The sequence below is a fragment of the Cuculus canorus genome, chromosome 3 (assembly GCF_017976375.1).
Source record: "Cuculus canorus isolate bCucCan1 chromosome 3, bCucCan1.pri, whole genome shotgun sequence".
Classification (NCBI taxonomy): domain Eukaryota; kingdom Metazoa; phylum Chordata; class Aves; order Cuculiformes; family Cuculidae; genus Cuculus; species Cuculus canorus.
In genome coordinates this window covers 97,216,339-97,288,427 of record NC_071403.1, presented here as the reverse complement: position 1 = coordinate 97,288,427, position 72,089 = coordinate 97,216,339, and positions in this window count along the sequence as shown.

Here is a 72,089-nt window from a genome sequence, read left to right as displayed (position 1 = left end):
TTTCATCTTCTGTAAATTCACAAAGAAAATTCTTTTCTGTAAAGATCTGTAGAGCATGTATCTTGGGCCAGTAGCAGAAGTTGGCTTAATAAATAAATTGAATTGAGTGCATAGGAAGCAGGGAAGCAGAGACAGTTAATAAACACATAAATCATCCAGCCAAACAGGAGAAATGGAGTTACTATCAATCAAAGACCTTGGCTAAGTGAATTCAGAGTAGCTAATACAAACTGTGTATGTGCAGTTCCCAGATCAAATATGTTTGCAAACTTCACAGACTCAAGAATTACAAATGTCAAAAGTAGGATTATAAAGAAACTGTTCAAGAGCTGAGAAAAAGGACTCAATGAATAAACAGTTTGCAGTGATTATTATAACCAACTTTAGCCCAAGAGTTGCTTTATGATGGTGATTTTCCTTTCAAGAGAGAGCAAGGTTACTATAAGATTTTTGTCAGATTGCCTGATACTCTTGAACAAATGGGCGCATTTTTGAACACAAACCCCTTCCTGGAATTTAAAGAAGAAAGTTAAAATGTCAAGTTAAATACAGCCTGGGAATAATTGCTCCAAGCTTCACTTCCTTATGTTGCTCACTTGAAGAAGGACTTGTACACTCAGAAGGTTTCACACACGCTATTTCTCCCTGTAAGGCTTACCAAACGTGTGTGCTCCTCCCATCATAGAGATACAACAACAGGCTACTACTGCTTTAAGGGCAGTGATGGCAAGAAAGAAGCTGAGCATTTTAAAAGTCTAGAAAGGTTTTCCATGAGCAGCTGTCCTTCAGGATTTCAGTTTAAGTCATTTTGTTTCATGATGAAAGAACTTCAGCCCAGAAAATGTGAGTAATGACTCGTCTACATCAGAGGAAGGGCCAAGACTAGAACAACAACACTCCCCATATTACTGCAACTGCCACGAGGAGGAAAAGGCAAGTCATAGTTCTAGGAGAATCCCTGCTGAGGGAACAGAGGGTCCAATATGTCAAGTAGACCCTACTCACAGGGAAGTCTGCTGCCTCTGAGGAGTCTGGGTAAGGGATATTGCTAGGAAACTTCCCAGTCTGGTAAGGCTCTCAAACTACTACCTGTTACTGCTGTTCCATGGTGGGGGGTGGGTGACAAAGCTGCAGTACTTAGTCCAAGGGTGATTAAAAGAGATTTTAGAGCCTTGAGAGGGTTGGTGAGGGAATCTGGGGCCCAGGTGATTTTTCCCTCCTTCCTGCCATTTACGAGTGGTGACATTGTAAGGATCAGACAGGTCCAGTCTATTAATACATGGCTTCGTGGTTGGTGTCACCACAATAACTTTGGGTTTTTTGGCAATGAAATGGCCTACGTGGCACAAGGCTTACAGGTATCAGATGGGAGTCACCTTTCTCAAAGCGGGAGGAGGGTCTTTGCTCAGGAGCTTGTAGAGTTCATTGGCAGAGCTTTAAACTAGATGTGAAGGTCAAGTGGGACAATATCAGGCTTGTCTACAACAAACTGCGGGGAGCCACACAATTGTTAGACGGATGGGGTGCTGGTATGGGCCCTCCACTTGCTGTCCAGGGGCATGATGGGAATGCCATGGCACTGTTGAAGCCCCGTGGAGATGAGTAGGAGGCTGGGGTAGTAGGTGCCAGGAAGGAAAACTTCTGCAGAACATCTTAAGGGAAACAAGGGGTCTTCCATTAAGAAGGCAATGCAGCCAACAGCCCAGCTGAAGTGCCTCTATACAAATGCACAAAGCTTGGACAATCAACAGGAAGAGCTGGAAGCTACTGTGCTACTGGGAAGCTATGATCTGTTGCCATCACTGAAACATGGTGGGACGAATCCCATGACTGGAGCATGGCTATCAACGGCTACAGGCTGTTCAAAAGGCACAGACCAGGAAGGAGGGGTGGAGGCATTCCCCTCTATATCAGGAAATGAATAGAATGTGAAGAGCTGTCTTTGAAGAGTAGCCATGAACAAGATGAAAGCTTGTGGGTCAGAATAAAAGAACGAGACAGCAAAAGGAACTTTGAGGTTGGTGTATACTACAGGCCACCCAATGAAGCAGAGCCTACTGATGAAGTCTTCTTCCTCCAGCTAGAGGAAGCTTCATGGTCGCAAGCTCTCATCTTACTCAGGGACTTCAACAACCCAGACTATATGCTGGAGAAGTAGCACGGCAAGCTGTAGGCAATGCAGGAGACTTCTGGAGTGCGTTAAAGATAATTTCTTAGTCCAACTGGTAGAGACACCCACCCGAGGAGATACAACTCATCAGTGACATTAGGATCGGAGGCAGCCTGAGCTGCAGTGATCATAAACTGCTGGAGTTCAAGGTCCAGGGACAGGTGAGGGGTATAGTCAGGACACTAAATTTCAGGAAAGCAGACTTCCAGTTCTTCAAGAAATTACTTGATAGGACCCCCTAGGACATGGTCCTCTGAGACAAGGGAGCAGAACAGAGCTGGCAAATATTTAAGGATGCATTCCATAAAGTGCAAGAGCTCCCAGTACCTGTATGTAGAAAATCAGGCAGGAAAGGGAAGAGACCAGGATGGCTGAGTCAAGGTTTGCTGGTCAAACTGAAGAGCAAGAGGGAACTGCCCAGGCAGTGCAAGCAGGAACAGGGAACCTGGGACGTGTATAGGGATGCTGCCAGGTTGTGCAGAGATGGGGTCAGGAAGGCCAAGGTGCAGCTGGAGCTGAACTTGGCAAGGGAAGTGAAGACTAACAAGAAGGGCTTCTGTCAATCAGAAAAGGAAGGTTAAAGGAAGCGTAACCCAAATGATAGATGAAAATAGTGACCTCATACCAACAGATGGAGATATCAGTATCAACAGCAGGATATATCAATATCCTGCAGAGAAGGACTTGGGGATGCTCATTGATGAGAAGCTTGACATGAGCCAACAATGTGTGCTCACAGCCCAGAAGGCCAATCCTATTCTGGGCTGCATCAAAAGAATAGTGGCCAGCAGGTCGAGGGAAGTGATTCTGCCCCTCTATTTCTCTCTTGTGAGACCTGATCTGCAATACTGTGTCCAGTTCTGAAACTCTCAACATAAGAAGGATATGGAACTGTTGGAACAGGTCCAGCAGAGGGCTACAAAATGATCAGAGGGCTGAAGCTCATCCCATATGAGGACAGGCTGAGAGAGTTGGGGTTGTTCAGCCTGGAGAAGGCTCCAAGGAGACCTTGGAGTGACCTCCTTGTAGTGACCTTGTAATGACCTTGTAATGACCTTGTAGTGACCTTCCAGTACCTGAAGGGGGCCTACAGGAAAGCTGGGGAGGGACTTTTTACAAAGGCTTGTAGTGATAAGACTAGAGAGGAGTGACTATAAATTGGGGAGAGGCAGATTAGACATTAGGAGGAAGTTCTTCACAGTGAGGACAGTGAGGCACAGCCACAGGTTTCCCAGGGAAGTTGTGTCTGCCCCATCCCTGGAAGTGTTCAGGGCCAGGTTGGATGGGGCCTTGAGCAGCCTCATCTGGTGGGAGGTGTCCCTGCCCATGGCAGGGGAGTTGGAATTATATGAACTTTAGAGTCCCTTCCAGTTCAAACCATTCTATGATTCTATGTTTCTATGATTCTATGAAATATTGGTTCTCTTTTTGATTTACTGTTTCAGAGAAATTTATTTTCAGATTCATAAACTAATTTCCATTTGAAGCAAAGAAAAACCCGTATTGGAGTTTTTGTAGCTGAGTAATGCTAAAGAACACAAAATCCCAGCTTGATTAGATTAGACTTTATTTTCTCCTTTAGGAATTTCTCCAACACTATCTTAGCAAGGCTGATAAAATCAATCATTAATTCTTCAACCATATGTATGTACAGTGTTGAATTTAAAAAGACAGCTTGTATTTTAAAGGTGATAATTCTAGATATTTTCATTATCTTTCATAATTTTACATGACTGTACATTTCCATCCCTGGTCATTTCATTTTGTTGATTTTCCCCAGTATTACAGCCATCCCTTGTACACTGCTTTCTCTTACTAGTGACTGACCTTGCAAATGCTTTCTCATACAAGAAATTCCATTGACTTCAATGGGAGTCATCTTATAAGTAAGGGTTTTTTAGTATTGGGCCCTAAACTGTACATTTTTTGAAGCAGGAAATCCTCTTTATCTGTTTTGTAAAAGATGATAAAGAATAGCCCCAAGGGAGACAACTCACTAGAAGTAGATGGCTTGACGAAACTTACATCTGGCATACACATACAATCAAGTTTCTTTAGACTACATTTTTTCCAGTTTTTCCAGGGAAGTAAGGAAGAATGAACCTTAAAGAGTGGAAAGTTATAAATGATATTCCACAGAAAATAAGTGTTAAAGTAGATTATTTTCCCTCTTGATTTCTTTCTTTCATCAGTAGGAGGCTTGTTTTTAGACGTATTTCTTTAACACTATGACCATACTAAACCATTCCCTATTTTTAATGGTATAACACAAATGGCCTCAATGTAGAGAGTCCAATGGCATGAGAGGTCTTTTGTGGGTGCCTCCCACCCCACCAGCACTGCCGCCCTGCACAAACAAAAAGCCCAAGGTCTCCGTACAACTGCCAACACTGAAAAGGTACAAACACATGGTTGATGATCTTAGCAGAGTCCCAGTTCTGGAGCCTCGTGTGTCAATCGTTTTCACATTTACCCTCTTCACAATGACAAGAGTTATAAACTTCAAGGGGGAAAGTTGTTAGATTTTTAAATGAAAGCTTCATTTTTTTGAGTAGCCAAACTGGGAGGCTTGGAAAAGACGGTAAGGTTCAGGTATTTCATGTGTATCTAAATTGCACTTAGGGGAATAATGTAGTGTAAGTAGTATCCCTTACACTGCAAAGGGCCACAGTGCTCCAGTGCTTCGCCATGCTGGGGTACCTGTCTCCTCAGTACTACTCTGCCACGACCCCTCCCCCAGTGCTCTTGTTATGTGTGCAGCACATGGAAACCAGTAACTGCTGCATAGATGGGGTAATTTGTCCTGTTTTATTCAATAAAGCTCATTTGCATATCTGAGGTTAATCTTTTTTCCTGTTATTCTAGCAGCAAATGCACACCAAGAGATATGCAGGTACACTGAGTGGAAAATCATATTTTTGTGTATGCCCATCACTGAAGTCAATCACAATAAGACATATGACAAATTATGTGATTCCATCTCAAAAATGAATCCTGTGATGTTTATGCAAAGCATAAGGATACTTATGCCTTCAATGCAAGAAGCCTGCTTTCTATTTACATAGATGAGTGAAACATTGCCCTGGCATTACACAGAGTAAAGTGTGCAAATTCGAAACCCTTCCACAGTCCCTGGATATAAGAGTGCATTCATATGTTTGTGTTTAACATGAACAAATTTATGATCTGATGTGGATTCCTCTGAGTACAGATGTATTCCAACTATTTGCTGAGTCCTAATTTTGAAGGAGCAAATGTGAGTGGGTTTTTTTGGGGGGAAAAAAAAGAGTTGGTTTCTATGTATGTAAGGATTTTCAGTGCAGTGTAGACATTTTTTTATGAGGGGGTGGGTTGGGGGCTGTCTGTGACAGTTTAAAGGATACAGGTAGTGAGAACCAGAATATTAATAGAAAGTCAAGACTGGGAAAGTAAATCAAATGGGTTTTTTTCAGATCGATTTGTTCATTTTTGTAACTGCAGATAGTCCAGGTTTTATGAACACTGCAAGTAGGAACATACACTGACAGGTCATCTTTTGCTGTTGAAACTGCCAATAGTTGCACAAAGCGACCTGCATAAATCTGCAGCATTACCCTCAAAAATATTTCAGTAAAAAGTGGCACATTTTGTGATTAGAGCTTCTGAAGGAGATGGAAAAACAACAACAAGTAATCACATCTCTTGCATGTAGCTATGCATCTGTCTGGTGAAGTTTTTACCCATACTTTGAGGAATTCCTCTGGATATTAATTCAGCTTTTGCTCTCAGTTGCATATGTATGTCTGCCGCCCAAAAAGGATGCGAACCCAGCAGGAACTATGCTTCACTGTACTCATGGTGTCTTTTACCCAGGTTGTTTCCCTTAATGTTACGTACAGAGAGACAAGGGGCACCCTAGCTTTCCCAGTGCCTGGTTAAATCAATCTTAAAGCCTTTCCATGCTGATAGTGTGACTTAGAAGGCTCTCTGCAGATCCCAGAGCATACATTTCAATGTGCTGGTTGTGGTTCAGTTTAGAGATAACTGCATTAGAACAGGATATATTTTAGGCTTAAGATCAAAGTTTACATTTGAGGCCAAATCAAGGGAAAAGTCTGATGTTTCAGTAATCATGAGAAATGTCCTAATCATATTGATATGCTCTCAGTTTCCACAGTATCAGTAATCTCAAAGATCAATCTGATTTTCCTGAAACTTTTGCAATCTTGAAGAGTGGGAAATGAAGGGCAGCTATTTCTGTAATTTTAAAGCTGCTCTGCAACAAGACCCTTTGGAGCAGAATTGAACAAAAATCTGAATCCAAACACTTTTAAAAATCTAATGGGGATTGTATTCCTGGTTTTTGTTTTATCCTATTTCTCACGCATGCAAAAACATATTTTTCAGTAATCAGTCATCTGCATCAAACTTACATGTCCCAATGTTGTTTCCTTTGATGTAGTTGGCCAAATTCCCATTAATTTCAGTTGGAGGAGGGTCAGAACTAATGTGCATTACTGAATACATGCAAACTCGTATTCTGGCTGGCGGTTATTTAAAGACCTATGGAGCTTTTAGCAATTCAAAGCATATAACCTCAATATGACTTAATTTGCCTGCATGTCAGAAAGAAAATGTGCTTCATGTCGCGTGTCTTCCTGAAATACCCTTCTAATGTAGATAATCTGTGTGCTGATTAACAGTTCCATACTTTCCTTGGAAGACCTTCTGTGTGCAAGCCAGCACCTTCTTGCTAAAGTCTTCTCTTGGGAGCAAACACCTCAAGTCAACTAATTAAAACAGACCTAAAAGAGTTTTTTGCTGTCATCATTGCCCTTACTGAAAACAGAGGGTACTCTACTTTCAAGGAGTCAGATAATGGGCAGTAATCATGGATTTTATGATCTAGGAAAGAAAGGTTAAATGCTGCTTTCAACAAAGTCAAGGTGATGGGGTTTGTAGGTGGAACAACAGAGGGCTAAGGTCATCTAATGAAGCAGGGAGTGCCCTTATCACCAGGCCTTTGAAACAGAGAAAAGGCCGCTTTGCAAGAGTCCAGCGCTGTTACTGAGGGACAGCACTGTAGCAGCAGGTTCCTGAACCAGATTCAGTTCAACCTAACACATAGTACAGCGAACAGGACTAAAGATGCGTATTTTTCTGTTTGCCAGAGGTAGAAGCACAGAACAGCTGAAAAACACTGACTCTCTCAGTCAATTAAAAATGAAACTGCTGGATATTTCTTTAACAATAACAAAGAAGAAGGACCACTAGGACATTGGTGTGGCTGTGAAAGATAGCTGATACTGTTAACTGCTGTTTAGGGAATTTAAAATTCACTAACAGTTAGAAATAAGGTGAATGTAGGGTAGGAAACTCCCGAAAAGAAGCTACCTGAGGGCAATGGTGAGTTTTGCAAGGGGTCTTTAGGCTGTGTGCCTAATTCCCATGACCAGTAGTGAGAGATAGTAGCCAGACTATAGGTGTGCAATTATTTTTTTTACAAAGAAAGGAGCTTGATTCCTATTTAAAGGCCAAACCCACATCATCTGGAAGACAGGGCTCTTATTTTTAGATGCAACATACTTTATGTTTTTGGCAGCAGATCCAAGGTAAAGATTTTTCAAGCTCCTTTGTGTTTCAATTTTTTTTAACTTCAATTCACTTCGCTGCTTTCAGAACACAGCATTTATACATACTGCAAAATCTCAAATTACCTACAGCTTTGATACATATGTTACCAGATAAATCACTGCAAATACATACATATACTTGTATATTACTCTTCCCTAAGGAAATGAACCCTTTCAATCACACACTTTATCTCCTTCTACCTTTTGAAATCTTTCCCAAATGTCAACCACATTTGATAAAGGATTACAAGTCACAGAGATATAACTAAGTTCCTAGAAATACAGTGATAATCAGTAGCTATGTCAGTGTAATAGCTGAAACAGAAGAGCAGACAGTTTTGCACTTAAACTCTCTGTGCAGCCGTAGGTATCTGGCCAAAAAGCATGCATAACTGGACATTGGGGGTACAAGTCGTTTCTAATAGTTGTGAGATGCACCTTCCTCACTAAATGTAAGGAGTTTATACGGTGCAAAAACTTTAATGGACAGAAGGAAATAAATCTGAAGGCAACCATGCCTCACTTGACCCTCTGCTTGTGGAGCAACTCTCTCTTGTGGAGTATTGACTTTAATTATACATCTTCCTTTGTCATAGTTCTGTCTGTGCAATATCACATGCCATAGAAAGCAACTTGATACAGGAAAGAAATAAGTATAGTGTTCTAACAAACTTGCATTCAGTTTCATATATGTCAGACCTTTTTTTGAGCAGTAAGCCATTTAATGCTTGATTTGAAAGAAACAAAACTCTAAAGCATCATGTTCTCTGTAAGATACCTTGTCTGTAGTTGCATTTTTTAAAAAACTCAATTCAGAAAATAATAAAAAAAGATTATTATCTTTCCTGATAATTCAGGTTTATGTCAAAGGTCAACAGTGTAATGGGTTTGACCCTAACTAATTAGCCAAGGTAGAACACTTGCATATCAACATAAATTATATACATACTTAAAGAAGATCAATAGCAAATCATTATGAAGTCACCTTATTCTTGATTTTCTACAGAAAGACACCTAAACAACCCTTACCAGTTAACACAACACAATGATAGTTCAAGGCCTTGTCCTGAAATTCACAGCAACAGCATTTATTAACCAGATACCTTTTCTAACCATTACTGAAAATTGAAATAGAAGAAATCTTTTCATTTGTGACTTTTTTTTTTAAGATGTAAGAAGTGTGTTTTATTGCACTACAAACTATACAGCCCTGACAAGCAGCACAGAGGGATTATCACTGGGTCCTCAAGTTTTCCTAAAGAACTGGAAAAAGTGATTGCAACAAAATTGGTGTATTTGTCCACAGAATAATATCACAGTAGCTTTTCAGTAAGAATATGGAAAAGGAAAGGAGCACTTCTAAAGTCAGGTATAGCAGCATTAAGGAAACAAGACAGTTCTATTGGGAAATGTGTGGAAAGCTTCATCTTAATTCCACCTAAACCCAGTTTTGGCTAAAGGAGAATTTATAAGACATCATTTTAATGGCTGTTTTCAAGCTTCCAGCATGTTCTCTTCCTAGGAATATGTTTTTCAAAATATGATACATACATGTATTAATGAATAAGTCTAATTATACTAATAAACAACTGATCTTATACAACACACATTTGCATAGAATATAGAGTTTTCCCCAAGAATTTGCAGACTTATGAATCTTTCCTCAAGTTATCTCTGAGAAGTCCTTTGTAACAGAAATCATTAGCCCAAATTCAGCCTACGGATCTAGACCTTCGAGGTGCTGTCCGTCTATCCAGTCTACATTACAGTCATAAAGTGAGTTTTGCAAGCAGAAGATATTTCCTAGTTATTTCAACTGGATTCTGGATTTGTAACTCTTAAATAATCAGTTAAAAGAAATGCTTTGTAAACTCTTAGAAAGAATAATGTTGTACAGTGAAATCCAGAAGGGAGTAAGAAGTGCAAATAACATTAGCTTTCTGCTTTCCTGAGTTGGAACTTCTGCTTTTAACATAAAGAAACTAAATTAATTTTCAAACTCTCTGAAGAATAACCTGAAACTCATTGTGGTTAGTGTTATTCCTCTCAGTGACTCTGCTGTGCCTGGATCTGCCTTTTCCCCTTGTTCTGATTATAAAAGAGAAGGTCTGCCTTACTTTCATTTTCTTGAGGAGTGAAAGGAATTTCTGGTGCGTTATGATGTATAAATAACCCAATATTATTGTAACATGTATTTGGTTGTTCTTGAGCATTCCATAGTTGCATAGATTATATAGTGTAGTAAGGGAAAGAAGAACAGCGAATCCTATTTTGAAAAAGAGGTCTTGCAGTTTTGGTTGACAAAACCAATATTCACTTGTCTCGTAGGGGGCAATATGCTAAATCTACTTCATACGGTGCATTATGCAAATGCAGTAAACTTTTGAAGTTTTCAGATTTCTGTTCACCCAATTTTTCCTAACCTTCCTTTATGAGGATACAGCATCTTTCGTCTCTGAAAACACTTCTACAAGGCAATGTATTAAACTTTTTAAGATTACTTGTGGAAAAATGGCTTCTTTGTCATTCAAGATGTGGTTTTAGGCCTATAATTTCCTTCAAGTGAGCACAAGTCCACTAACAGCAGTATATTATTTTGACAGTAAGTCAGTTGGCATAAGACTTCATTGTGTATGCCTTTTGTTTATATAATCCTTCCTAACAGTAACAAGGTGTTTACTGTTCAGCAAACACATTTTATTTTAACTGCCAACAGTAAAACTGTCTGATAAAGTTTGATTTAGCTAAAGAAAGCAAGTTCTCATTTAGCCCAAATAAATCTATGGGGCTATAGACAGCTGTTTGGAGTACATAATCCCCCACGCTCTTATAGCGAAGCAACTCTTGCTATTGAATGAGCGAGAGAGAGCAGACTCAGCTGTTCAGGATGTGCTCCATTACAACTGTAATCTATAGCATCATACTGCCATATTGTGAAAGCATTACTCACATTCAGCAGCAGTGAAGCAAATACTCCTCTGACAGATGCTCTGTAGACTGACAGCTGACACCCTAAGCTGAGCTATATAGATTTTTCACTAAACACGTCCTGCAGCCTGGATCGATGTGGCCTGGCTGTCTGCTTTTCCCGTCTCTCCTGTGAAAAGAGAGATCAACATCTAATACCGTTTCTGCAAGATTCTCAGGGAGTTAACTGTCTCCAAGTGGAAAAAGTTCAGATTTCAGAGAAACAATGAACATAGACACTTCGCAAAATAAGAGCATTTGCTGCTTGAGAGAAAGGAGAATTCGTAAGCCTAAAGGCATTTTTCTTCCATTTTATAGCTGACTTTATCCAGGAGAAATTTGCCAAAGAAATGTGATTTTTAAGGCTGTTATTATGAAAACTATTGAGAGCAGCAGGAGAGAAATATCTGATCTGTCACATGGAGTCCAAAAAAAAAGTTGTTTGTAGGAAATGCAAACCAAAAAATACTCCAATATTTGCTTCCTGCCAAAATCAGAGCATGCAGAGAGAGTATGTACACAGACAGAGGTCAGGATGTACATAAGCCAATGCTGCACTTCCATTTTAAGGAAGCTGTAGAATGAATAATTTTACTGTAAGGACTACAACAAATCTTTAATCTTACCTCAAAGCACTGGTAAAGTAGTTTACCTCTTGTATTCCCTTTATTTCTTTTATAGGACTACTTCATTAACACTCGTCCTGCTTCCATTCAAGTCACCAGCAGAACTCCTGTAATTCACTGAGTACAGAAGCTGGCCCATAAAGCGGTTGTGGTTTGGAAAATGCTTTCAGGAATGATAATTAACTCAAAGCTGAAAAGCAATCACTTACCTACAGTGAACATGAGGAACAAGCACAGTAAAGAACACAAGCTGGTTTTGAAGTGTATCAGGGGAGGTTTAACTATAACTTCTATATTGGAATTTAGGCTCATTTGGCTTGGATTTTGTTCTGTGTTATTATTTGTGCCATCTTCAAACAGTCTAGATGCCAAAATTATAATCTTACATTATATGTGGGAGTTCCTGGAAGGGCAACTAGCTCTGCCTCTGATTTTCACCCTACCACAGCACAGAAGTCACAGCCGATGATTTCACTTTGTGACCATGGAACAGTGACCATAAGCTTCTTTTGATGCAGCTTGGTTTGGGGCAGTGTTTTGGTGCTTCACCTCAGTCCAGTCAATGCATGGAATACCATCGACTCTTGTGTAGGACCAATTTTTCCAAACATGTCTTGACAATGCAGTCAAGAAATGGATTGATATTGTTTTGCAAAATAAGTGCAGAGCAGATTTTTTAAGTGTGGTATTTTTTAGCTTTCTTTCAGCTTGTGTGGCACCCACTTGTGAAGCTTTTTTGTTTTCCAATTTGGTGCAAATGTCAACTGTTGCATGGTCAACAATTAGTTCTTCTGCATCATGTCGTTTGCATGGGACTGCTTCAACAGCAGCCCACGGTTGGTTGTCATCTATTGCAGAAGGATGTTTGCAACCCTCCTAGTCTTCAAGGCTCTCATTTCTGTTACAAAATTTTTGGAACCAATGTTGAGCTGTATGTTCATTGACTGAACCAAATGCTTGGTGATTTTGCTAGCAGTTTTGCTGCTTTATGTCCTCTTTTGGAACATACAACTTAAATTTCTCAAATTTGGTTTATTTCCATCTTTAATTTGACAGTGAAATATAAAAAAGAATAACCGGTATAAACAAAACCATTAGTATAAGTAAACAAAGTGAATTTTGCACTTTAAAATGGTATATAACATGAATACAATTAAATAAAATTCCAATCCAAAATAAACATCACTTTGATGACTCTCTTTGTCTTTGCATAGTCATGTCAGAAATTCCAATTATCTTGACAATACCCATCCCGATAACAATGAAAGTGTCATTACAAAGCACTTGCCCTCAGCAATATTTGCTAAAAAATGTGAAAAGGTTTTCTTCTTTTACAGCAGCTTTGCTGATGTAATTGAATTTGTATTGACCATCTCAAAGCACAGTGTTACATACCTGTTTGGACCAGAACCAGCCAGCTATGTCCTCGGTACATCAGGTTAACAGATGCAATGCTTGAATAAATGGTGCATCTAATTTATAAATGAGGAAGATCTTGTACAGGAACACACTGCTGTTACATAAGTGTATGCAATTATTTAATCAATACAACCACATGTTAAACACTGCACAGTCAGAACAGGAAGGTTTTAAAGATAATTATGAAATCATCACATTTGTCAAAAAATCAATAAACCTTACACAATGTACTCAGTGGATTAGCGAGATATCTGTTGGAAAGGCATGACCTTGCTTCACACAAACTAATAAAGCTGTAGTTAGGCAAAACTATTAAGTTACACTGCTTTGTACATGAAGACTTAAAAATCCTCATCACTGTTTATAGCTTAAACCAAAAGATGGTGCAACCACAATTCAAAAACTGGCAAAGAGCAAATGTGGTCTTCGAGGCAGTATGAGAGGCAGATGGCCCATAATCAGGTTGCCCAAACCATATATCTCATGACAAAATCATCCTAACAGTTCAGAGAAGGTTTCTGACTTTATCTGATCATTTTAGAATCAGATTAAGCAATTTGTATAGGGTCCTGTTTCCCCTTCAAAGCCCTTAGTTGCTCTTACTGGAGAGCAATTATATATTTGACAGTTATCATCTCCTCCAGTGATCATTCTTCTGACAACACTGATATTAGGACACAAACAAAAAATTCTGGCCACAAATAGTTCAATGGCTGCAAGAGAGTTTGGTAGAGCATGTCTCCGCCATACTACCTCTTTTCCCCACAGTGTAGCAGGGAGACAGCAAGAGAACCAGGAAAGTGAGAGACAGCCCAGCAGCAGCAATAGTGAAACTGGGACCCAGCATACTTATGAAACAAAGCTCTTTAGGATGCAACTGAGGAGTGTATACACACCAACAAAACCAAACACAAATGAACTTAACAACCCTCCTGAGGCTTGCAGCTACTAAGAACCACAAACAAGCCAGCAAAAGTCATCAGTTTCCTACTTGACACAGTTAATGGGGCTATTGCTCCAAGAGTCTTGAATGCTCAGGTCAGACTGGCCTGGGCCAGACGTAACAGTCTGTACAGCAGGCATTATATGTTCCTGTCTTTCTGCAGATCTTGCAGAAAACACTAACACGTGCATACAGCAGGTCTACAGCAAAACCAAGAAAATCCTCAGCTCACTGACGTTTTCAAGCATACAAAAGAAGTAAGGCTGAAACTGAACCTTACGTCTGAGAGTTTGGCACTAGCTTTCAGGAAAACTTAGATACTATTCCAGTTCTACTTTGGGGGCTGAAATGCTTTGAAGGCTTTGACTGATGTTGTGTAGGAGGGTGGCTTTTATTCTGCTATAGTGAAATACACAATCACTAGCAGCTGAGCGCAGAAAAGTCTGTCTCAGAGTACCTCATTTGACGATTATTTTTCTCATAGACTCTGGTAATTACCAAGAAAGGGAGGAGTCTCCTGATGCTTAGAAATTTCTTCAAAGAATCTTTACAATATTACAGAAAATCTTGTTGAAAGCTGTTAAAGAAGAACTTAAATAAACTAAATACAGCTTTTAGACATTGGGGGTAGGGAAGATCAGGAAAGAGAGCATACTCGACTATAGAATAATTTAACTGTTTTAGAGAGGAATCTGAGTGTATCTGCTTTATGTGTGCACTGCAAACACTATATTAACTGTGGCAGTAGAAGTACATCAAACAAGAACCAGATACATCACAGAATTCTTTACTGTTCAGATTTTATATTAAATCTTGCAATGGACATTGTGTTATTGTTGTTTCAAAATCTCAATGAGTTTTCTGGTCCTTGTCTTCAAGATTGTGCACATGTGATTAACCGCAGTGTATATTCAGGCAGCATGAAAACACAACTAAGCTGTGCAGCTTTCAGGTGCAGCCTTCAACTTCCAGTTAGAGATAACATATCTTTTATATAGACTTATTACCGTGATTAGGTGCAGCATATATTGATTCTTTGAAAAAGGTTAGAAGTGGAAGAGATCTGCTGTGCCAAACACCAAGACAATTTTAAGATGGACAATATTTTACAGTCAAGTACCATTAGACAGTTTGACATTGTGCACATATTTCATTGCCCAGAAGAATTTTCACCTGATCCTTCAAGCAAGTTTTCATTGTCCAAATTGTATGGTTTCATCTGCTTGGAGTTGCCAGTCAATAGCCACTCTTTCATCCACATTAGGACTGCAGCAGAGAAGATTGCTTAAAGTGACAGCCAAACGTGTGCTGCTTATTCTGTTACTAGTGCTTCGGCTGTGTAGCTTCCAGTGTGAACTTTACATGTACCCTCTTGGGGACCTGTAGTTGGTACAAGAAAATAAATGTTATTTCACATCAAACGCTACTGTACTTGTATTTTATATCTCTTGAATATACTCGCACATGTAGATCATAAACCCAATTAGACTAAAGAGGGCATATGCACATCCTTAGAGAGAGAAAGTTCAGTCCTGACAGCGTTATACATTTTGGCTACAACTGTGTATATGTTTACATAGGCATGTGCATGTGTGTTCTGTCATCATATGGTATTGCTGCATTCAGGACAGCTGAAGCTATAAGCTTATCCTTTCTGCATATTTATGTGACAGAAATGTGGAAGCTCTCCTCTGATTAGACAGAAGTTTTGCAATACTCTTCATTTCTCTCCCACCCAGAGAGAAATGTTTTCATCATTTCATGATCAGGACTTCAAGATTTACAACTGGATCATCTCTCTTTCTTGATAGACTGGGATTTCTGAGCCTCTGTTTGGAGCACAGTGCACGCATCCATTTGTCCTGTATGTGGTCAGAAAGGTTGAGCTATGATCTTTCCTAATCTTGTGTGAGCTCCTTTCAGAAGTCCTGTGTTCCTGAGAACAGAAAGTTGTTGCAGTTTTCTAGGGCTTTTTTTATCCCCTTTTCCAGAAGCTATTACACCAACCTCCTCTTCACTTACGCTCCACACTGGCACAACAGCAGTCTGCTCTTGTGTCTTGTTTTGTATGATACTAACATTTGCATTGAAAAGATAAATACTCAGGCACACGAGTCTACTTGTAGGAGAACAAACTTTCAGATTAAATCAGCTCAGAAATCGAGGGAAATCTTGCCGCTGCTCTCCGCAGGACCACCTCTCTGTTATCCCTGGTGCAAAGTACCCATCTTCACGTTGTCACAACATAGAAGAGCTCAGTATGCCTTTTTCTTTTTTTCTAAGTAAATGAGAACACCAGTAAAATGGAACTGGGCCAAATTCTCTGCAGTGGAAGAAAGAGGTCAGCTGTGTAGACTTCAGAGTACAGCTTTGCATCTGTAATGGTAAAAAATGTAGCTGAACGTTTTCCTGATCTCATTTTTTAAATGTGTTTATTTGATTTTATTTTGCCAGCAAATTTATGCAAGTATGATTTATATGTAATAATCCCCATATTTTTTTAATTACCTTGCCATAAAACCTGAATAACTCCCCCTACTTTGATCTCCAACACATTCTGGAGAATACTGCAGCAGGCATGCCTAAATCAGTTAAGCCATGCACAGAGCTGTTCCTGGAGGGAAGCTTTCCCACATCAGAAGATTGTGTAATAAAACTTAACACAGCTCATTAATTTTCTCTCTTAACCAATGCATCTGACAAGAAGTGACTTTGAAAACCTAAAAGAATGACACAACTCTTATTCTTTGCGTGAAACATCTGTTTCCAGCTCCTTTGCTATTAAATTGACATCTTTTTATTCAAAAAGTTCCTTTTATTTCCCAACTTCCTGCAATTGGTAACGTATATATCCCAAAGAGCTTGAATTCACAGCTTTTAAAACTTGATTAACTAAATGCTAGGTTATTCCTGTCCCAGAGGAAAAATGCCTCTCTTGCACAGACAGATTAAGTGGTACAACTGTGCTTTTTAATCAATTATTAAGAATTTGTTTATTCAAGCAATGCCAGACTTCATAAAGCATCAAAACAGACTTCATATCCCCAAATAACATAAGCACCAGCGTGATTGCATATGAGAAATATTAACATTCTTGGATCTGGAAAATCGATAAAACGTGAGCACATCGTACTCACTCTCTCATCCATGAAGACCACAGACAATATCATGTTTCCAGCTATGAAAACCTACAAAGCTAGTCACAAAAGTGGAAGTCTTGTGTGAGGAGTTAAGGTAGCTTTCAGCAGAAGCAAAACACCTACATTATTGTGATAGTTCCTTTAAACTCGCACCACTTACCCCTGTATTCATATTATATTGCTCCCTTTGATTTGCAGTTCCTGGTATATTTGAGGAAGTGAAGACAAAAAAGCCCTGGAAAGCTTTTTCCAGACCAACTTGTGTTATGTGCAGATAGAAAGCACTGCTAAATTCTGGAAGCTGGTTCAATTCTACTCTGAAGAACAAGATAAATATATTTAATTTGTATGCTGAGCTTGCATAGAAGTCAAGTATTGTCTGGTTAACTCTAGTAAAGCAGCTACACCCTACCAACTAATGCAATTTTAAGACCTTTGAACTTGTTCATGCATCCCTGCACCTTCAAAAAACTTTACTTTTCAGTGTTGTTTAGCATTAAGGGAGACATCTCCAGGTGTGAGAGATTAGAACTCAGGAATAGGGCCACAAAATGGATAAGGCTTCATTTTAAAATAAAATTTTGTGCAGTTTTATTGTGCAGATGGTTAGCAAGGAGCACAGGCAATTTAAGAGATTAAAGATTCTCAGCAAGTGTTTATTAACATAGCTTAGCAAAACAAGTTGTTTCAATTTTGTTTGTTGAGATGTTGGTCAAATGTAATCTGTGATTTTATTATCTCTTGAAGGAAGGCTTAGCATGGGGAAACTAATAAAATAGGACTCTCAGTCTTTAATTTTAGGCAACCTGGGGAAAATCAGGTCCATTTTTCATATTATGGCTTCCTCATAGTATCTTGATTGCTTTGAGAAGATGCATTGTTTCTAAATGATCCAAAGACTGTCAGCAAAGACCCAGTCCTGTAAGTCATTGAATCTTCAGACATGATTTTAAAGAAGATAAATCTCACAGCAACCTGAAATCCCACTTGCCTCAGTGGAAGTATTTTAGCATATAAAGTCCATGAGCGAGCTTTTGCTGGATGGGGATCTAAAACAGAAGCGAGAGGGGAGTAGGTTGATTACCAAGAAGGAGTTCCCTCTCCTCTTCCTTTTTCCTAGGCTATGTCATTGGCTTTGCATGGTGTGCAAACCCAAGCCCAACACAGCTGCTATCTGTGAGCCTGGAGGTTGCTCGGTCTCTTGGTCCAGTTTCTAGGGGAAGAATGTGAAGTTTTGCCAGATCTGTTCTTAGCTTCTGTCAGTCCTAAGTGTGGCCCATTTTCTAACACAGATGAACTGTACTTGAAAGAGTGGTTTAGCACATCTTTCGAACTACTTTTACATGGTGGTGTATGGTGTCCACTATCAAATAAAGCACAAAATATTGTGACGGACTGGTAATTAATGCTTTTGTTTTACAGTCCCAGTTAAATAAAATGCTCAACAGAAAGCAAAAAGAAGGAAGGGAGGAAAAATATATCCCTCTTAACATTGCCAAGCCTTGCAATAAGTGGTAAAATAAGGCAGTATGTATCCAAGAAGAACACAGTTTGCATGATTTATAAAATCAGGGAAACTGAGCAAACAGAGTAAGCCAGAGATTTTTGACACACGTGGGGAGGAATGCACTTCTTAATGAATCTAGTTTGTTTATTTTGGGAAACAAGATAATGGCTTAAAGGTATGTTACACCATGCATCTGACCTAATATTTGCATTGGATGCAGAAGGAACAACAGTGACAAGGGATGAAGACAAGACTGAGGTACTTAATGCCTTCTTTGCCTCTGTCTTTGATAGTAAGGGAAGTTGTTCCCCCTGTGTACAAACCCAGGAGTTAGAGAAGCAGAATGAGGCTCCCATGATCCAAGAGGAGGTGGTTAGAGACTTGCTTGCCCAGCTAGACACCCACAAGTCTATGGGGCCTGATGGGATCCACCCAAGAGTATTAAAGGAGCTGGGAGATGTCCTTTCCAAATCCCTTTCCATCATTTTCCAGCAGTCCTGGATGACTGGGGAAGTTCCACTGGGCTGGAGGCTGGCTGATGTTGTGCCCATCTACAAGAAGGGTTGCAGGGAGGATCCAGGGAACTACAGGCCTGTCAGTCTGACCTCAGTGCTGAGGAAAGTCATGGAACAGGTGATCATGAGTGCTATCATGAAGCACATGCGAGAGAACCGGGTGATCAGGCCCAGTCAACATGGGTTTACGAAAGGCAGATCTTGCCAAACTAACCTGATCTCCTTCTATGACAAAGTGACTCAACTACTGGAGGAGGGAAAGGCTGTGGATGTAGTCTTCTTGGACTTCAGTAAAGCCTTTGACACAGTTTCTCACAGCATTCTGCTTCAGCAACTGTCAGCCTCTGGACTGGACAGGCGCACACTCTCCTGGGTTGAAAACTGGTTGGATGGCCGGGCCCAGAGAGTGGTGGTCAATGGAGTTAACTCCAGCTGGAGGCCAGTTACAAGTGGGGTTCCTCAGGGCTCAGTACTGGGTCCAGCTCTGTTCAATGTCTTTATCAATGACCTGGATGAAGGCATTGAGTGCACCGTCAGCAAGTTTGCAGATGACACTAAGCTGGGAGGAAGTGTTGATCTGCTGGAGGGTAGGGAGGCTCTGCAAAGGGATCTGAACAGGCTGGACTGCTGGGCCGAGACCAATGGGATGAGGTTTAACAAGGCCAAATGCCGGGTCCTGCACTTGGGGCACAACAACCCTATGCAGCGCTACAGACTAGGAGAAGTCTGGCTAGAAAGCTGCCTGGAGGAGAAGGACCTGGGGGTGTTGGTTGACAGATGACTGAATATGAGCCAGAAGTGTGTCCAGGTGGCCAAGAAGGCCAATGGAATCTTGGCTTGTATCAGAAATGGCGTGACCAGCAGGTCCAGGGAGGTTATTCTCCCTCTGTACTCGGCACTGGTGAGACCGCACCTTGAGTACTGTGTTCAGTTCTGGGCCCCTCACCACAAGAAGGATGTTGAGGCTCTGGGGCATGTCCAGAGAAGAGCAACGAAGCTGGTGAGGGGGCTGGAGAACAAATCTTACAAGGAGCGGCTGAGGGAACTGGTGTTGTTTAGCCTGGAGAAGAGGAGGCTGAGGGGAGACCTTATTACTCTCTACAACTACCTGAAAGGAGGTTGTGGAGAGGAGGGAACTGGCCTTTTCTCCCAAGTGACAGGGGACAGGACAAGGAGGAATGGCCTCAAACTCCGCCAGGGGAGGTTCAGGCTGGACATCAGGAAAAAATTTTTCACGGAAAGGGTCATTGGGCACTGGCAGAGGCTGCCCAGGGAGGTGGTTGAGTCACCATCCCTGGAGGTGTTTAAGGGATGGGTGGACGAGGTGCTAAGGGGCGTGGTATAGGGAGTGTTAGGAATGGTTGGACTTGGTGACCCAGTGGGTCCCTTCCAACCTAGTGATTCTATGATTTTTGTACCAGATTAGTCCATCAATGTCACTTTTTAAAGCACGGCTTAAATAGACATGCAGGAATATACTTGCATCTGGCAGGGAGTGGACCACTTGCTCTCTCCCAGAATTCTGCTGTTGTTCGGTATTCCTCTCACCAGAACTCGTCTTATTTTTGTTTCCATTTATTCTCATGTAATAGAGATAGCCAACCTTCCTAAACATATGTGTTTCATACTGAAATCCCAACAGGGAGGGACACAGGGGCGAACTCACCAGAGGACCTGTTGAAGAGTAGGTCCGGACTGCCCAGCAGCTGAATCCCAGGGTGGCCTGATGGAATCAACATTAGCAGCTGCAGCCACTTGCTGTGTTCCACCAAGGGGCTTCGAATTGCCTAGAGGTCTCTGTCCTAGGCAGACACATGTCAGAGACCCTCTTCAGGAGCCCCATTTTCATTCCTTAAACACTTCAAGCATGTTACAGATCCGCCATCGTTGCCCCATGAAGTAAGTGATTAACATCACCATATTATCAGTGCAGAAAGAAATAACTTCCCCATGTTCACACAGGAAAACTATGGCCAAACTGGTAATAAGATCCAGATTTGCTGCCTCCCACTCTGCTGCACCACAGAAATCTGACATATTTCCACAATCTGTGATTTAGAAGTTGGGGGAAAGAGACGGGGAAAAGTTATAAAGGACAAAAATCACTGAGCAGCAATGGCAATATAAGTATCTCTTCTGAAGCAGCAGTTTAGTGTTTGCAAGTATTAAGGAAAATAAAGGAACTGTCCAAGCTTTCCAGGAACAATTTCCCTTTAGGGGTCTGAGAAAAGAGGTTCATCAGGCAAAGAATGAAATCTTTCATCTTGGCTATTTTTCCTACTGTATTAAAAAAAAGAGGATAGAAATTGCAATTCAGAGAACTAGCAGAGGGGAGAGGGAAGTACAGACAAGCAGAATCATGCTTAATAAAAAGGTTTATAGTCATTCCTAGCTGGATCCTATCCAGCTGGCACATCACATTCCTATCACAAGCTGCACTCAGTGAAATAGAGGGTGTGTTATTGCTTCAGCAATATCACCTGCAGACATATTTAACCTCACTGTAGGGACAGCATACTTTTCCTAGTACATCTAGGCTACCAGAAAGCATTGTGCCATGATTTAACTTAGTTTCACATATCCAGCTGCTACCAGATATTCCAGCTTAAACTAGGCCCAGCCTGGTTATTCATAACAGAAGAAAGCAGAATTATCTAAATAAACACTGGCTGACATCAGTGATATTGAGGTCAACAAAGAAGAGAGAACAGCAGTGAAACTGGCACCATGCAGAAAGCCAGCCTAAAATTTATGTACCACCTTTTCTCCTGTACTAATATACCAAAAGTAATTCACTGGAGTGTGTAGAACTGGATATTAGCCTTATGGAGAGGTCTAAGAGAAAAGAAATTGTTGCTCATGTCTTTTTCATTCCTCATCTTCACATTTCTCTCACCACTAACCATTTTCTTTCTCTACCATCTCATCATTTTTCTCCTCCACTAGAGCAGAAATCAAAAACATAAAACACAGTGTTTCTATCAGTGTATTTTTAAATATCCACAGCAGAAAATTTCCAGAAATATTCATAAAGCCTTATTTACTGAGCCTTTGAATTTCGTTTTTATCTGAGATACAAAAAAACTAGCACAGTCAAAAAACCCAACAGAAAGAAACTATAGATAATAAAACACAATTTACATGGCTTATGAAAAACCATGTTACTATACAATGTGACTTCACAGATTGAGTTCAATCGACAGTTCAGGAATTATGATACAAGGCAAGCATATGCAAATTATGACTCATTCTTCAATGGACGTCAGGAAATATAATTAGTTCCAGCACAAAATTGTCCAGCAGGTCTGAGCTTATTGGAGAAATAACTTTATTACAGGGCATCATGCATGACTTACGCAAGTAACTACATTTACAAATGAAGCGAGACCAGCTTTGAGATCCACACAAATGGAAAGGTTTGAAAAATTGCCAATAATATGTACAGATGATGCCAAGTTATTCTTGAACCTATATATCTGCCAAATCAGTTGCATATACTGCATATCAGCCTGGTGATATGGGAAGAGAGGCAGTAAAGCTGTGCCTAAGATGTGGGTGCCATCGGAATTTTGCAGCTGTGCTTGAGCTCTAATTGGAACCAGTGCTGCTTTGAACCAGCTAGCCCTGGAAATGGAAACGGAGATGATCTCTGAGGTCGTCTGCGCCATTCCCTTACAATTCTGTGTTGTTTTCCTAAGAGGGCCTTTGAACTTTCTGGTGTGATGCGGTGCATCCCAACATGTGGCACTCCTTTCTGCAAGAGCAGAGGCACCTCTCCATAGCCCACATAGGGGCTTCCATGCTGACTTTGAAAAACTGTGGAGATGTGAGTTACCTTAGACTTAGGGTCTGACAATTCACGGCACTGAAATATCAAATTCCAGGTTAAGATCAGGCAGAAAAAACTAACTGCATTATATTGTGCACTAATGGTTTATTTCCTACATGATTAAGAAAACACAAAGTTAACTTCTCTTGATTGCATAGAACAGCTACAACTGCAAGTTCCTTTCTAGGCTCACATTACAAGTGCAACATGACCAATAGCTATTAATAAACATCTTAAGCAGCTCCAAACAAACAGCTCTTGATTCTTTTATAGGACTAATTTATATAAATTAACAGGATTATGTAAGAAGCAATGTTCATTAAATGTTTTTAATGTATTTGCTTTGCACTAAAGCACAACAGCTTGTAAAAGTGTTTGAGCAATTTTTGTGGTAACAAAACCCAGGAAGCACTTTAGTGCAGTTAATGCTCTTAGATTGGTTAGAAAAGCACCATCATTTGAACTTTTCCAGTGACCTTTTCTGCTAAGGAAAGCAGTAATAGATCTATGTCCTTGCTGAATATGAATGGAGTAAAGAAAAAGAATGCTTCATATTGATGTAGCTATTAAAATATCTGCAGTCAGCTACATTTTTTTTCCATCTGGTGTTTTCATTCACACCTATGAAAACTGAACACAGTGAAAACGTTACCATTTTGATTAGGTGTTTTTTTCACAGCCTCAAAGTGCAGAAGTGTAGGACTCTGCTAGGCAAGAGGAGCTAAGCTACCTCTACACACTTTAGAGGTATCATTTCTCCTTGGAAGTGTTGCCACACTTAAGTTCTCTTCCACACTGTCTCTGAAATCTTTGGCAAATCACCTAATCATCTCCACACTTGGTTTCCCCATTTATAAACTACGGATAATATTTTCCAGCTTTGAATGTCACAAAATTATATTTTCTGCAAGAAGGTTTTTTGTCAGTTTTAGCTTTCAAATCTCTATTCAAGGAAACAAACTCTACAGCTCATTAGAGGCTTTTGTATAATTGCCCCCTTCTGGCAGGAAGCCTGTGCACTTGCTTGCAAGCACAGAACATTCCCACTAGCATCATGGTTAAATTTGGTTTAGTTTAGATGGAGCATCTTTTTATTATTATTATTATTTTATAGAAGATTCACCTTAGTAGCAACAAAAGCATAGAAAAGCCATTTTTAATTTGCTCATCTTTTTCTACTGGCATTTACATCCATAATTCCAACTGTGGGTACAGCTGAGTGTGAAGACCTGGGAAAGCCAAAGGTGGGTGGGATTTGAGGAAATAATGAAGCCAGCAAAGGGAAAACAAGCTAAAAAAAGAAATGACCAAGACTAGCAATCACAGAGGACAAAATATTAAAATTATCTTTAACTAGAGCTAAAGTTGTGCCCTGAAATCTGACAGGAGTAGAAGACTTTGCTTTTACTGTCTTGCTCAGTAATGTCACTAGACCTCCTTGCCAGATACAGTCCATTCATGAAGCAAAACCCTTTATCCACAGAGCCTGCAGTTCAGGTTGGATTAAAACCCCCAAGGCATTTTGGACCAGTTCCCATTTCCTCAGTCTTCTTTGGTCTATGGCTAGAATGCTACCCTACTCCAAGAACCCAAAAAAATCTTACACCATGAAGAACAAATGTGAAGAACTTTCTACAGAATATAAATTCTAATGAAGATGTGGGAGATACTGTGAACGTTAAAAAAAAAAATAAAAAAAAATCTTTCAAATATGATCAGAGCTGACACCAATAGGCCAATGCTTTATGTCTGTTATGTTGTGGCAGAGCTGCTAGGATGATAGACATGGCTGTTGCGGGACATCTTATGCCATTTTCCAAAGCAGAAATCCTCGTTCATCCAAGAAGGGGTTGAACGTGTTCCTTCTTTCAACTGTACTTTGCCAAACAGTCCCTGCAGTTTTGGCCTTTGCACCCAACCTGCCCATGTTTCAACAAATAAAATCCCACCCCATCCAAGAGCTTTCCAGTTTTGTCCTGAGATGTCCCACACATAGGCTCCCATTTGTCATCTTCATGTCCTCACTCGTTTTACTGTCACTAGGCAACAATTTTCTGCTTTTGGTTTTCAGGGTTGCCAAAGCTTTCCACCTCAGTTTTCTTCTCTCTATTTGCTAGGAAACATGAGCAATTTTGTACCCAGAATAATGATAAAAATTGCAGACATTGCTTTGCTTCACCGTTTTAACAGAAAACAGCAACAGCAGTAAATATGGTGTGACAGCTGTAATGATGAGAATTATTGTCCTGAAAGCAAGTTCCGTAAGGTTTATAAAGCTCACCATTTTTAAAAGGAAAATTATTTTGTACCCTGAGGCACCTAGTGATCACAGGGTAAATTACAATGAGTACTAAAAGAGCACAAGACAAGGTTTGCTGCATCTCTGATCCTGAGATCTCTAGCCAACTTTTAGTTAAAAGGGATGTTAAGAAACTGGGAACAGTTCAGGAAAGGGTTATACGGATGGGTCTGTGGCTGGAAAATTTGTCTTCTGAATGACTGTAGAGAGTCAAACTTATCCAAAGCAATTCAATGCTTGACTTAATCACAGTTTATATGCTCACCCATGCCAAAAATATTTCCCTTCTTACAAATCATCAAGTCTACTTTAAGCTTGTAGACAGGAATGCGAAAAAATCCAATGGCTAGAGCAGGCAAAAATCAGACTGAAAATAATGCATATTTTTACTAGGGAGCTAAATTAGCACTAGAATAGTCTATCTGAGGGCATAATATATTCTCTGTCACTTGAAAACTTAATAGTAAAACCAAATGTCTTTCTGAAAAAAATAAGATTTGGTTGAATTCAGGTCTATAAGCTTGATGTGAGAATTGCTGGCAGGAATTTCTTCACCTTTAGGATCTGTCCGTTCTCTTGAAATCCAAGAATCTACACAAGAGCAGCAGTCCTGCAGGGATATTTTCACACTTTTAATAGGACTTGTGTGCTCATGCATCCTGTCTGGAAACAGAAGAAAACAAACATGATGGATCTCTGCAAGCATCCAAAAGCAATGGCAAATGACCTGACCTCATTCACCACAGAATTAGAACATGATTAAAAGCAACACAATTCTGATCTACTAGCGACCAGTAATCTACTGAGTGATTGATCAATGGTAAAGGTCACACCTGGCATGAGGCTTCTGCTAAAATCACCTGCAGAGTATAGAGGCTCTGTACACAAAGTTTGGGAGCATGGTGCTGCACAAAAGTGATGCAACCGGCAGCCCAGCTGAAGTGCCTTTACACTAACGCACGAAGCTTGGGTAACAAGCAGGAGGAGCTGGAAGCTACTGTGCTACTTGAAAGCTATGATCTGGTTGCCATCACAGAAACGTGGTGGGATGAGTCCCATGACTGGAATGTGGCTATTGACAGCTACAGGCTGTTCAGGAGAGACAGACCAGGAAGGGGCGGCGGAGGCATTGCTCTTTATCTCAGGAAAGGGATAGAATGTGAAGAGCTGTCATTGAAGAATAGCGACGAACAGGTTGAAAGCTTGTGGATAAAAATTAAAGATGGAAGAACCAATGGGAACCTTGTGGTTGGTGTATACTACAGGCCACTCAATCAAGGTGAGACAACTGATGAAGCCTTCTTCCTCCAGCTACAGGAGGCTTCGCGCTCGCAAGCTCTCATCCTACATTTGGACTTAAACCACCCAGATGTATGCTGGAGAAGTAGCACAGCAAGCTGTAGGCAATGCAGGAGACTCCTGGAGTCCAGCTGATGCAGACCTCCACCTGAGGAGAAGCAATACTGGAACTTATGGTCACCAATACAAGCGAACTCATTAGTGACATTAGGATTGGAGGCAGTCTGTGCTGCAGTGATCAGGCACTGGTGGAGTTCAAGGTCCTGAGGAATATAGGACAGGTAAGGAGTATAGTCAGGACACCAAATTTCAGGAAAACAGACTACCAGCTCTTCAAGAATTACTCAGTAGGACCCCCTGGGACGTAGTCCTCCGAGACAATGGAGTGAAGTAGAACTGGAAAATATTTAAGGAAGCTTCACAAGAGCGCTCAGTACCTGTATGTAGAAAATCAGACAGGAAAGGGAAGAGACCGGCATGGCTGAGTCGAGACCTGCTGGTTAAACTGAAAAAGAAGAAGGAACTGCACAGGCAGTGCAAGCAGGGACAGGGAACCTGGGACGTGTATAGAGACGCTGCCCGGCTGTGTAGGGATGAAGTCAAGAAGGCCAAGGTGCAGATGGAACTGAAATTGGAGAGGGAAGTAAAGACCAACAAGAAGGGCTTTTACAGGTACATCAATCAAAAGAGGAAGACCAAAGAGAATGTACCCTCACTCACGGCTGGAAATGGGGATCATGTATCAATAGATGAGGGAAAGGTTGAGGTACTCAACAACTTTTTTGCCTCAGTCTTCACTGATAACTGCTCTCATCACCCCTCCTGGGTCATGCGACAGCAAGATGGTGACCAGGGGAGTAGATCCCCTCCCACAGTAGAGGAGGATCAGGTTAGCAAACATCTGAGGAACCTGAACATATGTAAGTCCATGAGACCTGATGAGATGCATCGCAGAGTCCTGAGGGAATTGGCAGATGTGGTTGCCAAGACGCTCTCCATGATATTTGAAAAGTCATGGCAGTCAGGAAAAGTCCCTGGTGACTGGAAGAAGGGTAACGTTGTGCCCATTTTTAAAAAGGGTAGAAAAAATGACCCTGAGAACTACCAACCTGTCAGCCTCACCTCTGTGCCTGGGAAGGTCATGGAACAGATCCTTCTAGAAGCTATGCTAAAGTACACAGAGGACAGGGAGGTGATTAATGGCAGCCAGCACAGCTTCACCAGGGACAAGTCCTGTATGACCAACTTGGTGGCTTTCCATGATGGGGTAACCGCAGCAGTGGACACAGGTAAACTGACGGATGTGATCTATCTAGACTTCTGTAAAGCCTTTGACACAGTCCCACACAACATCCTTCTCTCTAAATTGGAGAGATATGGATTTGGTGGGTGGATGGTAAGGTGGATAAGAAACTGGTTGGATGGTCATATTCAAAAAGTAGTGGTCAATGGCTCAAAGTCCAGATGAAGATCTGTGATGAGTGGTGTCCCTCAGGGGTCTGTACTGGGACCAGTGTTGTTCAATATCTTTATCAGTGATATTGACAGCGAGAGTGAGTGCACCCTCAGCATGTTTGCAGATGACACCAAGCTGAGTGGTGTAGTTGCCACACTGGAAGGATGGGATGTCATCCAGAGAGACCTGGACAGGCTGGGGAAGTGGGCCTATGAGAACATCATGAGGTTCAACAAGGCCAAGTGTGAGGTCCTGCACCTGGGTTGGGGCAATCCCTGTTTTCAGTACAGGATGGGGGTGATGTGCTTGAGAGCAGCCCTGCAGAGAAGGACTTCGGGGTACTGCTCGATGAGAAGCTCAACATGAGCTGGCAATGTGCGCTTGCAGCCCAGGAGGCCAACCATGTCCTGGAGTGCATCAAAAGAAGCGTGGACAGGAGGTCGAGGGAAGTGATTCTGTCCCTCTACTCCTCTCTTGTGAGACCTCATCTGGAATACTGTGTCCAGTTCTGGAATCCTCAATGTAAGAAGGATATGGAGTTGTTGGAACAGGTCCCGAGGAGAGCTACAAAGATGATTGGAGGGCTGGAGCACCTTCCCTACCAGGACAGGCTGAGAGAGTTGGGCTTGTTCAGCCTGGAGAAGAGAAGGCTCAGAGGGCATCTTATTCAGAGGGCATTCAGGTACATTCCAGGGCCTATAGAAAAGCTGGAGAGGGGCTATTCATAAAGGCTTGTGGGCATAGGGCATGGGGGAATGGGTATAAACTGGAGAGGGGCAGATTTCGACTAGACCTTAGAAAGAATTTCTTCACCATGAGGGTGGTGAGACACTGGCACAGGTTGCCCAGGGAAGTTGTGGATGCCCCATCTCTGGAGGTGTTCAAGGCCAGGTTGGATGGGGCCTTGGGCAGCCTGATCTAGTGGGAGGTGTCCCTGCCTATGGCAGGGGGGTTGGAACTAGGTGATCATTAAGGTCCCTTCCAACCCTAACTATACCATGATACTATGATACTATGAAAAGTAGAGTGACTCTGTGTTTCCCACCAGATTACTTAGCACTGATCACTCGTCCTGCGCCAGCACCTACTCTTCTGGGCCACGTACTACAGACCCGCACTTCATAAGCCTAGCAGGGCTACAGTGATGACAGTTACTATCTGTGGTCTCTGGAGTAAAACTGGCTCATTTTGAGGAAGCAACTCTTGCCCAGAGAAGCACAACAGTCCAACACACCTAACATTAGACTAGTAGTGCTTTGACAGAGAGCACCTCCCAAAACCACAATCCTTGGTTCATTAATATGGATCCATGCCTTGAGAAAGTCCTGTGGAGCACACCTCCAACTGTGTTCAACCTATTTTAGTTTGGGCTTATTTTGAGACTAAAAAATGAAGGACTTGCTCTAGGTTGACACTTTGCAACAAAGCAGTGCATAGTTGTAATACAAATTGTTATGACTTGCCAAAAATCAAATAGAGAATTCTTATGTTATACAATAAGAAAAAAATGGTACTTAACTACAGATTCCTGGACTTGCAAATCCACAAATCTGTCAGTTGCTTTATACCTTGCTTATTTTGATCTGAGGGTTAAAGTGTGGACATGCAGCTCTGTTCTCGTAAAGCAGGCTTTGCTTATCAACATTTTCTGCTCATAGTTTTACACCTCTTAAGAGTACTCAGCAAAATAAGGTATAAACCCAGGGCAAGAATCCAGAATGAAGTCCAGTAAAAGCCAGTATTTTTCAACTCATTAGAAAAAAAATAAATGGCCATAATATTTCACACAATTCAACAATGAATCACAGAATTCCAAAAATCAAAGATTCTGAAGATTTCTCCTTAATAAGAAACCCAAGCCCCAGGTGATTGCTTTACAACACATGCTTTCCTCATTTACTTTGAAAGTACAGTTTACTTCTCATGCATATTATTTCCTACAGTACTGGGAAATGCACACTGCACATTTTGTAAAATATAAATAATCATCTGAGAAGTCACTACTTCAATCTGCTCTAAAGCATTTAAGACATTGAAAAGACTGGCATATTTGGAGGAAAATATTATGGTATTACACAAAAATTTATGAGATATATTCCCAAATATCTCATGTACCAAGTATTTCACTTGATTTTGGTCCAAATAAAATTGTTGGACACTCTGCTATGTCAAGATTATGACTGCTTGATGAGTGATTGTTCCAGTGGGTGACTCTACCCAAGGAAAGTGTACTTTCCTTCCTTTCCACCTCAGCCAAATGAATTGGTTGAACTTTTCTGGGCGCTTCGTGGCATTCTCAGTGTCCTTTGTTATGATTTTTGTAAAGTGTCATTTAAACACTGGAATGACATTTAAATTCACATCCAACTGTACGGTATATAAATTGAACAAGTAGTATATAATTTGCTTAAAAAACATTGCCATTTTGAAGTTAATAGAATACGATTAGAATTTATTACTTTAGGGCTCTTTTCCCAATGAAGACTTACAGTTTCTACTGGTAACTGTAACCAGCAAGAAATTTAAACTATTGTGTTTTTTCCAAGCAGGACAGAGCTAAAATGACACTTTTGAGTAAATCAGTCAAAACATTATTAACTCATCTGCATAGTTCAATCTTTGGAGATATTTAGGACCACCCTGAACAGGCAACATCCAGGTCATTGTTGATTTTAGACCATTATTTGAATATATGAAAATATATTAAATATTTCAGCTGTACAAATCTCTTGAGTAATTAAAATAGAGAAGTTCTAAAACTGCACTGTTGAAAATTTAGTTAGACAATAAATTCAAGGATGTGGAAAAACTGTCAAAGGACTTTTATTGCTCTGTTCTTGCTTTTAACTTAAAGATGATTACAAATACACATATTTCATTAAAATTTTAGTTAAATCTGAAACAGAAACAACACAGGAGTTCTTGATCTGTAGCTGATGGTTCATTTTTATCCAAGACAATGCTTAGGAAAAAAGCCTCTTCTTCACTGAAATTTCATATTTTATAAGCAAATCTGAGTGGTTTTAAGCTATATTCACAATTTCCTAGGTGTATACACTGTCCTAACGGGAAAATAAACTCTTGATATTACAGTAAGTCAGTCTGTTACTTATTTAATATCTCATTTTAGACTTCCCATAACTAGATAGAAAAGTCACAAGGAAAATGCAACTTTCATTAAATAAATTGAAAAATAGTCATCCCTGAGAATCTACTGGGGTATGTTTGTAGTCAAATAACTTAGTTCTCCAGATTACTAATGTGTATTTTTCTCTTTCTTACTTTTGTCAAAAGGAAACTGCTCACTACTAAAATATAGTTTTTAATTTGTGAAGGGTAAAAATTTAGTACTTAATAAGCATACTTACCAAAGACTTTTAAAATATTAATAGAAACCAAATAAATCTTGGCTATTAAAAAAAATAATCTGACACACAGGTTGAGTTATACTAGCCAGCACAAGTACACAGTAAGATTCCAGATGTGCTATTTTCCTGTACACTGACAGCTATCAAACCCACCCCTGCAATAAAAAAGTCCTGAAATGGGTTTTTAATCAGGTCTAGATTTCCATTAGCCCATGAGGACTGATGTCTGTGTGTTGTGGTTTTTATTCTTTACAGCACATGCCATTGCTCTTAATATGTGGGGAACACATGCTAAGTCTAAACCTTCTTTCAGTAACCTCCTGAAATGGACTTTTTCATATCTAAATTGAAGGTAAATAAACATTATTAACAGCTGTATTTTTGAAGGAGGGGTTGAACTCAAGATTGTTGAATTAACATTTCCCAGGCACTGCATAAGGCCAGCATGTTCGATGGATGAACAATGTTAAAAAAGTCTCTGAAGTATGAAAAAATGCATGTGAATTCAAATAACATGACAAGTTTCGACACAAATAAAATAAACCCCAATCTTTCCCTTTGAAAAACAGTCAGAGGCTGTTTTCACATTAATTCACATCTTCCCGGAAACTGTTAGCTAGCTATCAATTTTTTCTTATATATTTATTGTAAACATTGGAACAAGACATTCTGATTGTTTCCAGGAAAATCCTATTAGTTACAGTTGTGTAGAATCAATTTCACATAAAATCAGACAGCACAGCTACAGAGAAAAAGAAATCTGTAGGCATCTAGTGTAATGAAGAAACCACTGTGGTTTACATCCATTGCAAAGCCTTAGCAGAACAATTGGCATCAGTAAAAAGTTGCAAATTAGAAATATTAGAAGAAGCTGTTTAGGAAAAACCTTTTAACCATGGTTTAAAGAATAAGTGAAAAATTTAAATTACCACAATTTTTTCTGTTCTAAAAGGATGTAACTGATCTCAATCATATAAGAAAAATAATCTTGCAGACCAATATTCGGATTCATTATAAAGCTGGCATATTCCTCTGCTTTGACTAGATATCAAGACTTTGACATTTTACACCTTTTCAATCCATCCAAAGATCATTTGCTATTGCTGCCAAAATAATGACCCACTGTATGAACAAAATATTCAGTAACATGAAGTTTATAAATTAATCTGCCTCCTTGCTTCCGCAGTTTAAACGTAAATGCTTAATCCTCCAAAAAGCAAAAACAAAATATAAAAGTGAGATCTTACTCAAAATTTCAGTATAAAGGCACCGTACAAATCAATAGCAACTGCTTCCATCAGTTTCAATACAGGCTTTATTTTTGCCATAACTATCAAAAGCTGTGTCTGTTCAGTATCTTTAAAGAGCATGATTTCTATTTTGCCACACTAAATAAGTCATGTTATTTTTTTCCCTTGTCTTTATGGCTGATGCTGAAGTAAAATTGTAGTTTCATCTCCTTCTTCTCATCTATGTCAGTGCTCTGTTTTCACCACAAGGACCAGCAGCTGCAGCTAGCAGACCCATGTACAAAACTAAATTCAAAATTAAAATAATGTAATCCCAGTCCTGTTGACATCATTGAGTTTTTCAATCTTGCCTTTTTCCCTCCTGCCAAGGGCCAGGAACACGTTGTGCTACTGCACACACTGCCCTGTTTTGCCCATCACATCACCTATTCCCACAGCTGCAGAAAAGCTACTGTAAGCAGGTGAATTCAGACTACCACACTGGAAGGGCAGAACACAAGCAGCTTATCCTCCTCCTCTACCTAGGTACTACATGTCTGGTGCTGCCCTGCGCTACCAAATTTAAGAGAATTCCAGTAAGATTAAGGTAGTCAGCTGAAAAATCAAAGCAGGAAGAGCCTTACTTTGAGGATATTATCTTTGGACTTCCACAGAGCAACATCAAAATACACTGGTTGAAAAGCCAGCTGAGGAGTACCTTCTTGCTCCTCTTTCTACTTACAAACCTGCTCACAGCAAAAGCCCAAGTCCGGGCAGCATTGGAGCCCTGAGTCTCATACACTGTCTCAACACGGGAAGATGAAACTTTGCAAGGAATAGAAGATCCAACATCACCAACTTAACTCTGTGGCCAGCAGCCTCATCCAGGGTTGTAGACACCTTTGCCACCACTGACCTGAGTGACCAAAAGCTGGCGGTGCCTGCCTGATGTCAGTGCCTGGGTCATGACTGCTCAGCATTTTGTGCTGAGACAAACAAAAGCACAAGGCCATGTCTGGTGTTTGCACCTCAGGCATAACATCTGGAGCCCTGCCTTGTCCATAGGATGCTACAATGGAGATATTTCCAAGCCTGGAGGAGGCAGGATTCAGTTTTTCTTCTCCCTCATGATCACACTTGCCACAGTCCAGCCAAATTTCACATCAAAGTACACAGCGGCGCTCATATTTGTAATATGAGATGGGATTCCTTCCAGTTTTCATCCACAGCAATGTTGTAGCTTCAGTTTTAGTCAGATCCACAACTGAATACTTCTACTGAGTGATGGAATACCTTAGAAATACACATCATGTCCATGCTAATACCAAATGAGTTCATGATGATTTGTTTTTATTAGAGAAAAGAATATCAAAAAGATTATTAATGGTGCTACCACAGAGCTTTGGAAATGGTTGAGAGCACAAGCTCAGAAACCGAGGAAGTGGATTTGGAGTATGAAGAGCAGAATATGAGGTTTCACTTTTGGTGAATAGCAGCCTATACAAATACTAAATCAAATAGCCACTCCATTAATCTTTTTGTAATCTCCTTTTAATATTTTGAGTTTTTTTCTAATAAAAGTCATATAAGCTAACTTTGAAATACTGGCATTAAAATCCATCAGTTAACATATATGTAGTTCTCACAGAGACTAAGACAATTTCTTTACATTTTCTTAGTATTCATTGCTATTTCTTTTTTTCCCCTTGGCTTGCAAAACTAAACTGATTATTGTTTCACTTGATCTTGGAGTCAAAATAAGCCAGAACTAACAAAATGAGAAGAATTAGAACTAGGCTAGCATTATCTGAAGGAATATTTTTCTTTGGACAACATTTTTTTTTTAACCAACAGAAACACAGAGAAATGTGAAAATGTCAAGCCACAGAAACACAGGAAAGCTTAAGTTCTCCTGGGCATTTTGTAGTGCTTGGCAAATATGTGTTAACAGTTAAGGTGGCTTACAACAGGCCTGAGCTGCAAATGGCTCTTCCTGAAGTCCAGCACGCCATATTGCAAAACATTTTTTTTTTCCTTACTATAGATAAAGCTCCTCTTTCACATCCACCAGAAGATGAGTGACAAGAACCTTGTATGGTTGACACAAACTCTTTTTGTGGAGCTGAGCAACCATCCTATTCACAACTACCTCTGCCAGTTTGGACCACATGGACCACAGCAGAAGCCTGCATCCTTCACAGACCTGCATTTTTAATGCCCTTCTCTGGTGAGAAGGCCATGGATTTAGATTGAGACTTCTGCAGTGAAAATGGTAGACCACTGCCATTTTAGAGTGCTCACAAAAGCTGCACCTCTTGATATTAGAGCTTCATTAGATATTGTGGCAGAGATGTATGGATGTGACATAGCTCGTAGACTTCCAACCCTCCCGTGGTCATGAAGAGGAGACTGGCAAGCCTTGCCCTCTCATTTTTTCAACAAAGCATTAAAAGGATGTGCAATCTCTGCCTCTCTTCACTGACAATGTGGGAAAGGGAGGACAAGAATAGCCCTCACATAGACACCGCAGGTAGGTGCTAAAATAGCCCTTACCCCAAATATCTTAAAAGCCAAAGACTTAATGAAAAAACAGCATTGCTCCCGACTGTAAGATAGCTACACAAGCTTCATGCTTCAGAGCCCACTGGACTGGATGACATACAGAAAAAATGAAACAGGTTGAATAGCCTATGACACAAGCAAAAAAAAAAGCACAGAGGCATCATTGATATCCTTAACAGCAAACACTTTATTGAAGATCAGGAGTCAAAGCATATACACTATAACCTGAAAAAAATGACCTGTTTGGAATTTAGTCCCCAAGAGCCAGCTGCACTGGCATTACCTTTAGAGCAGGACAGAGTAAATCTTTTTAGCCTACAACCCCCTCAGGCATATCATGATAAAACTCTCTATATATTCTTTTCTTGCCTTTAGCTAATTGCCTTTCAGTCAATAAAGTAATGGGATGACAAGGCCATGCCCTTTTGGAGTACCTCTCACTGGGTACATTGCTCTTCTGCAAGATCAGCTCCTTTTCTTCCACATTTACATTTTGAATCTGAACAAACTAATATGTTGGAGAAAAAGCCAAAGCAATAAAACACCACAAGAAAACCCCACAAACCCAACAAGATTACCAAATTGTACAAAACCTCATGCTTTTCCATACTGACACCCAGCAGCATAGTCCAAGACTATCATTTTTTCTGTGCAACAAAAGAGGACTATGAAGCTGCCAAAGGAGAGTTGCAGCTTGGAAAACATTTTCATATGTAGAAAATAGTACCTGAAGTAAATCAGGGAGTGCTGTCTCAGCCATCCATCATGATGGAGGTATCTTTCTGAAAATATTCTCTAGTACTTTGGAATTGAATTTAGTTTCTGACATTCACCTAATTTTTATGATTTGTTTGTGTAAAAGTAGCCTTACTGTTAGTGTGCTCTGGCTGGGAGAGGAAGGGATGCATGTGTGCACCTGCTTTTGTGTTCTGCAAAGAGCTTTGAGATGGAGCTGATTGCGAAGGCACAGTACAATCTGACACTGTGGTTAAGTCAGAGCAAAAGGAAAACAGACTGCCTAGATACTGAACTTTCAATTTAAACCACAAAGGTAAATGGCAAGCACTAATTCAAGAACAGGTGGCTTTTTGCTCATAATATTTTATGGCTTTCATTGCTTTACAGTGGAATGAGCTAACCCACAGCTCCCCTCTTGACCTGCCCAACATCCTCAAGTTTAGTGAAAAACAGGTGTTTGGTATCTTAGCTCTCCCTAAGCACTCCCCCAATGCAGGGACTCTTGAGCAGTCTAAAAAACTCTTACTTTCACTTTAAAATGTAAAGCAAATAATGGAGCATGTATAGAGTAACAGGTATACACTCAGCTGCTAAAAACTTTACCCACAAAAGTAATACTCATCTTTTATATCCTGCACAGGTAAAAATGCAATAAAAGGAAATAAGTTCACAAACTCAGAAAAATCTCATGGAATCATCTTTAAAATTGGACAGTTGTGATGACCCTGGGAGTATCAGCAATCACGTACTCACTGGAAGTGCTGAGTATCCCCTCTTCTGATACCAGGCCTGAACTAAACCCTTAAATCCAAACTTGAAAACTCTGATGCCAATTAGGACAGAAATGTCTCCCTCAGATATTGCTTTCTATTGATATAATTAATATTTTTGCTGTCTCTTCTAGGAACTTTCTGCAAGATAAAGCCAAGCAATAAGAAAAAGCTAATTATAGTGAAAGGAGTAGTACTGCTAATGCTGAAGTGGAGAGGAAAAAAAAAGAGGCGGGGGGGGAGAAAAAAAACAGCAGTAATTTGAAACAAAATCCTAACAGGCAGGTCATATCACAGAGAAAGAGTGATAGAGTGACACTTTTCTGTCAGTTGCCACAATTTCCATTTTCAAGTGAGACAAAAATATGCGCTGGGAATACTCACTACTTAATTCATTGGATTACCTGTTAAAACAATATGGAGAAAAATATTTTCTGAAAAGTGGGTTTTTTTCTGGTACCTTTGGAAAATTCAGTTGATCATCATTTAAATAAATAAATAAGTAGATAGATAGATAAATAAATAAATAAATAAATCCAAAGATAAATGAATAGACTGTAAGGTAGAGAATTTGTGATAACTATATACTGCTCACCAAGGCAATTCTGACACTTATGAAGCCTATTCCATATGGATAAAGTTATACCAATTAAAATAAGTACTTAACAGGAACTAAATAGAAGTTATTCTTCTGAGATGCCTATGGCTTCCGCATATGATAAACTTCGCTGCAGAAAGAGATGCCTACTATTATATGAAACTGGTATTTTGTTTAAAGTATTTTATTGGGTTTAGTGCATTCAGTTTAAAAACAATGTGTGACCTGAGAAAAGGGAAAAACATCTGCCTTCTAGTGTTACATCAGTCCATGGGGGTCTGTAATTCACTTTCTTTCCAAGCTTAAACGTTCAAGAATAATGGAAGGGCAAGCCAAGTAATATTAAAAAACCTCAAACAAAATAAAAGCTGAAAAATGTATATACATAAAACAGATCTGTGAAGCTGAAGTGAAATATTTCAGATTAACTGGCTAGTTGATTAATGAAGCCAGAAGGAAAAAGTCCAGATCAAGTTTAACATTATGCGTGTGTGCACACACAGGCGTGTGTGTATATTTCATGGAGTTCAAGTAACTGATATTTATACCTTCTGATTTTCCCTGCCCTCATCAGTAGCCTACATCTTGCTTTTAGAATTAATTTATAGCTGACTTAGTTTTCTTATAGTAAGGTTCAGAGTTTATGTTTCAATATTTGATTGGGGTGAGGGTAGTTCAAACTTTGCCAAAGTGTTTAAAAGACAATTACATGTCATACAGGCAGATGCATAGGGGAAAAAAAACACACTATATTAATTAAACTTCAGTCTGAAAACATTAGAAATTATCAGAATAGCCATAATAACTACGAGGAACAAGCATAAAGTTGTTTGTTACAGAAATAACAAGGTTACAATACGCTAGCAGACTAAGGGAACTCACTTATAAAATCAAGTAACATAATAAAAATTGATAATTCCATTACCATGCCATAGATAAATGTGTGAATGTAATGCCTGCATTTAGACATCAGTAAACATGGGACTGGAAGATGGGGAACAATGTGAGTGAGAAAACTATGGTGTTTGGGTTTGAAAGGCTATTTTTGGCAGTGAGCATGGATATATGACAAGAAACAAGTGAACGGACAAATTTATGAGACCCAAAGAAAGAAAACATGTATGGAAATTGATGTCTTAGACTGAGACTCAGAAGAACTCATGGAATGAGGAGTGCGAGTGTCTCAAAACTTCCTATGCGCACCAACAGGTTTTCCAGGGAACCTGCAATGGTGAATAAAGATTCAAAATCTTTTTACGTTATTTTTTTTTATTGTTGGTGTAGACACGCCAAAAGACCTTCAGTTCATAGAATGCACAAATGTTTATATGAAGAGACAAGGAAAAAGAAAAAAGTCTGGAAGAAAAACAGGGAAAGTACAGGAAAGGAATTAAATTTTCTAGCAAAAAGTAGGTGTTGGAAAGTCTCATCTTCTCCTTTCAATTAAATATTATTTTTAGGGCCCCTGAAACAAAATATGACGGGGGGACTGGACACACTTTTCAGATGAACTTCTGGGAAACCTTCTGAATATAAATCACTGAGCAGAATAGAGAAGTCTCTGTGAGACATCAGCAAGTATACAAACAAGGACTCATGGAAGCAATGTGTGGCTCAGCAAGGTATATTTGACTTTTATGATACATATTCCACACAAATGAGCTATGGAAAGTCAAATGAACAGGGAGTGTCAAGAAGGCCTTTAAAATGATAATGCCAAAGCATATGGAGAGGAAAACAGAAATGTGATGAAAGTTGCAGTTCTGTAAAGGAGTGGAGAATAAAGTGCTATTTTGTCTTACCAGATTCAAACTTAAAGGCTTTCTGGATGTTTCTACAACACAAAATAATCCCACTCTTCTACTTAGAAAAGCTTTACAAGGCAGAGGAGTAGAATGTTAGCAGCTTGATTTTCTGGTACCAATCTAATAAAAATGCCTAGCTTTAAAATATGTCTATCTTAAAGTCACAAATCAAGCAGTATAGTATATCTCCTACAAATATTTATAATTATCATGAAGTAGTACAGGAGCCTTAAGAATGCGAACTAAAAAGAGTTCCTGAAGTAAAGCCTACTGATGTTGCCTCATACTTCACCGCTACATACACAACAGTACAACACGCAGCGTAACTTCTTACACATGGCCAAACTCAACAGGCCTGACATACCTAAGAGAATAAATAAGGCCAAAAAACTTGTTTGAGAAATCAAACTGCAAGGTTAAAAAGCTTTCACAGTGCTTTCATATCAGTCTACCTGGAGACATTTTTCTGTCCTTAAGGATATATTCTAAAAAAAAGCTTTTCTGGAGCTGCTGTAGCTGAATCATGCGCTGCCTAGGCACTATTCTTTTTTTTTTTTTATGACCTCCTGATCGTTATACAATTTTGACTAATTTCTACAATTAGAGAGGCTCATTTTCAGAAACTGAGATGCTAATGTTCTTGAATTAGTTTTTATGGTTTGGGGCTTTTAATTTGAGATTTAAAAACCATCATAGCTCACAAAACCAAATAAACTGCAGCTAATGAAATTCACAGAAGTGGAGTGCTCACAGAACATTTCTCACTAGCTTTCCTGGATGATTTATTGACAGCTGGTTGTAAAAACAATTTTATTAAAGGTCATAATGTTTGGTTAGGGGAAAAAAAGTTTAATTTATGGTGTAATTAGCCTTCCTGCAATAGGCATGATGCCAGACCCATCACTTATGAACTTTGGCTTTGAAATAAGCAGTTGGTGTTTTTAATTATATCTTTGAGAATGTGTTCAAAGGCAAGACCCCAGTAATGTGGCATTACTTTCTCTCTAGCCACTTTATGGTGGTTATAATGGCCACAGTAACAGATTTGCTTCTACTGATGGATATGTAGGGATTGTGCGGCAGTACCTGAGGAGCACAGTCAGGAAGCCATTTGGGATCTGCTCTGTTTCCAAATCTGCTCCAGGGGGCTGGGATAGCTTGAGATGTGCAAGAATGACCTAGCTTTCTAAGTAATTATGTTTTTTTAAAAAACATCCTTGACGTGTCATCTCTGTCCTGCCTGTTCTGTGGCAGAAAGCCAGACGGGAGCCGAGGTTCCCCTACCTGTAAGGGAACACTGTTGCTCATGCTAAGCAAACAACTGTTACTGATGCTAAGCAAGGCCTATCATTGATATACAACCAAGATGCTTTCTTATACTTCTCTATTTTATTCTTCAGTCCCCACCTTTATTTCACTGTTATTTCTCTTTGATTCACAATATTATATTTGTGGGAAAAAAAACCTATATTGGATTAAGGGAGAGATCTTTTTGTAGAACACCAGTAAACCTGCATCCTTTCCCAGGTGGGATTAAACTGTCCAGCAGCAGGGCTGTGGGTAGTGATGGAGCACGTACACACACAGGGTGCCACCCAGCAGTTATTAGCCTGGCCTTCAATTTTTATTTCCACTCCTTTTCACCTTGTTTTGCTCTTCTTGTCACAAGGTTTCTAAGATCACACAATAGGCAGTTGCAGAACCCATGAAAGATGGCTAAATCCCTCTTAATTTAGGGAGAGACAGAGATTTAACCCCTGTATGTAGAGCCAAGGTCAGGAGGGTTATAGCTGGCTTTTCTTTCACTAAAAACTGAAAGAGGCAGTACAAATTTCCCTACAGAGGAAATATCCTGGGAGAAGAGAGCCAGCCTATAAGGATAATTCCTATGACAGCTGTTGGGAGAGCATTAAGAGTCCCAGATCATGAAGCACCAAGTTAACCTTTCCATCCTCCAAGTTACTCCATGCACAGCATACCCTTCACAGTGTATGTTGTCAAGAAATGTTTTAATGAACTGTAAAACATTAAAATCTGCCTAACACTGTAGAAAAACTACAAAACTAACATATAAAAATCTGAGAGCCATATTTGTTTTTTACCAAGAAGCCCACTTGTATGGGGTATCACTGCACATCAGCCATTCTGCCCACTTTTGCCACTTATAGGTTTTTAAAAAAGTTGATCAACACACCCAGCCATATCTTCATCAAAAAGGGAGCTTGAAAAGAAAACAGTTTTGCTGCAGAAACTCTCTCAGGAGGGACTTCAATTATCTCCCAGTGGGAGTCTCAAACTGTGCAAGGAAGGAGCCATGTTAAGCCAGAAAAATCAGAAATGTTAAGATAAACCCAGCACTAATTCCACTTCTTGACTAAAGTACTGTTGAAAAGAAAAAAGGCTCACAGCTGTGGGGCACCTGAAATCTAACACAGAACTGCCCAATCCAATTAACATTTTTCTCATTTGTGACTACATTTGAATTCTTTACACAAAACATCTCAGAAAGCTTTATCCATCAAATCCTTCAATAAACATTGAAATAGTGCCTAAAATTAGTTAGCAGTGAATATGTACCCACAGCATTTCAAGGGAAAGTTGCTTTGTGTATGGACATCCTGCCCCAGGACTAGAGCCTTTGACATTACACATCAGCAGAGTTCTAGATTTTGTTTTCAAGAAGCCAAAAATCACATTGCCAGGTCCTGCCAAACCTGATTCTGGAAGTTTTGGTGGTACTGCTCAGCACTTCCTTGAAGCATATATCTCAAGGAGGCATTAATGAGCAAGATGACTCCTAGGCTCTGTGGTTGCCATTAAGCATGTAAAGCTGCGTCTAGACAAGGCTGAAGCCAAAGCAAAAGGTAAACACATACCTCTCTCTCTTTGAGAAGTTTTCCTTGTGGTTTTCCCAGCTGACTCAAGAACCATCATTCCCTTTCTATTGCTCTATTTTCTAAGACACGTCATCACTTACAAGACATGAGCAGGGACAGGAAATGTGAAATTGTTCAAGAAAAGTAGTTTTACCCAGCACCATAGAAAATGAGAGGCTCAGGCTGGGGAAAAGCAGGGGAACAGACAGTTGATTAACTGCTCATTAAAATTCTACTCTGCCCTTTCTTAGAAAGTTTGTGATCACCAATTAATTATTTTTATTTTTTCTTTTGCTAAAATAATGTAATATAAGTTTACAGAATCTCATGAGAACATGAGGCAGCCATTGTAATTTAATCTGAGAAAGACACATACTTCATCAAAAGAGCAGTTGGTTTCAATGATCTACTAAGAGTCCCAGAGGGTTCTTTTTCTAATTTTTGAATACAATTATTAAAAATTATTTGGCAGCATTGTGCTTTTTCTGGCTCAGCTTCTTCAAAACAAATGCTTTATAATTAATTTTGTTTCAGTCCAGTTGAATGATCTAGAGTTAATTCCAATATAATTAAATCCTTTCTTTGTCTCAAGTCTCCCCCTCTTCCTCCTTAGTCTTCAACTTTCTCCACCACCACCCTCCACACACAGGTCAGGTATAATTTTGTGAGGGCTCAGTTCATTCTTCTCCTACTGATATGAAAGAGATTTCTCAATCTCGTACAGGTTGAAGCCCACAGTGAACTTAACTCCTTCTTCTATAAACATGCATTGCATCAGTTTCAGTTTTTCAAAGCTAATAGGCATGTGATATGTAGTCTGAAAGATTTATTGCAAAATTAAATTGAATGAAATAAACATATACAGTATACTAAATTTAATTAGGAGTCAGCTAATCGAGAAAGTGGTATTAATTAAGATATTTCCTAAGGAGCCAAGGGATACCCAGAGGTAATAAATTACATGGACTGCTCTCTAAATCAAATCACACCTTATGTCTGAGATTTCCAAATAAATAACCACTAGTTCTGGTAAATGCTATGAAAATTAGATGTCTATGTTACATAGTCTAACTGCCATTCATATTACTGTAGCAGCAATCTCAGTAATCTTACCCTAGCGTTCAGTGCATAGACATCTGCGAGATGCCTCAAGGGCCCATACTAAACCACAGTATTCAATGTGAAGAAAGTTAAGTCCTTCACTGTGTGTTGTTTAATTACTGAGCGCTAAAGCTGCATGCTGAGCACCAGCTGGTATTTGGGTTTGCAGAATGCATTAACATTGTATATTTCTATAATCTATTAACATTAATACTACCAGACCGCACATTTCAGACAGGGCCTATCACAATTAGAATAGGTAGCATTTAATACTCATGATAGCCCAAAAAACAATGCTGAAAGAGGTGGCAGTGAAACCAAAATTTGCAATTTTGCTTTATCAAAATATATTGCTAAGAAATTTCATTTTTACACAAAAAGTACCATTTTCTAGCACATATTCATGCTGATTCTGTCACCTTCTCTGTATCTACAGAGCTGGAGAAAACAAGTTTGAAAGTGCACTCACTATATGAAATCAGGACAGTTATTTTCAAGTGCAAACTCTAACACGCTAATCAATGTTATACTTGTTCCCAGCTTTAAAGAGTGACTTACGGTGACAAATTTATTGCTAATTGCACAAACAGTGTATTATGGCAGGACCATAAGAAATCTTGGGGTCTAAAAGATGTGTACTAAGAAATTATTTATTCTGGCACATACTGATGAATCGACCCCTTATTTTTCCAGAATTTGTTAAATTGAAAGCCTTATGCTCTGCTGTAATTCTGTAGGTGAAAACAGAAACAAATGGGCTTTGGGGCAAAAAGTTAAAATTTGGCTAGCTGAAATTAGGCAAGTTAATGTTTACTCAGACTTCCAAGCAGCTTGGCAAATTTTCAAATTTGGTGAGTACTTCTAGCTTCCAGCACGAGACCAACCACTCTGATTTCAGTACCCAACTGGTTCCTCTTGTGCATTGACATGTAGCCATATTTTCTGATCTGCTTGCTGAACCTGGTCTTTCCAAATCAGCCAGCCTCACCTTGTTTGATGTGGAGGAAATAGGCCCTGTTTGTTCCTTCTCTTCTTCATTTTTAAGCTCATTGCTCAACCAGAAACAAAGTTTTCTAGCTTGGCTCTTCCTAGCTACCTCTTTTTTTCCAGTTGTGCAAATGTCTGAACTGCATCCAAACGGTTCCGCAGATGCCTGCCTCCCTCCCTGCCTACTTCCCTCCAAAAACTTCTCAGTATAATTGCTCTTCTGCCAAAGGCCATCAGCACACAAGCCAGTTTGCCCTCACCAAGTGCTCTTCAGCATGTCTGGAGGCTGCTCCTGCCTACAAAAGGCTTAAAGCCTGCATGTGAAAGACGAAGAGATGCCCCAAGTCTAACTGTAAGGAATCTAAATACAACTTCAAAGTCAATCCCAGATGCCCAAGGTACTGTGACAATGGATGCTGAGTTCAATTTTAGATTTGACTTACAAGCGTCTGTTAATTCCCACAGCACACATAAGTTTTATGATGAAGAACTGGTATTCAGGATGTAGATTTAATTCCACATCAACAGTCAAGAAGCTATCAGAGAGAATTTATTTTCAGATCCAGATCTGGAGTGGATACGTATGTGACCCCAAAACACAATATCCTGTTCCCCCAGAGCTAAGCACAGACCCTCACCCCTGCCACAGAGTAACACATCTCTTTTAGCTTTGCTTGCTTTTTAAACAGTTAGCATTTCTAAATTCAGTGCAATACCATTTCCTGAAGAATTTTTGCGACTGAAAAGGCTAATTTGTCACAACTCATATTCCACTTTGCGACTGATTGAGAAAATAACTAATAGGTGCCCCATCTTCAAGTTCCACTCTCTGCAAGTCTATTTCTCCTGTAAGAACTAGATGTTTCTACCTAAAACCCCATAACGGTAATATTCTATGGCTGATTTAACTAAAGGAAAGGAACAATTCCTAAAACAATATTTCAAACTACAATCTGTGGACAGGTCTCTCCCACACTTACCAAGCTGAGTTACAAGACTGTTCCCTTTCAAAACAAGCCTTCATTTTAGTGAACCACAGTGAGCCAATTAGCATATAAATCAGCTTTCTACAAAACAGAGAGAAAATCTGCAGTGGCCATTGGAAAGGCAATGGTGAATGTAAATAAGAAAATACCTGTATGGCTCACTCTTCCACAGATACATTCATGTAACACCTATTACTGATAAAGACTACAAACCCTGATTTCTTTAACTTTTTGGTTTCAAGAGACCTCTTAAGCAGCCTGGAACATCCTTAATGAGTACTTGTACAAGTGATCTTCAAAGACAAGGTCTGTGGTGCTTATGAATCAGTAGTTGCATGTTTCCTTGTGACTAAGCATGTAATGTCAGACATATCTATTCTTTAAACCATGAAGCTGAAGCATTACAAAAATCAATAACATAATCAAACACTGTGAAGAAATATTTCTCCCTTTACAAAATTAGAATGAATAATGTCAAAATACTTTACATCTTGATTTCATCACCATCTAAAATGGAACCTTTCAATACACTTGCGCATATTTTAGAACAATTATTAATTTTTTCCTAAATAAAATTCCGAGATTGACATTTAATTTCAGGTTAGGATGAAGGAAATTTTGAGATTTCAGCTTCCATTCCAGTTTGAAATTATATCTTTCAACTAACCCTATGCTTTCTTTCTGCTGAATTTATTATTTACTTTGTTTACCAGTAGCAGTTGCTCTTAGCCTCAACTCCTTCCAATTGCAGTATGTTTATTAAAACTACCATATGGGTTTTGTCTGTTTTGTTTTTCTTCTCTCCCAAAATACAATGTGCATATTTCATAAACAATCTTTGGAATCCTTGGGCCAAATGGTGCTACAGTAACAAAAAGTATTATTATTATTATTCACATTCATCAATGACATATATTAGGGAAACTGTAAAACGCAATGTGTTTTATAGCAAACACCTACATACTATTCCATCATCTTACATTGCATAATGCCGGATTAGTATTACGATGAAGAACAGAAGAGAGCCTGGCTCTCTTTTGCATCCTGAAGCAGTCATCAGCCCTGACCTTGCACAGAACAGAGGGGACCTTCTCGAAAGACCAGTGAAGTCAGCATGGATATCATTTCGACAGGCTCTCTTCCTGCCTTCCCATTTGTAAATGATGTTTTTTTTTAATTTATCTTCTCTCACAGGGATTAAATTAACCGATGTTTGTTGAGAACTTTGAAGCTTTCAGTGAAATATTAATATTTAGAAAGCATGTCGTCTTCTTGGTTTGTAGTTCTCATTTTTTTAATTACTTTTGTTTTTCTGTTTGGCTCTTGTTCTCTGGAAAGGCCATCCAAGTAGTCCAAAACTTCCAGTGGAACAAGAGGAAAGTCAGCTTTTTCCGTAGTGGTTATTTGTGCTCAATTTCTTTAAGAAACGTCTAGAGTATATTTACATTTGCCAACTGTGAGAAGTAGAACTGTAGCTTCAAGATGGGTTTTATCCCTTATGAACTTGGCCTGCATAAAGGCTGCATTAACAACAATTCCTTCCTGAATGTCTGCTTGCCAGATGGAAATTTATCTTTAAAATCTGTACAGTAGTGTGATATTAGTGACATGTTATTTCTGTGCAGTTTGTCTGTGCATTGATGTTCGCGGAAAGGAATAATCAATCCATTTTAAACTGAAAATATAATTGCCCATAAATATCCCCTGATACTGTGAGAACTTTTAATCATGCCTAAACATAATGTAAGTAATACAGAAGTTTGTTTCTTTCTTAGTTAATAAAGCAAATAAAAAACTTAGCAAGTCATTAGGATGATGCAGTTCACTTACAGAAACTATGATATTTATACAATTGATTGAAGGCACTAACTTAAAATATTAATTTAAAAGGATTAATTCAACTATTTCATTTTAATTAAATCTTACTATGTTAAGAATTGTGAAGATTACTTGGTCACCACAAAAAAATAATTCCACATATGCAGTATTTCAAAATAAGTACAAAAAAAGTTTCAGTAAAAATATATATAACTTTTCGCTTTCACCCCAAACACCTGGAACAATAAATCACAGACCCCCAGTTAGATTAATCTCTTTCTGACTTACAGTTTTCTAGCACTGAGCAATTAATGAGCTCATAAGAACTTTATCTTTTTATGTATCAATGCACCAACATGAGAGTATCTACCCTGGAATTAATTCACTGGAATATTCACATCACAAAAACCAGCTCCATCTCTTTATTCTCGCGACCAAGCCCAGCTGAGAGCAAGCTTCCTTTTGTTCTGACTTTGTTACATGAAAATTACCATGAGAAACCTACCCCATCAAGCGGTGAACAAACAACGAAACCGAAAATATTAAAGATTGCCATTGATCTCCCTGAATGAAGATCAATGCAGAACTGCAAAATTTGCCTACTGACAAAAAGAGGAGAGGACAACTAACCCTTGCACTAAGCCCAGCTATTTCTTCATTTGGCCCAGCTGGATAGTCAGTGCCCATGTGACAGGATGCCACGTAGTAGTAAAGGAGTGGCTTCAAAGGCACTACTTATTATTCGTCAAAAGCAGCAGAAATACAAGTATCATCAGCCCTGTAGTTAAACTCGAAATAAGTCTGAAATAGTTTAAATAGTAAGAATATAGGCAATATGAGGTAGCAACAGGGACTTTGGGAGACAAAATGTGATTTCCTCTTAGTTGCATCTCATTGCTGACACAAATCTCTGATGTGCAACCTGGGTTCCTCTGTGTTCAAATAGCACTAAAATTTCCCTTGGCTTAAAACCCTTATAATAATCTTCTGTGGTGGTTCAGATTTCCAGCTTAACTAACAAAGAGAGTTTTATTTCATAGCTATGTCTTTGAACCTTGAAGTCTTTACATATATCTTCAGTTGGGGTGAGAAGGGGTAAAAGGAACAGTATTAACAAGTATAAATATTTACCTGGGGAAGAAGGGGAAAGAAAGAAGGTAAAACAGCATTGATCAGAGTAGCTAAAACATCTATTTCTGACCATTTATTGTTCCAGTTGTGTCAAGAGTAAGTTTTGCCATACTCGTGCACAGGAACCATCCCAAAGTAAGAGGTGGATAAAAAAACGTTGTGCTGACTCTGCGCTCCTTGCTTTTACACACTTCTGACTATATCAGAACAGAGTCTCTGCTACTCATCTTCTGCATGGAGAACCAGAAAACAGGACCTCAGCTCAAAATAAAAAAAAGAAAATAATTAAGAATATGCAAATATTTCCAAAATCAAGCTAAGAGTATGAGAAAATGAACTATGAACCATAGTGCCTTTGATTCATGTCTGTTCTGTGACTTCAACATACAAACTGTCTACACAGCTTAAGGACTGACTACCTACTCTTGGATATCTTGGGAGTTCTACTGTCTCTCTTCCCAGCATAGCTCTCCCTAATTCAATAAATCCATGCTATCTGGCTGTCCTCTTCCAGGATGTGCTGCCGAATATTTTTCCATCCCTCTCCTCTCCAACTAGGCTGCTCTACAGGGTGAAGGATAGGAAAGCACATAGGCTGAGCTGTGTTTGAGGTGTGTCACTGAAGCAAAGGTCCAGATTATCTCAAGCTTTCCCCAAATCATATTCTTCTGGCATTGTTCTGTGCTAGGATAAATACCATAATCAGGCAGAAGGAAGGCTTTCTTGAGAAAGTTAAAAGAGAGAGACTTCTTACAGAATGCACATTAGAAATTGAACTACAGAATTATTATTGTACTTCTATAATGCACAAACCACAGATTCAATTTTTATACAAACTATCAAAATCTGCATGAGTTTTCCATCATATCCTTCAGTAGGCAAGCCTTATGAAAATCATTGTCCCACGTATTTATCAATTCTGCACTTCTTATTGTGTCAATCACAGGCTTTTTGTTTAAAGGACACAGTAGGCATCTTCCTGTTGATTTATTTTTACTCTTCCGTGCCCTCCAGATTAACGGGAACTGAGCCCTTGCTCCTGCTGCTCTCAGGCCTCTCCTTCAGTTTTTGCTGACAGCCAAACCTGCATTTCCTCCTTTCTATTTGATGTAGACTATATATCAGCCACAAGGGAAAAGGAGGAGCAGCATCAACCACTGGCTTTAATCTCCACGTGAAAGGCAAGGCAACGATGGGGCAACAAGGAGCACTGAAGTCTTCAGTGTAAATGTTGTGGCTCATTACAAGCTCCCTCTCTAGGGATAAAAAAAAAAATCTTCAAAGGAGAATTGCAGCAGTCTCACACACACCAGCATTCCCTTTCACACACACGCGCCTTTCACAACTCATACATGTGGTTTCCACGCAGGAAACAATTACTGTAATTAATAGACCCAAATAACCCCACTGTTCATTTAAAAATGCACTTTAAATTGACAGAGGCATGAAAAAAAGTGGCTGGGTGCTCGGGTCTCATTATCTTCGTGAACTAAAAACCTGGCTGTGTATATCGACTGTCAGCTCTATATTTTTCCAGATCTATCACATCAAATTCAACTCCAGCACAAACCAAAATATGCTTAAGATGTGAATGTTCTCCAGGAGGCAGTCAGATGCCATTGTTTCTTCCTGCAACACCCAGGAGCTGTTTTGTCTAGACTGAAATAAATGTGACTGACACTGGCAAGACAGATCTTTTGTGTGTCAAGAGGTGGTGGTTAATATTTTGTAGGAACTATAATGTATCTCCTACAGAAGATTAAATTAAGTATTCCCATTTGCCCAGTTAGGAACACTTACATTTGCTTAAAATCATTGCTATTAAAGAAAAAGCAGAGCTCTAATTTTTACTGTGTTTACATTCTGCCATATCAGAGACGAGAATGTGATTTCATCTTTAAATTACCTTCAGTATTATGATCAATATACTATGATCGCATCAGGGAACTGATGTCTAATATTTCTGTTACTTACAACTGCTTCTTTCTGCTTCTTGAGAGCGGAGGCTGCTGTATCCCTCATACTTGCAAGATTCATGGCAAACCCCAGTAGGTCCCTTTGCACGTGACTGTGAGTCTACACATCCCAGAATTTCCTGAGGATGGGACAGTAGCCTTCTGCTGTGCTCCACATGCAGGGAAGCACCAGTGGGAGTGAAGAGATTTACAGAGGATTGACATCTGACTGCCGAGCTGCAGCTGGAAGCAGCAGGGTTGCCAATGAGAGCAGAGGCTTTGCAGGGCCACCAGTGCTGAGCAGCATCCTCTCCCTATAGATCCTGTCCAACCCTCATCTTCTCCATGCCCAAGAGAGTCAAAAGAAGCAAAATTCAAGCCATGAGACTAAATGCACAGAGAGCTCATTGAAGAGGGTCTGGTTTGTTGCAAGCCTGAGATATGGTGACGCTTGTATAGAAGGAATGAAACAGCAATGTATTTTTTTCATCTTTTGTTTCTTTTCTTTAATGATGCTGAGGAAACCCAGGCCATTTCAGCTGGTACAACAGCTTGATGTGTTGTTAATTTCACATATCTCACACGAATCATCCATTTAATTTTCAACTCTTACTTTAGCTTTCCAAAATAGTTTGGAGTGTATTTTTTTTTAAGGCCCTTGGGAAGAATATGTTAGATTTGACTTCTGGTATTTGTCTTTCATATGTTTCCATGAAATTAGTTAGATCTGGAAAATGTTGCCCTTTACCTGGTAATTCAGGAAACTACAGAAATTAATACATTTATCAAATGAACAGAAATGGCTCTCTGCATTTCAACAAAGTTTCCTTTTGTTGTATATACTAAATTCCAGTTAATCAATTTTCTACACATCATAATGTTTTAGACAAAGGTTGAAATTACAATGAAACTTGATTATTATAGCTCTTTCCTTGCAGAGGAGAGAAAATAAAGTAACATTTTATAGTCTCAATGTACATAGAAATAAATCCAGGAGCTTTTTTTGACATGGAACTCCACAGTAGTTCAATTCAGACAGTTAAAGGTTTTCATATTGTTGTAAGGGCAATGGTCAAGTAACACATTACAAAAATATATAATGAAGAAGGAGAACATAGGAAAGAGAAAAATTGTTTTAATTGTTGAAAGTGAAATGACCTCATAATAGAGGTTGACAGAAGAATTAGAAGCATGCCTAATAATGCATATATACTTCAGCAGGCGTTCCTAAATCTGCCTCTTGTTTATGAGTGGAGAAATGCTTTTTCTCTCTGTTCTTGCTTGTAATTTGGACATATATCATGATGTCTGCTGGCAAAACAGCTCACATGTATTTGTCAAAACAGCAGATGAGGAGCTAAAATCCCTGGATATATTCACTTATTAGGGGATCTTTTCAATCCGCCTCTTTGCTGTGGTTGTTGCTTTTCTTAGAGAAGTCTGGGTGTGTTCTCTGGAAGCTAAACACTGTTGCTTTCTTTGGGAACATGCACTATATATCCTGGTACAAGAGAGCAGCAACAGCATTGCCAACTCAGTATTTTACTACAAGGCTTAAGTGTTTGGTGGTTTTTTATATCTCCAGCTTCTAGAAGCAAGATTAGGTTTCTTGGTTTTGTCTTTACTGCTTTACAGAAATGTAGATTTCATCCCATGTGGTAATGAGGAAAACTTGATTATGTAACCTGAACACATCTGAAGGCATCAAAAGCAAAACAATTAAAAAGGATTAATCATTCAATATCTAGTTTCCCCAAAAAACAGTGTTAGATGCATACTCTTGTATATAATCTTACTGAATCCTTTCTTAAAAGCTTTATAGCCCCCTGACCAACTTCACCCATATTTGAAACAAAGGGTGGGATGAGCCCCACACTTAGTCACACGAGACATATGCCTGACTTAGCAGTCTTGCCAACAGTGAGAGAGTTAACTCGATCACTTATAGATGGTTGATTAGACACACTGATCATATCAGTTGCATCTCTGCCGGCCAATAGTGTGAGCTGAGCTCAGATATAGATCACAGGTAAGAATACAACTTTCTCGTAGATAAAGCAGTTTATATACTGTGTGTGGACTCAGTTCTGCACATATGGAGCTGAGTCCCACCTGAAGGACTGCATCTCTGAACTGTTAAATTTCTGTGGGTTTTGCAAAAAGCAGCAGTGTAGTCGAAGGGAGTCTTCTAAAGAGAGAAAAATTCCTCATAAGTTTCAACCATATCTTCATGCATTTATTTTAGAGAGCATCATGGAGTTGCTAAGTCATGTTGCTCATGGAAGTATGTTTTCAAATCTCATAACTGTGTGTGTGAAGTCTCACAATGGCACATCATTTTGATGATATTTCTGGAACACCAAGTCTCCAAAGATTACAAAACCATCAAGGATGAGAAAGGTGGGTAGATTCACAAACTGTCAAGGAGTGATGGCCCTGTACTTGGAGAAATCCTTGCATGATGGTTTCCATGGCACTGAACACATCAGAAGGTTGGAAAAGAAGATGAACAGATTCTTCCAGATTTCCCTGTGTTCCCTGTGGAAAATCTAGTGTTTTCCCCCACATTATGTAACCAAGACAGTGCAAGCCCCAAAAGGAAGGTTCATTGACTGCCACAGCATGTTTGTCCAAAGGTCTACAAGCATGGCAGAGCTTCATGCTCACTTAGCAACAGTATAAAACACATATAAAGTACATATCTGCACAAGCCGAGGCTTCCAGGAACTCTGTGAGTTTAACAGGGGAAAACTCAGGCCCCTCTACATATGCACAAGTGACTACTATAAGCCAGTGCTGGAAGAATATGTAGGAACTGAACTTTAGCCCATGAAGTTTCCCCTCCTTTTACAGAATATTCCCACATCACAGCTGAAGTAACAGCTGTGAACAGTTTACAGAATTCAAGCAAAGAAAAATGTATTTACTTTGATTTTTGTTTCTGAGCTGTTGATATTTCAATGATAAAGCTGCCAAATAAATATGTGTAGACATGAACAACCACAATGCCTCTACAGACTCATCTATTGGAAAGGAACTATATCATTTCACTCCTCATACAAACTTGGAAGCAAGTTTCATTTCATTACTAATTCCTGGCAAAGAGCTATATCTTCTTATTTTGGTTTTACTGACTTTCTTATGTGATGCAGCACTCCCCAAACAACTCTGCTTTCCTGCTGAGGAGAGGTAGACCTGCAAGAAAGTGCCGAGAACACAGGATTAATACAGGAGCTCTACAAACTGAAAACTCGGGTGTATGAGGCTAGACACAAAAAACCCTCAGACCAACTCTATGTCTTGGAAACCAAAAGTAGGAGGGCAGAGACAAAGAGATTATTCAAAAATATATTTTAAGCTGTCACAGTAGGATGAAGCTCAACTCCATCACTTCACTGAGTACGAGTGGACACATGTTCAAATATAGACTCAGAAAAATGTTGGTGTGCAAGAGTGAACAGCGAGTTAACATCAAGACAATGCATCAGCCCACGACATTTTGTCTGTGAAGTAGTTTTTAGCTAATAACAACCTCTTCCCAAAGATCAAGTCATTGCTCAAGACAACACATTTTTTGTCAGCAGAAGATGTGAAAGCAAGAAAGACAGAGATCCTCAACAGCCTTTCAGAAAATCATCATGGTAATTGCTTTGAATGTTGGCAGCATCGTATGCAGCTGGTGTCAACTCAGAAGGGGACTATTTTGAAGGTGATCATAGTTGATTTTCTTAATTTGTTAAATAAAAAGAATTACAGGCATAGTCTTAGGGGTTTTTTTTGTGTTAGACCTTTATTTTTTTTATGTCAATGTTTGCGAGTTTTTCCAGGGAAATTGCTAAGCAAATTTATAGATTTTTTTGGGAGAACACCTACATATACCACAACATGCTCATAAATATCTTCAAAAGCAACTTTTTCTGCCTTGCTGGGTAAAATACACCTTCTTACCTCTCTCTTGTCTTTGCAAGAAACAGGGCAAAAGGGATACCCTAAACCCACATATCAGAATACACAGACAAAATTGTATTTAACTAGATCCTTATAAAACCTTTTGAATGCCGAAGGTGCTGGAAAAGTGACATGCATTTCCTTTAGCCCCGCCCTTGGGAGGTCATTCAGCTTAGCATCAGAAAGAAAGGACGGCAGTTCAAAAATTCAGTATAAACCTAGGGAAAGTTCATGCTGGAATAGATGAACCTTAGCTCATGTTCAGAGGTTACTGTTACCATGCTACCAGGTCTCTCTTCTCTGTTGTGGAACCACAGTTTGGCCTGAGAATATATTTACCAAGCAATTAGGCACAACCTGTCCTAGGCCACTGACCTATAAACCCAGCTTCAGGACTTCCCCAAAAAGACAACACACACACACAAAAAGAACAGGAACTCAGAAAAAGTCAGACTGGGAAAGAAGGAACTTTCAGGGGAAGATTGCTTGCTATGATTTTGGTATCCAGATAAAAAGTCAGGCTGTTAAGAAATAAGACTCAAAAAAATTAGTTAAGTTCAGAAAAAGGAGACACAAAAGCCTCACGGAAAAGAACTGAACATCGTAGATAATGCTCACTCTACCAAGATAAACAGTTTCAGTATCTGTATATGGCTGGCTTCTTCAAATGAGTGTCAGCTATGAAAGGAAACAGGAGGCAGCGAAGGGGAAGAGAAAGGACACTGGCTCCGAGCACTGAGGAAACACACAAAAGAGAGAAGAAAGCTGAGTATGAAGGATGAATCTTACTCAGTTTACCCAGGCAATGCTATCATTAACATCGCAAACTCTCATCTGTGGAGCATACTTATGACCACTTGCATGTCCTCAAAAAGAGTGTCCCACCTCATCTTGAACAGCAACTCTGCACAATGGGATGGAGACTTAAAAGAAGACAGGGTTCAGGAGAAACAATTGCCACATGCAAATGCTCAGAAAGCCCATCATAAAATCTGCCTGTAGGAGGACTGTATCAGACAGTGGGATCCATTACCTGGATATCCACCCTGCTTACACCCTGCCCATCATTGGGCCGAGTTCAGTTACTTCCCAGGTAAACACTTGCAGTGACATTTTTCACAGGCTCGATCCTAGAGAACTGGCAAAACTTCGTGCAGTAACAAATGAGAACTTCAATAGCAGTTATATGTTCATTGTGCTTTGAAAATAATGAATACAGGTCTCTGACAAAACAGTTTCACCAGCTGTTGTGGACGAGTTTTTAGATAAAATCCATGTTTAGATAGAAGTGTGAGTTAACAAACTTCAATGGCAAGGTCACACTATTACTTACTCCACGGAGGAAATATACAGAGGGAAAATTCGGTTATAATCAATGTGATTTACAAAAAAGGTAAAGCAGACCCTCCCATCAAGTCACAAGGTTCAAAATGGAGCCCCTTGATTACAAAACTTCTCAGAGCGAGTCTAGATGCAGCTGGATGCAATCTGAGTCTCAGACCTGGTCAAAGGTTTATGGTTAAAAGATACAGAGGGTAAGAACAGAGGGTAAAGATTAGATGCATTTACAGCTAAAGGATTATATGTGCACACACAATTGTCTATGACACTTGGGTAATATTGCAAAGTTTCATCATGTTTTCCCACTTTGCTTACCTTCCATCTAGGTATCTATCATCAGTTTGCCCTAAAGTTCAAATCCAGGGTTTTGCAGAGCAGGCTGTTGCACTGGATTTCATAAAATAAATAATTTAATGAAGTACTACAGCGGCACAGTCAGCTCCAGAGAGAGACAACACAATCCAGAAATCCCTGGGTGACTACACCGTTATAGACTATTTACCTACCCTTCATGTAGTGGTTTGATCCGGCAGTAATACTTGGGCTTGGGGTCTTCTAACTCCTCATTGGATTCCTTCGCTGTCTTTCAGACACATTTCAGACACTTTGTCTTAGTTGTTGATGATATGCATCCTTGAAGCCTCTGTACCTTCTTTTTTTTACTCTGGAGGTCCTGTTTTGATTAAGTATGTTGTACACATTGGGAAAGTTTTATGTGGAAAATTTCAGCCTAGTGCTTCAGAGCAAGTCAGCTACTCATGCTAAGAAAGCTAAGCAAATAGCATAATAAGTCACACAATATTATAACTCTAAATTATTTATTATATTTAAAATGTTACTCCTTTAAGCCAAACAACTAATCCCTGCTAAAGAGGAGAATTGTGTGGCATGCGATCCAGTTGCCATTCAGGGAGGATTCAAATGGGTCTCACCAGTGATCTGTCATCGGTAAAAGACCTCATTGCTTTGAGGAGCACCCATGAGAGGCATCCCAGCATGAGGGGAAGTCATTGCCATGCAGCCACTCTGCCTGACAGGCAGAGCTCAAAGGCAGCTAGCTTAGGCTGTTATATTTATGGGATAAAAGTGGTTGGCTTTATGTTAAATGGCATACAATAAGAGAAGTATTCACAAGGCTCCTTATACCCACAATCTATCAGTGTTCACTGTTCCACTCTGCTCCTCGTGGCTTTCCTAGAGGAATTTTTGGCTGAGTCACAGCTCAGGGCTTCACCCCCTTTGGGGCATCTTCTGAACTACTTCTGGTTTGGTTGGGGGTTAGGGGGGGTGGGGAGGGAGAGGCTGAGTGTCACATCAGCATTGCAGCTCTGACTTAAGGCAGCAAAAAGGAGTTTCAGCAGCAGATTGAATTCTAGAACCATGGAAGAGTGCTTCTTATTCACAAATACAAGCAATGCTTTTCCCCTGAAATATGGGACTGTTAACATCAGCTACAGCAGCCAAGAATAACACATTTCTTAGAGGATGTTAATCTGCGGAGTCAAAGAGAGGAAAGAAGAAGTCACTGTACTAAAGTACATGTCAGATCTTTCGATCCACTAGTCAAAGCCTCTTCAGCAGTGTGGTGGAATCACAAGAAGAGCTTATTTTAGGTGTTTCCCAGTCCAATATGGAAGAGTTTAGAGAAACACAAGTGGAGTCATATACCAGCCATACAATTAGCCACTGTATGGAAAACCACTTAGCTGCGTACTGGTAAATATTTGGGATGACTTCTAATATCCTACATCGTTGCATGGAGAAGACCTAATTTTTTCCACAAAACTGTGAAAAGATTTCCAAAGTAAATTCAGTTATTTTCAGTCTTCTACTTGGAACCGCTATTAAGATGAGCTCTTTGGGTAGATCCCATCATGGAACACCTTATAAGCATAGAGAGACAAAAACCTTTGCCATTCCATCTTATGTCAGATTGAAACAAAGCTGCAAGTACTATCTGATTACACCTTATAAAAATGTGCAAAATCTACACAATGGAGTTTTTACGCAAAAATGAAGTAAAGGGAATGGGTGTTCTTTGGGTCTTCTCAAACTTTGTGTCTTCTGTGTGAATGGCAGAAAACATGACTTCCGATGATCAGCCATTTTCTTCTGGGAGCTAAGGATATTCAGTACTCAGTAGAATGGAATTGCTGACACAGTATTTATCATTTAGGAAGAGGTTATCAGTTCCTTTAGCATTCTTGAACTCCACTAAAGACAGCAGAACTAAAGAATTTTATCTGTTCCTACACCTACGATGTTCTCTCAGAACCTCTTTTATGTAGAACTGAAGGTCTGGCGCTTTAGCCTGTGGGTACCCTGTGTACAATAACACCACAGTCCATATTTCCCACACTCAAATGATGTGATCCCTGAGCTCTCTGGAGCAGGCTGAGATTCTTATCAGACAGTCTTGTCAACAGAGGCAGGATGTCAGAGAGGCTAGTGATCAACCTGGCCAGAAAGTCTATAAATCTTTCCATGGCATTTTGGTAAGACTTCTACCCACACAAAACTGCAGAGACAGACAGAGTTTACAGGGTAACTGCATTAAAAATGAAATTGTGCTCATTCTTCCATTCAGCATTGCAGAGACATATCATGCTAATTCTTACAAACCAGTGCTCAGTTACAATAATTTTGTTTGATTTGGCAAAATAGCTGGAAAAACAACAGAGAAATATCACTGAGGGAGAACAGGGACTTAGATCATGTTCCCATGTCATTTTTTTCATCATTTCCATTAAAAGTATAATTCCTATTAATAAATCATTAAGACCTATAAAAACTATGCTAAGAAAAGTCTAGAAGATGGAGAAAGAACATAAAACCCTCCCAGCTAAGATGGAAATTAAATGTATAAAAATGTTAAAGTAGCCATTTCTTTGCACTTCTAATCTTTAGTCTCTGAAGTAGTCACGATACCTCCTTGTTCTGAAAGATATATACATACACATGCATATATACATATAATGGTGTACATATAAATACATATATATAAAGGTGTACTTATAAATATATATATATAAGAATACTCCTAGATTTGATATTAAGAAAAAATCCTTTACCAAAAGGACTATCAAACATTGGAAAAGGCTGCCCAGAGAAGTGGTTGAGTCACCATCCCTGAAGGTATTTAAAAGATGCATAGGTGTGACGCTTAGAGACATGGTTTAATGGCAGACTTGGCAGTGTTAGGTTTACAGTTGGACTTGATGATCATAAAGTTCTTTTCCAACCTAAATGAGTCTATGATTCTAACAAAAGAATACTTTAGTACTGGGTGTGAGAGGTCTAAAACTGGACAAATAGCAGCAAAATAACATATCTAAATGATGCTTTTTTATAGAAGCGGCCCAAGGACTCATATTTCATTCATAATGTGAAGAAAAAGGAAATTCTCTTTCAGAAAAAAATCCCAGGCAGCACCTATTGTCTCACGGGGGCTGTGAACCATAGGTGATGTAAAAGTCAATGCTACAGAAGAGAAAATTGCTGTAATATTTATTTTTATCATACTTATCTCAATCCAAAGGCATTATTCTTTGTACTTGGCACAAGAATGTGTGTGTAAGGAGACTGTCCAAGAAAAAAATCTTGACATTTTCACTGACAAGGTACACAAAGTGTAAAAGGCCCCAGAAAAGTAAGGCAACTGTCTGGGTGCACAGCAGAACTGCAAGTTCCTTCATAGGGAGTCCAGTGATCTCTGCATTCAATCATTTAGCTGTCTACAGAAAGCAGCCCCTCTGTGGGTAAACTTTGTTAGTATTTCCATCCATCACTGCAGTGTTCTTTGATCAAGATAATAATAAAATTCTTAGAGGATGGGAGAAAACATTAGACTTTTTGCAACAATCCTACTAGCCCTAACTTATCTGAATAATTTGGCCCAATGCTGTCTTAATTCATGTATACTACTGTTCCAGTTTCCTTAAACTCTTGTTTAAAATGCAATTCATGCTGTCTGCCTGACTATTTTAGAAACAGTATTCTCAGTATAAAACGTCTAGCAATCGTTGAAAATTAGCATAGCATCAAGTTGTTTAGGGAATCAACTAGATTTACATTCTACTAGTAGTAAACAATAATTAACAGTATCTGCTAGCACTAACATAAATCAAAACTGTCCCTTTTCCCCTCTTGGGCACTGGACTGGAAAATATCAGAACAGCAAAAATACTTGGAATGTTTCTTGCTTTTTAAATTTTTATTAATGATAAAATATTGGATGTCAACATGCAATGCTTTGTGCATTGCATCAGACAGCTCAAACGGTAATTGTGATAAATGGAAGTGGAAGGGCCAAGGTTACAGGCATTTAAGAAGGCTCTGTGGATTGAAAATATTAGGATTGATTAAAGGTCAAATACTTTATGGATTTATCAGTGTTGTATACATTTTCTCATGACACAGAATCACTTATACTACCTACAAAATTAAATAGAAAAGAGCTGCAAAGCAGATAATTTTTAAGTCTATAACCTACACACAGGCTTAGCCATTGAGCATAATTAATGGCACTGAAATGTTTTAATTAGTCAAGCAATAAACCAGCCAACCCTCCCCACCTCACGCTCCAATAATTCCTCCAGCTTCATGCAGGTTCATAGGTAACAGTCTTTCTCAATTAATGTTTAGTATTTACAAACATACTATATGGCAAAAGACACATTTTATAACATAGTCTAAAATCTGTATTTGTTTAAGCCAATCAACTTTAGTCTAGAGAGGACCCTTAACTTCATAGTTCACCCATGCTCTGTCTTCCCCGTTTTCTGGGAATACAGACTCTGAGATGGAGATAGATATATATATATATATATTATCTTTGATGCAAAGATTTTTTTAGGATCCAGACCAGCAAATGGCTCCCACCATTTGTTTCACAGTAGATTTGAACCGGCCTTCCTAAAGTCTGTATGTCAATTAGGAAAGAGCAGAAGAAGACTAAAGTGCAGGAACCTGTGGGAAAGGACCTTAGATTTGGAGCTTTTATTTTAAAAGTTGTGCAAGGCTACTCTGCTGGTCTCACTAATGTCAGGAATGAACCTTTAGCTCAAATTTGTAACATGACAAAGTGTAGTATTTACTTCAAGCAAGTGAAATCAGCTTGACTTCAATGGCCCTATTCTTCTGCTCCAGAACCCAATCGAGTTGCCCAGTGGAGTATTTATCATTGCCTTTGGTGAGCTCTGAATAATGCAGGTCTACATCCATGGCACATCCAGGAGCTTTTTGGTGTAATCAGCACAGCACTGTGGTGCTACCTCCATGTTCAAGGATTAGGATTTGCAATCTTTTGAACTTTACTGCAAAAAAAATGAAAGTAGAAACTTGATAGGAATCTCACCATACTCTTACACCTGCTTTTTAGCATAGTCTTTGCTATGTATACATCTTACACATTTGCACTGTTGACAAACACCTGGGGAGACTGAGCAAAGAGAGTTGTTCACAAAGCTCATCTCTTCCTACACTACCAAGAGTCACAGCCAGCAAGTATACCCTTCCCAGTTACCTGAGCTGCCCAAAAAATGGCATAAATTGCTATGTAACAAGTTACCTAAGGCTCAGAATGAACAAACGGTTGTCTGCTTAATCAAGATATCCCAGAAGAAAGGCCCCTATGGGACAGGTTACTTGTAGCTACATTTTGTTGTTCAATAACTGAGCAAATTTTATTCCAGTTATCCCGAGATGTCAAATGCAATCGCAAAGTCTTTGCACACAGCAGCATTGAAACAGCTGATTGATGAGGTCACCCGGCTCTTCTCTAAACTGATAACAATGGAGAAGAGTCAGAGTGTTTTGGGAGCATCCATAGACACCTCTGTAAGGGAAGAAAGATGTCTTTGCTTTTGGACAACTTCAGCATTTTCCCATTCTGTCTCCTGCAAAAAAGCCTGAGTTTCCTGAGAGTGTGGATATGCATCTCCCAGTCTACAGCTTTTGGATGCTTGCATGAGAAACAAGAGTCAAAGCAATAGAACAAAGATAATCAACTTAAATTTTGGCCTCTAGCACATGGCAATTTGTCAGTAATTATGATTCTATTAAATTTGATAGCAACCTCTAGTGGATGGACATATGAAAACTCAGACCTGTTTCCTCAGCAAGGAAGCTTAAACGAACACCTATTTATTAGTATAACATTTGATTAAAGCAAGCTCAAATATCTTAACTGTAAAGGTTAAGCACAGACAAATGTGTTACACATGATGCAGTGAATAAATGATGTAATGTTGATAGACCCATAACAACGAAAACATTCCAATACCACATTTTGGCAGAAAGTTTGACACCATATAAAATACAATTAAATGGCTATAACTTGCATGGCGTGAGAATCAGTGTCTTTTAAAAATAATACAATATTTATTAGAGACTTTCCAAAATATTTGATTGCTTTTCAAAACAGCTGCTCTGCTTTTAAAATTGCAATTCCTTAGCAGGTTTGTACTTTGCAAGCTAACTTTCATAGTTTTATTTTGGCAGGGTAATGTTATAAGCTGCAGGCTGTTTCAAGTGCAATCATTCATCATATTTCTGGCACAAAAAACAAAATCTGCCTTTGCAGTAAAGGAGGTCTAGCATGACTTTGCTTTTCTCTAAAAGATGAAAATTAGTTTATGCCCCAGGACCCCTATACCACCGAGTTTCCAGGGAAACTAGTTCGTACAGTGGTCCTCATCTTTACTGGTTCATGGGTACCAAGAATTTTTAAGGAAAAAAAAAATGTGGAGTTATAGAGAAAATGTGGTAATAAGAAACATGGTTTTGCCAAAGACAGATCATCAAGACAAATCTTCATTTGGAAAGTAAACCAATCTCCCAGACAACGGAAGATCTCCTCTGTCTATGCTTCTATAAACAATCAATCCAAGGTCAGAAAGTAAATTACTAGGAAAACTGGGTTGAGGAAAAAATCAAAACCAGGACTGACGGGGAATGATCTAAGAGGAATTAGTAATGGAGAAGTATTATCAGCCGCATTGGAGGTTACTCATGGAGGTTTTTTGACTTTGGGACTGAGTATGTTTGATATTTACAGCAATGTCCTCACCATAAAAATGCAAAACTGTGCTGACAAAATTTGCTGATGACTGTGGTACTGACAGTACGGAAGTATTAGAGTGACATGTCAAAAGGCCTTGAGGTCAAACAATTAATAGAAAGGAGATTAAATTGCATTGGACAAGACTGAAGATAATGTATGGAAGGGGAAACAAGAAGAACTTCTGATGTAGGTGGTGCATTCAGCTGCCAGAAATAGGTCTTCTTTGGTTGTTTCTATGGATCCATGTCTTCAAGCCAATCGCATAATGCTATTGAGCTGTCATTGTGATGTAGCCATTAAAAATGCTAAAAGTGGTGGACCCAAGGCTTATCCACAACATACTTTCTACAATGAAATGGAACTGATAGGCATTGCACAAGCTATTCCTGTGACATCTAACGTCAAAACATACTGTTCTTATCAGCAATGCTTAAAGAGCTTGCCAAAGGAGCAATGCAGAAATATCTAGTGGGCATGGCCTGAGAGAGTGTGTGGCATCCTATGAAATTGCCTCTTAGGAGGAGATAATTAAATAACTTCACAGAGAGATTGGGACTGGTCTGTCTGCTCAGTGCAAGGCAGGACAGGGATGAAACCTCTTGCACTGAATGGGGTGACCTGGTCGCTAAGCACAACCTCTCTATGGCAATATCAAGATCTTCATCTGAAAAATGAAGTCTGCCTGAGTGCTTCTCAGCTGCAAGGCTGCTTTTATTAGTAAACCAAACTCATTTAAAACCTAGCTCAGTTTAAAGCTTTGTAGTAATTACCCATAGAAGAATTAATATCTTATTAGGCTTCGGTAACCCAAAGAGCAGGTGGATTTTGTTTATCAGTGCACTATAGAGCCAGCTTCCAAATTTTAACCAAAAATGCACAGTCACAGCCCCATAGCAGACATACCCCTTTGCAGTGTGAGTCAATACTTGGAAGTTACAATATTTTTTCTCATGTTCTTCCTCTAAGCAACAAGCAGAATCAAGCTCAATTTGTTTTTTTCATGAAGCCAGGTTTGAAAATTGCTCCTAATTAATTTATGTGCATGGTACAGTTAAATGAGAAGCAAAACATCCTACTTCACAGTCCACATGCCAGTTTTACATATGCTCATGAACCTGCCACACACTTATTGAAAGCTCTATGATAATACGAGAAAGAAACAGTGATGAGGACATCTGTCAGAGCAAAGGTTTTGGGACTGGGTTCTTGCTTTCAGATGAAACTTACAAAACATTCTCATTCCCAGGCATATACAAGTGATGTTACCAAAATCCATAAAATGGGCATACTGAGAAATCCGCAGCATATGCCCAACTCTAGAAAGGAGATATCAACTAGCACAGAACAACGAGTTTTATTGTCCTGCTCATATCATATGGAACACACTTAATTGATTTATTTATTTTTTTCTAGTAGTCTTATCCTTTTATGTTATTATAGCGCTTCAGAAAATTTCAAGGTCTAAGGGGAAGTTTAATGTTTGCTGTTCTGGGATCATTTGAAGCCATGCATTCAAAGAGGACAAAATCACTTTTAAGTCTGCCTGTAGGAAATCTATCTTGGCAACCAGACAACTAGAATTAGTTATTAAAGGCATGTCAAATGAATAAAGACACCTCTGTAAGGAAAACCGCAAAAGCATTTACTTTTCCTAATATGAATAGTGGGCTAATACCAAATCAGCTTTCATTTTCCACTCTCCCTTCACCTCCTAGACCAGAGGTCAGATCCAATAAAGACTAACGCAACTGAAAATCATTTTGGTTTTTTGCATCTATTACATAGCAGATGTATATTAAATAGCACTGCCTGGAAATGAGGCAAACTCACATAATCTGATGTGGCAATCTCCTTGTGGACCTAGTTTACTGCAAGGCAAAGAAGTCTGTGGTATTATTAAAAGTCAAGAAGCACAACCAAAAAGTGGGAGCTTTGCCTCTTGCAGGAAAAAAAAGTGGTAGAGCTTTCCAGTTGTGCTAAGAAAATTAAGATACTGAGACAGCTACATCCAAGATCAGAGTCCGTGCTTCTTTCTTACACCAGGAACTGCCCTGGAATCAATTAGTTAACCAACAAAGATAAAATAAGCATTTTCATGGTAGCTAAAGTATGGAGGAGTGGAAACAATTCCTGGAGTTACTAAAGATTTTCTAGGCAATGAACATTCTAAATTACTTAGATCAAAATAAGAGACACTGGGATTTTCATCATTACTGTGCCTACATCACAATGCAGGAACTCTGTGCCGTCTGACTGTTACATCTGTCCCCTCAACTTTACTTGTAAATGTATAATTTATGTACATACCCACTGTTTTAAATCTTTCTTATCGGAATATGGTCAGATTTGACCAAGGTCCAAAAGGAAGCATAAACTTCTTCAAGACTTTTTTGTTAACTGCTGGATAACTTCTAATAAGAAAGAAGACAGAAAACCCATGAGCAGGCAGATGACTGTCCCAATCTGGTATTTGTTGAAAGAAGCAACTACAGATTGTGGTTTTATCTTGATCCACTTAGGCAGGAATATATATTTGGACTAAAGTAGCCATAAAAAACAGCTCTAGCTGTAGCTATAAAAAAAAATAGGTAAATTGTTTTGACATCAGGTAGCATATAAAGTTACTAAATTTGTCAGAACTGAGCACTATCAAAGGCCTTACTTTTAAGAAAAATATACGACATGCAGAAAGTAATTCGCCTGCTTAATCAGACACAGGGAAAATGAAACAAAAGCACGGGAAAAGGAAATCTTGTGGATGGAAAAATATTTTTACCGTTTATAGAAGTTGCAGGTTAGCTATCAAACACTTATTTAGAAGGCTTTGGAAAAGGAAAATTTCCAAATCTTATAAAAAATAAGAATCTTTCAGGTCATGCAATTCAGTAAAATGTAGCCCGAAGTAGCCTCTAGCCTGTAGCCTACAAATGAGATAAGACTATCTCTCCATACTTGCTAGGTATTAGCTTCTTCTTCATCACTTGCAAGAGAAGAATTTCTCAACTGTCTTTGCTTACTTCTTGCTGAGTCTTAAATCCAGCTGTCATTGATGCTACTATACCACTTGCACTGTCTCAGGAAGAAAACCCTTCATTCATACAACGTACCAATTTAAACACTGGAAAAAGACATCCCTGATTTCTCATAGCTTGTGTTGACTTTTCTTCACATCACACTCACAGCTTAGCTCCAAGGAATTTCTCTATCACTCAGTCTAGATATAGCTAACAGAGTGAATCCAGCTGAAATGTCTATAGAAATTAACTCTTTGGAGCCAGATACAACCACTGGGGAGGGCATTCTCTTATACCCTTCTCACACCTACTAATAAAAAGCAAGAAAACAACATAAATTCAATCAGTTTGACTTCCACTCTCTCTAACACATGCATACAACAGACCATACCCCTGGTGTTCCATATGGCTGCTGTGTCAACTTGAGATGGTCAAAAAATGGAGAATTTGGCACTTATTTGGTACTTTGTTAACTCTGTTGAGTCTTTTTACAGCAATGAACAGCAGTCCTAAAGAGTTAGACTAATAAGTGTCGAGCAGGTACCTTCGTGTCTGTATCTCCCCGTTGTTGAACACAGTACTGTGATGCAAGACCTAAATTCTAGAGGCTTAACCTCAGTTGTTGCCACATCCCAGAAAGGCAAAAAGCCCCATTTCTGAATCTTAACGCTCTGATAATTTAATATTCACTGTAACAATGATTCAGTACTTACTGCAGTTCACAGTTTGTCAGCAAGAATAGGTTATATTTGTGGCTTCTTGGAAGTAAATGGAGATACAATTCTGTGGTAATCGCCACAGCATATCAAAAGAGTAGCCCACTGCTCTTATGTAGTCTATCAGTATGGTAGAAAACAACCCAGTACTTCAGCAGGAAATTGTAGACTCAAGATGAATTCCTTTCTAAATTTCCACAGAAGCTGTTTTATGTCATGAAACATGAAGATTTAAACCTTCTCTGTCATACATATACTGAATATTGAATAAAATTCATATGAATCTTCAACATTTTGAAAATCTATCTTATCGAGTTTTTAACCTGTTGTGATACCTTTGTAGCACACAAATTTGAGATGAACCATGGGTATGTAAATAAATATTATGTCCTTGGTGACTTTTTTCATGGTCATCACCACGTATTTACTTGGAAACCAGAGCTGGCCCTGGATATTTCTGAAACATCTTTTTTTTTAACAATGAAGGTCTATTTTAGCTTTGAAAGTACACACTAAAAAAAAGTATACTGCGTGCTGGCAGCTATTTTGACTTCAAAGCAGTCACCTTTGAAAAGACTGGGTAGTTGTGCTCACAGGGAGAAAAGTACCTATACTAAGGAAAGAGATATCCCATTTAGGAAAACCTGAAGGAAGCATGTTTACTGAGGGGAAAAAAAAATATAACTTCTCTTGTGAAAAATAGTGAAAGCAGTGCTCTGCTCTCTAACATTGCTTTTTATAGAAATCTCATCATGAAATAGCCATAGTATGAGGCTTCAAAGGAGCAGCTGCAAAATTATTTTGATGTTAACATAATGATTATCACAGAGTTATTTTTGCTGTCCAACTTGATTCACAGCAAATCAAACATAACACATGAAATCAGGCAAAGGAAGAGAGCTTCTACCATTCCCTCCTTTTACTTTCCACGGGGCACAGCACAAGGAATGACACTTTCATTTCAACAGATTACATCAAACTTGCCTGCTATTACAACTCTGCCACTGAGCATATGCTTAATTTCCTGTGCATCCACAATGTACTAAAGTCTAACAAGGCTGAGCAACACAGTCTGCAGTATTTTCTCACATACCAAGACAACTAGGAACCACAGAAGTTGTCCAACAGATGGCTGAAGTTAAGATGTGTTTTTAATCACAGAAGGACAAATCTAATAAACAGAGAATTTTTATTATACATTTCAAGTTGTTATCTCTGGTGCCTACAATGGCATTACTATTAGCTGGGTTTTTACCCCACAGCACTAAACTAAAAAAGAGGCAAAAGGAGTAGATTCATAAGTCACTGCCATTACCTTCATTAGTATTTAGTGAGTTTGGAAGCAGAAGAAACTTAAATTCATGTGAAGTAACACATAGTCACCATATTGAATTAATAAAATTAATTTCCTACCCTTCTGAATCTCTTTTACCTTCATTGATATGCCCCTCTCTGAAAAGTTTAAACTTTTTTTTTACTACAAGCTGACCTGCTGAAAATGAATCCATGCTTGAATTTTAGACTACTCTGGTTCTAGTTTGTTTGTCAAAATAAAAGTAAATAATACTAGAAGGGGTAATATGTGCTGGAAGCAATTTTTTCATAGCATTATTAATTGAACACGACAGCTCAGACAAGGCAGCACACAAAGAACTAAATCTTGGCTTTTACTCATAAATATAAAACTGAATTCTACATCATAATCTGACAGACACAAGAACAAAAGTGTATAATTAGGAAAAGAAGTTGCAGCATCATGCATCATACGAGCAACAAAAGAGAAGGTGTACCCAGGTTTTACTCTTTAAAGTAAAAGGGAAGGGTTTTTTTACCCAGGTTTAGTAAAGTCATCTTATTGCGTTCAGAACTGAAGAATGATTTCTATGATTCCCATCTCAGCTTTCTTCTCATTTTCACTTAAAACATGAACATTTTCTGTACAAAAAAGACCTAGTTTTTCAAAACACATACATGGTCATATTTCATACCCACCACCTCTTGCCACTGCCACTGGTAAAGAGAAACTGCTAATCTGTTAGCTGGAAAAGAAGTTGGTAATGATAACATCAAACCAGCATGGTCCCGGATGTGATGACAAAGGGTTTCATATGGTGTTTTTCCCAAATTTTTAGATCACAAATTATTACTGCAAGAGGGTATGACTGTTACTAAATGGATTATTTCTGTTAAACTTTATTTTAAAATCTTTGAGGTACTCTGCACAATCCCTAAGCAAAAGACCAAAAGAAAACAGTAAAGATAAATATCACTGACCACAGAGGTCCCACAGAAGCAAAATATCCCCAGATCTGAAAAACTAGCGATAAATAGCTTTGCCTTTGGGTGACACATACTATATTTCAAGAACTGTGACTCCAGTACAGTTCAGCACACATCTAACAAAATTTGGGTCATACGAAAAATATATGTAAAGAAATCACTATACTTTCATCATTTGTAAGTTAGCACTGTAACCAGAATGATGGATATCTGTACCCATTGCCCTCTTATGGCTGAAAGGAATTCTACCCTACTGCAGCTTTATTATTTGCAGACTAGTAATTCATTACTGAAACATAAATGAGCCCATAATGGTAGCAGAGCCTCACAAGAATCAAATTTTCCAATGCATGGGTAGCCCTAGTCTGGCAAGTTTTTTTACAAATTCTCTGCAGTGACAGGAATTTCCATTAAACAGATTCCATGGTGCTACAGGGGCTGTCACAAATTTCAGAATTCTCATGGACTACCAAAATATTTCAGAATCCCAACAAAAGGCTATAATTTCCAATGAATACCATAGGGTCCTTTGGTTTTTTGTATTTATGAGGCTTATTCGTAACTGAATATTTCACTTCAGCCCTGGACCAACTGAATGTTGCTATATTTTCAGTTAAAAAATTCATAAAGCACGGTTACTTTGCATTTCAATTCAGTACTTCCCCTTCTAGTGCACCAACACTGGCACTCCTTGATGCTGCAGGGAGAGTGAAGAAGACTGCTTCCATTCAAACCATGTGAAAGCCTATAGCTGCACTGCTGCCTCTTGTTCTGCTCAACAGCCTGATATCAGAAGACTGTTTGAAGAAGTAATGCAATCCATTTTCTTAGTTTCTAAATAAGCAGAACTGACAGCCCTGTGCTGCAATTTCTATACATAACTCTGATGCTGAAGCTTTACTCACAGCAATGCACTACGGGGAAAGTGGACGTGAACCTTATTCTCAAGCAGCTCAACACTCTTGAATTCATGGTTTTTCTTCCCTTGTATGTGTTCCTTCCTCAGGAAAATGCTAGTAGCCTGCCAAAACAACAACAGAACATGAATATTGTGAGGCCAGACCAACATTGCTGGCAAAGCTGCAACAGCAATATGTGATATCTGAGAACCACCAGAGCTGTTTTAGCAGGTGAATTGGAGGGGTGACAGCCATGCTTCAGCACCTAGATTGCAATGCATTGCCTGTTTACATGCTTATTTCTTTCTTTCCTGTGTTCAGCTTCTCCCACTGTAAAACCAAGGGAACAGATTTACGTTTATAGTAGGAATATTAAATAGAGTAAAAAGAAGGCAAGGACCTTAAGATACATGCACCTTAATACACACGCAGGCACACTGCCCATTTGTTGGGCAGACCCTGAGGTTCTTTTGAAAGAACAGAAAGGCACAAAGCTAGGAATCAGCACAAATGTACAGACCAGTAGCTAAGAGCAGACTAAGTACCAGTGCACAGAAGTGTAAGATCAGACCAGAGACCCAGGGAAGGTTTTGTGTACAGCTCCTCTTGCTAGCAAGGAAAAAAAACCTACAAACCAAAAAGATTTGTGTCCCTCTCCAGTGTTGACAGAATTTTTTGAACTATTCTGGTGGTTTCTCCGTAGTATTGTGTGTTTATCTTTTCCTGTTATAGGATTTTGGTTTTAAAAGATGTATTTCTCAACACGGCAATGTGCTAGTTTACAGCCTACAATCATCCAAAAGAGCTTTTTTTTAAAACAATATAATTATATGAAAAATCAGAAATGTTCCTATGAAACATAGTCTGGGAAATAATAGTGAATTAATTCTAATAAGAAACTAAAACTACTTGAGAGCATATTCTATATTTTATGTTTGCCATCTATAATAAATTGTACTGCATCCGTCATTTCATTAAACACTGAAAAATACAGAACTGGGACTTTCCTGTCATTTGCAATTTAGTTTTCTTCTTCTACCAAACAGCAATATTCATACCATCTCTATGTATTGCTTTAAGATTATTCAAAGTCATATTTATCTGGAAATACTTTTTGTCATCCATATAATTTAGATAAACTGGAGCAATACCAGTAACGCCTAAAAGTTTCTGGAGAACAGTGTCACATGTTGAATACTTCTCACTGTTCAAGAAACAATGCATCACTTGTCTGGTTCAATAAGACATTCTTTATCACCCTGCAACCCAGGCTTAGGAGTTACCATCCACCCACCACAACAGTTCATCTAGCACGTCATCCTTTCTAGTCACATAAGCTGATTAATTGCTCAATGAGCATTCTCCTTTACCTTCCTTCCCCTCACCCTGCATGTGACAGTACGCCTCAAACTTACTGTGCACATGCCTGTCAGCTCTGTTGCAGTAAAACACTCTTTTTTGATCAAAAGGCAGGTTTTCTAGTGGCAGCAGATTACAGAGTGGTGGTCAAGCACCAGCAACACATCCTCGGGTATAGGCAAAAATCTCACAAATCTCGTTCCCTTTGAAATTATTGTTTTGATAAGATCGGTGATTTCCTCAATGTGTATAAACAGTGAAGAGGATGCAAAGATAGAGACAAGTTCCTTTCAGTGGTGTTCAGTGACTGGATCAAAGGCTGTTAACATGAACTGATACACAGGATGTTCTCTCTGAACATCAGGAACCCCTTTTTTAACTGTGAAGGTGACTGAGCATGGAATCAGGTTGCCCAGATAGGTAGTAGAGTCTCCCTCCTTGGACATAGTCCTGGGTAAGTGACTCTAGGTGGCCCTGCTCGAAGTGGGGTTGGACCAGAAGACCTCCACAGATCCCTGCCAAGCTCAACCACACTGTGAATCTGTGACCAGAACTTGAAGAAAACTTCCCTCCAACTCCTGTGCAAAGTCCATTCTTAAATTCACCCGAATCACATATACATTCTGCAAAGATGTGCACAACCTGACAAGATGACAGCTCTCAGTTTGACACCCATCTGCCCAGTGATTGCATAGCCAAACCAAGGCTGAGACAAACTGACTTACTACATCACAAAAGAAGTTCTGCTTTTATGAGAGGGTGTAAGGAAAGCTAAAAACAATTCCCTATTCAAGACCCTGAAGCCTAGTTCAAGTGCCAAATTCACTAATGATGTTGTAGATGGACATAAATTATGTCTCTCTACTCTCAAGCGAATGGAGAGACACAGAGTTTATTCACACTGAGGTTTTGCCTTCATCATGGAGCAAACAATACAGTTCAGTGACGTATTGCTGCTAGAAGGCACAAGGAGGAGGCACCACATGGGGTTTACCTAGCTGGCAATAAAAGTTACAATTATGTTTTCTCCATTGGGATTCAATGCAGATAACCAAGATGCAGTGGCTAATAATTATTTGTGGGATATGTATTTTAAATGGTGAGGGCCAAATTTACATCCTGGTGTAGGATGGCTAGATACCAAGATAACAAAGGCTGCCATGAAGATAAGCTGAGAATGAACCTTTGGCCAAGCCCTGGCCAAGATGATCCTATAAACTAGCATCATCAGTTTTAAGACTTCATTGCCCTTCTGTGATTCTCTGAGCAGGAGACAACATATAGCCACTTCTTCTTCTGTGTCATATACTATACATGATTCAAGTCTGGAATTACTTATACTCATTGGCTTCCCACCAGTCATTCTGATGTTGAAAGACCAAGGTATGCTCTGGTTACTTGCACTTTCTGCAAGGAGGCTTACCTTAGCTAGATATACTAATAAAGATATTGGTTTTAAAGCAGCTATTTTGAATTATTTAGGGCCAGAATTTGGAAAACAGCTTAAATACTATGAATTTCTATACTCAGACAACAGAAACTTCATTACCTCCAGAGTTACTAGTAATTTATACTACTGTAGGAGTTGAGACTAGTTTGTATCTATAATTTGAAAATATCTCTCTCTCTCTCTCTGATAATCTTCAGAAAGCTTATCTGAAAGATATAATTTTTCTCTTTAAATCCAGACTAGTCCCTTGAAAAGATTTGCACACATTTGTCACACTACTACTTTGATGGAGCAATTCAGACATCACAATAGT